Below are 61,376 nucleotides of genomic sequence, written 5' to 3' on the forward strand. Positions count from 1 at the left end.
TTCAAATTGGAACTTTCCCTGATTTAATTTGCTTCAGACCTGTTTCTCTGAGAAACCAACATATACACCCCATAATAGCAGCACCTTCGCCCCAAACCATCCTGCTCTTTAGGGTACCTTGTACAACATTCATAGTTGATGCTCATTAAGTTCTAAGGGCAGAAGCTGTTCGCAAAAAGTCAACCTGCCATGCTCAAACATTACATTACTACGTGTTCCAGTATGTTCTAGTAAAGTGAGAAGAAAGCCTAAGAGCAGCACGTTCATGCTGGAGGTCTTCATTCTGCTCCTCTTGGGGGTATCTAGGATCTCTTTCATATTGTTTTTGACAGGAGTGAAAGTGAAATGAAAATTTTATGAGCTGTGAACATCGCTGTAAGCCCTATCCCTGAAAGACTAAAGTTGCGATGGTCTATGGAAGAAATGCTTAAAAAAAACCTAGGTGGATCAAGTGGGATTGAGACAGTATGGCAAACCATGGAGAGACGCATCCCGATGTGGGTGTCGCCGGAAAGGGCAGCGAGTGTTTGTCCGCTCACATCCACAGCATGTGTACGGCTTTCCTCCTTCCTGCCAGCTTGTGTTTGAGTGTCGCACTCGAATGAACATCTTCCCTCCTCCCCATCCGCTATTTGGTCCATTCCGCCCACAATGTGTTCCTCCTAAAGCGACCCATATGCCGTGCAGAAGGTGGGGGTGGTTTCTGCGAGCACTTATTCTGCTAGATTGAGCATCGTGTTAGAGAATCAATTTCCCGTGATTCTGCACAGTGGTCTAACTCTTAACTCGCTGCCTCACTTTCCGTTCACTGCCCCGTCTGCCTGTAGTCGGCACATTTCCCATCCAATTTGTCTCCACAACAAGGAGACAGAGTCACAAAAATAGAGCGACTTTTTCCCCACACTCCCACCTCACATGCAGTTTCTCTGTTTTCAAGTCTTCGTCTTCCTCCATCAGGGCACGAGAAACAGGAAACACTACAGAAGCCTGGCTGAATGTCAGTGACATTTGGAAATGTACATGCAGCCATCTTTCCTTCTACAGCCCAGTGTTTCCCAATCCGGTCCTCAGGGACACGCAGACCGTCCATGTTGTTGCTCCTCTGAGCATCCTACTGCAATAATCACCAGGGCTTCAGATGACAGGCAAAACATTTGGCTGAACACCAGCTTTTCGGTATTATTACATGAGTATCATATGATCCTTTTTGATAATGTTAATGAGATGCATTTTGTGACTTGTGATTCTATTTTGGTATAATATGGTTTGGTATATTTCAGTGCGACATGCACTGTAGCGGAGCACATGACATAATTCTGTTTTGGTATAATATGGTTTGGTATATTTCAGTACGATATGCTCTGTAGTGATGCACACCACATAGTACTGTTTTGGTATACTATGGTTTGGTATATTTCAGTGTGATATGCACTGTAGTGGGGCACACCACATAGTACTGTTTTGGTATACTATGGTTTGGTATATTTCAGTAAGACATGCACTGTAGCGGGGCACACCACATAGTACTGTTTTGGTATACTATGGTTTGGTATATTTCAGTGTGATATGCACTATTGTGGGGCACACCACATAGTACTGTTTTGGTATACTATGGTTTGGTATATTTCAGTGTGATATGCACTGTAGTGGGGCACACCACATAGTACTGTTTTGGTATACTATGGTTTGGTATATTTCAGTGTGATATGCACTGTAGTGGGGCACACCACATAGTACTGTTTTGGTATACTATGGTTTGGTATATTTCAGTAAGACATGCACTGTAGCGGGGCACACCACATAATACTGTTCTGGAATATGCCAAATTTATACTGATTACTGACTTTTGGGCATCATAAAATGCCTCATTAATATTTTAGCCATACTACTAATCTGCTTAACAAATTGTCGGCATAAGTAAATGTCCGTATTGTACCGAAAAGCTGGTGTCAGCCAAATGATTCGCCTGTCATCTGAAGCCCTGGTGCTTATTCCACAAGTGCCATATAATATCGACATGATATCACCCAGCCATATTTTAACTACATATAATTATCATTACCATAATGAAATAAATAAATTGCTACATGTCCCTTCGTTTTGTATAAAAGACATGCGTGAACAAAACAGACACTTTAAAAATCTGTGCACCTCGCAGCTTAACAGAAAACACTGGTTTTAATTAATGTCGTGATGTCATACACTGCAGACTATGATTGGTTAAAGTCCCTCCTTTGTTGACGCAGGGACGCATTGCCAAAGGCTCCTGAAAGCCATCCAGTGAGCTCTGTCACCATAGGTGTCCTTTAATGTTCTGATCTGATGCTGTGGTGCCATTAGTTAAGGTGGAACTTCACTGAAAGTCATCAAAAGTTCAAGGATGGAAATTAAGCGGAAGTTTAATTTCTGAGACATTTTTGCTCTGTGGTGCGTAAATTTACTTTTGAATATGAGATTATTGTGTATTTTTGAAAAGCTGCTGTGCATTTGCATTGAAATGTTTGCCCTAATGATATGCAGTGTATGTGTGTCTGTGTGTGTATAGTTCACAAAAAAAAAATTATATATATGTATATATATATTTCATATTTTCACAGGTGTGTATGTATATATGCAGACATTATGTATTTCTCGTGTTTTCATTCTCAGTCCGTCCTTTGCTTCATATCAAACTGTGTTTTAATTCAAAACATATATACGGGTCTTTACCTATAACCGAATTATTGTCCAATCACAATCACGTTACATAATGAGAGCATCGATTGAAGCCTACCAACTCGAGGCCACAATCAGAGATACGGATGTAGACAAGCTGCCGACCTTAAAGAAAAGGGAGAGATCACCGTTACCTCGGAAGCTGCTGGGCTTACAGGGAAGCCGTGCAATATCCTCCGACGAGAGGGGAATTAAAACACAGGGAGGTGCCAAGTCCTCTTCATTCCTCCTTGAGTTGTTAAACCCTTCAAGCTTACATACACATGCATTCAATCGTTCTGTACACTTATTTATTCTTAATCAACTAATGTGCTACTAATCAGTAATTCCACTAATTCGTACTAAAGTCTTTCATTATGTGATTAATTCTGCCGAGAAGCTGCCAAGCCGGGAGTTTGCCAAAAAGCATCCCGGCCTGGCTGGAAAACACACGGAAGATTGTTGTAAGACAGACGTGAGACCCCCACAAACAATAAGACAAAATGAAAGCTGACTTCTGGATATGTCTGCGACAAACTCGCCCGACGACTCAAATGTGTTCGTGACAACATCATTTTGGCCATCAATCACCCCGTGAACAGCACAGAGACTAAAAGTCCCTCGATTTAAATCTCCTAAACACCGTCCAAGATCAAAGCTAACGCTCTTCTGTGAATCGGAACCGAAATATTTGCCTAAAACAGATTTTACCATATTGAATAATGCATGGTAATAAAACTATTAAAAGAATCGATTGCTCATGAATGGAATTAATCAATTAAATGCATTATTAAAGAATGCTATTGATTGGAGCAGAGGCAGATAGAGTAAATTGTTTACAACAGCCAAAAATGATGGATCAATGCTGTGTGGAATAATTACATAAATCCCAGAAGGAATCGATCTCTCGCCGCACGGGGCGTGTGCCCCCCCTCCCCCCATTGTGATGGTTTTGGCATGGCCCCCTGTCTCTTCAGGAGCACTGTGACGGAAGGCTGATTGCCTCTTGCCCCCCAGAGTGGGCTGGCCTGACAGGAAATGACACATGGGGCAGCATTTGCATGAGGCAGAATGCTGTGGCGTCTGGAAGACTGTGCCACCTTGACCGTGCGAACACACATTAAATCGATGGGAATGAGGTTGAACCCCTTTAAGTCCAGCTCCAATCAACAGAGGGTGGGAGGTGGGGGTTAAATTGAGAATTAGATGGCAGAGAGGCCATATATACCATCTTACAAAAAATGCAGATTCTATTTTTTGTTGAAGTGGACAAGACCTCCAACCACTTATTTTGGTCTTTTATTTCACATCTGAAAAAAATGAAATGATTGTGACTTTCAGCGGGGGGAGCAGCCCGCTGAAGCGACTGCGGCTCCTTTGCCCCGCCTCAGAGCACATCTGACCTTTGGAGGGGGAAAAAAATCATAATGAAAAGAAGTAATTCCTCAGAGAAAATAATGTGACTTTGGGCCGGTAATGAGATCGACTGACTCCCTGTTGCCACAGCAACCACCACCAGTATTACTATACAATATATATGAATGAGGAAAAAGACCATCTATTGTGACCACAAGAGAAAGAGGAGGAAATAAAGACAGAGAGAGATCCTACCTGCTTTCCAGGAAGATAGATCTGGAGTGATCCTTCAGATACAGTGATAAAGCAATGGGATCTGGAAAGAGAGAGAGAGAGAGAGAGAGAGATGGGTGAATGAATAGAGAGAAAAAAAGCCTCAGGGACTGGACCTATTCCATTCAGTGCCCTAACTGGTGTGTTTACTCTCTAGCCATTTAAAGGAGATGGCATGGGGAGGTGTTTGTATGGGGGTCAGGTGTTTGGGCAGTGGGTCTCAGCATTTAAGCCAAAGGCCCAAAGGCTGGTCTGGGCCGCCGTCTCTCTGGACACGGCGCTTTCTATCTGATTACAGAGGACCTCTTTACATCATCTGTCTTCCCCACCTGCTCCACCATTCCACGCAAGGAAAAATGGCCAGCTGCTGGGACCGGGACAAATTAACCCCCCCGTGCTTTAGGTAGAGTGGGCATACTAGAGGGTAGGAGGTGGGGGGTTCTCTGCTGTGTAGTTTGTCTCCTCAGACAGAAACCAGCGATTCTGTGGTTTCCTTCCTTGGAGGAAGCATAAGTTAGAAGTATTGTGGTCCAGCAGTAACTGAATGGACAATGAAGAAAAAAAAAACGGCTCTCAAACATCCCGGGAAAAGTATGTGTTTCGCTTTTGTTCACCACACCAGCAGTATGATTGGGGGGGGCAGCCATTACCTATAGAACTGATTATACGCCCCCTTTTCACCTTTGACCTTTGTATTTCTCCGAGTCTTAATTGTTTCACAAAGGCCTTTTCAAAGATAATTCGTCCAAAACGGGGGACGCAGAGAACGATTCCCAGATTCCGATTTACACATCACACGGCGGAATGACTCGGGGGGGTTTCATTCGCTGGGAAACGTGTCCCCTCCCATACTCCCCGGTAGCGACATTCACAGAGCATGTTCAGAAATAAAAGGGGGGAAAAAGAGAAAAGTAGACTCATCACATTAAAGTTCCCGTGTAGAAAATTCAATTTATCACCGGAGAGCTTACATTTCGAGAGTAAATGCTCTGTGAACAATGAACAAAAAAAGCCCCTTCAATCTGTTCCAACATTGGCTTTGATAAGATGTTTAATCTGCTATGCTATGTTTTGGCCCCTGGAATCAGTCTGTGTTCACGTCGATGAAAACATGCAACGTTTTAAAATGATGTGGAACCACCCTGGGGGCTGGCAGTGTGCATGAGCTTAAAATATTGGCTACGCACAGTTATTGTACGTATATTAATACCAAATACATTTCTAATTAATCCGCTTTTTTTTTTTTTTTAAAGAAGATCGAGTTATAACTTGGAGTTTTTATTCTAATTTCTCCCCCAGCCTCTCTTCAAAGTCTGTTAAACAGGGTACTGAGCATGACGGTAGGATCGGTTTTCCGAAAATGTGCTTTTAATTCCCCGCTTCCATTGTTAAACTTTCGTTGTTTTCTTTCGTTTTCATTTGGCTCGTATCTGAGGCGGCCAGTGACAGTTAGCATTTGCCGTCATTTTTAGCATATAATTAAGTCCCCCAGCTTAGCTGCCTGTCGGATTAATGGGCTTCACTTGTGCAGCGTGAAGTTGTAAATTCTCACAAGAAGCCATGGATTCAGACCTCGTCTTGGGTGTGCTGTGCTTCTGAAAAGATCTAAACCCCAAAAAACAGAACCAAAGTGTTGTGATAATGTGCTGAATTTTCACTAGTCCTCACTGATAGCCCTTTTATCCCCTAGCAGCCTAAAATCAACCAAGGGAAGCAGAGGCCTTCTAGCTGAAAAGGAAGAAAGAGCAAATGAAATAGAAGACAGCCTGCCGGCCACCGCCCCGCGCACTGAGAAAGCTGTTATCAGCCGTTCCCCGGCTCAGGCGGCCTTTTCTCGTTGCAGCGTCTGGGAATCGGAGCCTCAGGCCTGCCGGGCACCATTGTGCCGTCCTACAGGAAGTGCGGTCAACCGCTCTTTCCCAGCATTCATTGGGTTTCCTGTGTCATGTTACCATTTCCTCTGTTTATTTTCCTTTTTGTTTTCAGACTTTCTTTTAGTTTTTCTATTTTTTTTCCAAAACCGTACCTGTGATACAATAGGAGGATTGCATGATCTGTATTTGCGGAGACTTCCTGATTGAGAGATATTTGTTATGTCAGCATTTTCTTTTTTTAAAAAGGGCCTCTCTTTTGTTGATTAAGTTGACTTTTTGCAATGAAGTGAAATCCCAAGATCCCAACAGGCTGGTGTGAGTCGCCTTTTGCGCCACCAGCAAGAAAATGAACCCCAATCAATTTCACATTAAGCGGTTCATTCTACAGACACGTCTTGGATGAACTCGTTACAGCTAGGAATTGAAGAAAAGGAATGACTTAAAAAAAAAAAAACAATCTGCTTTGGGTAATTATGTCTCTGCTCCAAGTTTTGTTCCATAGTTTTTTTTCCTCTCCAAATCTAACAGCTACAGGGAACTGGTTGAAGATTGATAGAAAACTTGGATGATGAATAAACTCAATTTTTGTACTGATCAATACTGCATCTTATTACCTATTTCATAAACATGCGCTCGTGTGCACAACAGACACACAAACACACAGACACACACGCACAGACAAACACACACACACACATGCACACGCACAGACACACAGACACACACGCACAGACAAACACACACATGCACACGCACAGACACACAAACACACAGACACACACGCACAGACAAACACACACACACACATGCACACGCACAGACACACACCAAAAAAATGTCCCCACAAGGTAAAAAGTTACAAGATTTTATCACATTTTGTGGAAATCTGGTCCCCTCAATGTAATAATTACAAAAAAACACACACATGTACACACACACGCACACACGCATGTACACACACACGCACACACACATGTACACACACACGCACACACCCTGCCAGCCCCATCTCCATCTGAATGATGACCCCAGACACCATTCCTCCTGCTTACACCAGAAGTGTCCAGGATTGCTCAGCTCTCCGCCGTCTGGGATTCCTCATCCACTGGCAGCCGCACTGGCGGAACGTTCCGCGGTCTGCGAGTGTGGACAGTGTCCACATGCCCCAGACAATACTGGGGGTGACTGTACACTAAGCGATGGCCTGTGACAGTGTGGAGGTGAATGGCTTTGCTGTCATTTGTTCCCCCCTGGGGGACAGTAAGCTTCTCTCTCCCCTGAACTGCCTGGATTCTGGACTCAGATCCCCACTGCAGAGCGAAAGAGCGATTCAAGCTCATCAGCTTCCTTTCTTATACCCATCAAATATCCTAAAACGTTAAATTCTTAAAATCGTGATAAAAGAACAAACAACAGCAGTGTTTCATGTTTGGTTATTCAGTCTGTGGTTTTTCGCCATAATGCGTCTTTTAATTTTAATAACAGAATTCTGATTTAAGGACCAATGTCCTCGACATAACATTTTTGAGCCCAAGTATGTACTTAAACAAATGCTACAAGCAGTGTTTTTTTTTATATTATGATTTCAGCCAAATGTAAAACGCAATGCATTACACACCAGTTTCCTCTGCACAATAGTTTCCATTCAAAGAATATTATAATAAATAAATCTGAAGTGTAGTGCATGCACTCCTGTGCAGGTAGTGTATAGGATGAACACGCTGCTTGCGATCATTCAATCTTTGGTCTGACTTACATCTTCTTCACACGTTTCATTGTGCTTTTATATTCTGCATTATTTGGAAATGTAATATACGTTTTTTCATTGCTGTGGCAATGTTTAGGAAAAACTTTAAAAGATTTCAGGCTGGGTTGGAAACACATTATAATTTTCCCCAATTAAAATAATATAAGTAAGGTTTTACTCTGTGTGTCTTTTTTTAATTTGCAGTGTTTTTTCAAGAACAAATTAGTCACATAAATCGAGGGAAGGATGCAAGACCAGTTCCACCTTTCAAAATGTATGAATTTAGCATTTTTCCAATATGTGATAAAGACACCGAATAATAAAGAATGACCCCCTAACCACACTTCTATGCTGGAATCAGGTCCAAAAAATGATGAGAGTCATGGGGAAGTTACATTGATTGGAACCTGAACCTAGAGAGTCATGGGGAAGTTACATTGATTGGAACCTGAACCTAGACACTAACACAGTTGAGGTGATACACACAAGTGTTCAGTGATGCTTCTTATGAAGATGGCAGGTTTCACACCTCTGGGGTTGCGAGTTTGCATGTTCTTCCCGTGTTCTCTTGGCTCTTCAACAGGTATTCTAGCTTGGTCTAAAGCCATGAGACTTAGATGGCTTGTAAATTATTAGTAGCCGGTGCTTGTGCGTGTGAGTGTGTGTCCAGTGATGGAACGGCATGCCGTCCTTGGTGCCCCTTGCCTTGTGCCCTTTGCTGCAAGCCCTACGCTACCCTAAACCCTGTGGAAAAGACGTTAGGAAACAGCACTGGATGTATCTGGACTTACTGAGACAAAGCTACTTCCTTTATAGCAGGGGATGAAAATGAGGATGGAATTAAAGGAATGTAAGCATCTAAACAAAGTCTAAAATTGGGCCTGGGTGAAACTGCATATAAATGAGTATTAGAAAGGAAAAAGGTTGGCTGGAATTTGTGGCAGCTCTCCTGGAGCCTCTCGACTTGGCAGCCCCATTAGCCAATCCAGGAAGGAAGCAGATTCTTAGAAAAAGAGCAAGTCAGTCTTTCTCCATCCAATTTGTTCCTCATGGTTCCTCATTTGGTGTCACTCGAGGCCCATGCTAATGCCGCTAGGCTGTGGCCCTCAGGCAAGGAGCTAGAGGAGAAACATCATTCCAACCTCTGGTTCCAACCTCATGAGATGTACCTTCTCCTTTGTGAATGCGAACATCACATTTTTTGGACAAAAAAAAAAATGTTTCTATTTTTTGACGGAAATGAGAGTGCCTTCCAGGATGTACAATGGCTGGATCAAAAAACGTTAAGCAGAAAATAACTCCCAAATTATCACATTAGTATGCTGGATGTGTTTGCACTGTTGACAAGTTTTATTACAAAACTATAAACAGTGTTTAAAAGCTTTCATCAGGTGTGTAGCTATGAGCTATAAGTTGATTTATACGATTTAGGCAATAAACAATGAGCGCTGATAATGATGATACCTTATTCATCGTTGTACAAGCATAAGTACATAGGAATCCCAGTTGCTCACACATACAGTGCCCTCCGTAATGTTTGGGACAAAGACACATTTTTCCTTGATTTACCCCTCTGCTCCTCAGTTTAAAATTTTAGATCAAACCATTCAGACATGACTGAAGGGCACATTCCAGACTTTAATTTAAAGTTATTTGCATACATTTCAGTTTCACTATGTAGAAATTACAACACTATCATACATTTCAGAGCACCATAATGTTTGGGACATTTGGCTTCATAGGTGTTCGTGATTACTCAGGTGTGGTTCATTGCTTCATTAGTGCAGGGATAAGATACCTAGGCTTGCTTCTACCATTTTGAGTCTGTAGTTGCCATTGTTAAACATGAGGAGAAGAGCTGTGCCAATGAAAGTCAAAGAAGCTATTATGAGGCTGGAAAACAAGAATAAAACCATTATAGACATCAGTCAAACCTTAGGATTACAAAAATCAACCATCTGGATTATTATTAAGAAGAAAGAAAGCAGTGGTGAGCTCAGTGATCGCAAAGGGACTGAGAGGCCCAGGAAGACCTCCACTGCTGATGGCAGAAGAATCCTCACTATGGTAAATAAAAATCCTCAAACTACTTTCCAGCAGATCAGAAACACTCTGGGGTGTCTTTGTCAGAAATACAGAGGCTACACTGCAAGACGCAACCAATATTTAACCACAAAAACAGGATGGCCAGATTACAGTTTGGGAAAAAGTTCTTAAAAGATCCTGCAAAATTCAGGAAAAGGTCTTATGGACAGACGAGACCAAGATTAACTTGTATCAGAGTGATGGCAAGAGGAAAGTGTGGAGTTGAATAGGAACTGCCCAAGATCCAAAGCCATACCACCTTTTTTGGTGCTGGGGGTGTTATGGCTGGGGCATGTATGGCTGCCACAGGTACTGGCACACTTATCTTCATTGATGATGTAACTGCTGATGATACTCGCACAATAAATTCTGAGGTGTATGGAAACATCTTGAATGGCCAAGCCAGACACACAATTTAAATCCAATTGATCGTGCCTTCCATATGCTGGAGAGGAAACTTAAAGGGGCAAGTCCCTGAAACAAGCAGGAGCTGAAGGTGGCTGCATTAGAGACTTGGCAGAGCATCACCAGAGAAGATACTCAGGACGTGGTGATGTCTATGAATCACAGACTTCTAGCTGCTGTTGCATGCAAGGGATATGCAAAAAAGTACTGAACATGATTGCTTTAATATACTGTACCTTCTATCGCTTTGTCCAAAACATTGTGATGCCCTGAAATGAGGGGGACTATGTATAAGAAGTGTTGTAATTTGTACATGGTGAAATCTGGAATGTGCACTTTATCACGTCTGAATTGTTTAATTTAAATTTTTTAATTGAGGAGCAGAAGGGAAAATCAAGGAAAAATGTGTCTTTGTCCCAAACATTATGGAGGGCGCTGTACACAGGAGAGAGCAAAGCGGGGGTCTGATAACAGGCTCAGCCATTTTTCAGGCACCCCAGAAGCAGTTTCCTGTGTTAGGGGCCTTGCCCAAGGGCTCACCAGTGATAAGATCACTCTACCAAGCACGGGATTCAAACCACTGACCTTCTGATCACAAGTCCTAATCCCGCATTCGATTTTCTCTCTCCAAGTCATAAGTTTTAGAAAAACACCATGAAAACTTGTTGTAGACGTCACTTTCTGTCGAAAACACGCCCCTTTTCCAATGTTGATGTCGGAGAGAATTTTGTTGTACGAGATTCCCCTGTGTTGTCATTTCAACGTGGCAGCTTACACAGCATAATAGTTAGAAATGTAATTGCACGCAATCTATTTAGAGAATCCTGTATCATGGGCAAAAACAGTATCCTAGCATATCAGTATTTTTACCAGACCTGTTAGTGTCTTCTGTTTGTTTCTGATTTGTTTGCCTGTCAAGAGAAGAATGTCGCTATAAATCTACAAAAATATTATAAAGCTTTTAATGTGGTTTGACTGGTTAGTGTTTCTGATTTGTTAGCCTCTCAAAAAAACAAAAAGAATATTGCTTCCAAACTAATTTAGCAACATTTTAAGTTGTCTTTCCATGAGCTTTTTGTGCTCAGACAAGAACGACAAAAGAGCGTCCATGGAGGCAGCCATGATGGTTCATGTGCGGTTTGAACAGGAGACGGGTCACATGTGACGTCACGCCGCAATAATCGAATGCAGCATAAGACACAAATATTTTACAACAGAGGTTCCCAAACAAGGAGGGACCCACCAGCTAGGAGGGTGTGAATTGACTGCAAGGGGAGTCCTGAGGGCTGAACCAGTGTTAATTTTGTTGATGAAATATATGATGAAAATTATGCGTTAATGAAGACCAAAGGCAAAAACGAGACCGTAATAAAATAGAAATTAATACACAAAACCATCATGAAATATACTGACGCTTTCATCAACAAATGAAAACGAGACAAAACTAACTGGAAGCGACAAATTTGAAAGTGATCCAATCAGCAGTAGGATCTTTAGTTAGTGTTGACTGTAGTTACGCTTGATTGGATAATGTTGATCTAACCAGGTTCAAGTATGTAAACCATGCAATTCTGCCTGTAAAGTCTATCTGCAAACTGTTTTGTCATTATGTCTGTGTCAAAGTCAGCTTTATGTAGGGAAAAATGTACCGATATATGGATCACTTTCACATTTCATGTGAAACAAAATAAGCCTCAGTACAAACCATGTGTGGCAGCAGTAAAGGGAAACACACTACAAAGAGCAAAGTGCTTTTCTCAAACAAATAGAAACAAATAGTTGCTTTTTCTTTTGATGTGTTTGAAAAGTTCACTGCCATTGAAATTCACTGCCATGGACTGAACTAGGTGTAGAAATAAGCACAGCCCAGTTGGTTTTCACTAATCCGATAGTGGTTTACATTTCTGAGAAAGGACATTTGAGTTTTCTTTATTCAAATGCTATGCACTTTTTTTTCTTAAAATATGAATGAAGATGCATCATGTGCAAGTCTTGTTAGGCACTAAGTTTTGATTTTATTTTACGATCAATAAAGAGCTTATAAAGCTCTTTCAGAATTAGTGCAATGTTTCATCATACAGCCTTTACAATAGGTAAACGTTTGTATCTCCTTAAAGACTGCATGTTCAAACTTACTGTACTGCTGTGCCACAATGAAAGCTTTACAGGAACCTGTGAAGATGATAGGGGTAGATAGGGGGAGATCTGTCTGTGTGTGTGTGTGTGTGTGTGTGTGAGAGAGAGAGAGAGAGAGAGAGTAGGGGTACACCCTGCATCACACACACAGAACGCACTCTCAGGGCATTTTTAGAGGCACTAGACAGCTAATTTTTGGACTGTCAAAGGGATCAGGATCATTGGAAACCAGCACGAAGATGGGAAGAAGATGCGGACTGCAAACAGTGGGAGCCCAGGCTAGACCTGAAATGCGCAGCACGGGAGGCCTGGGTGCTCCCCACACCGAGGAGCAGCAAAGAGAAAAGCATCATCATCAGAAAGAGAACCTCCTGACCTCCTCAGCTAATCACCGACGGGACGTCTGCCGATCCTGGCGACCCGTCTGTGCACCAGCGCACCGCTTCCATCGTTGCCGACGGTTACGTCACCTAGCAGGCCATGGCACCTGTCAGCGCGGCAGCACCGGGTGATCAAAGCCCGGCACGGGGCTGCGGGAAGCGTCAAGCCAGCAGGAAACAAAAGAGTCTCGGCGTGAGGAAGAGCAGGAGAGAATGATTTAGACGTGAAGTCTGGAAACCATTTCCGAATACCCTGTTTACATATTCTACCCTTCCAGGCTTTAGATCTTATTTAAACTCATACCCCCCCCCCCCCCCCCCCCGGCAGACCTGCTTATAAAAGCCAGGATTGGTGGCAGATGAACATGTGGGAAGCTGCTTTTATCCCCCGCGGCCCCCATCACCTCTTTGGCACCCACCCCTTTGGGGCTGCATGTCCACAGATCGCCTGTGAAGTGACGCTCCCCTCACACAGCATCAGCTCACGTATGTGTGAAGACAAGGGGGGGCAGCCTTGGCTGGGTAAGTGGAGTTTCTCAGCTGTCCCAGGCTGTACGTCTCACGTGGCTGAACTCCCATAGTCCCTCAGCAGCACTGGCGGCCTCACACCTTCCCCAGCAAGGTGGACAGCCGCCAGCTGGGAGGGGCCCTGCCTGGTGTCACGTGCTGGTATGGAGCTGCGGGGGGGAGATGCGGGGGTGAGATGCGGAGGTGTTCCTGTCCTACATGTAAATTCGTGAATTCTCAGGAAAGGTGCATGTGACTTGTGACTTGTAATGAGACAGTTTAAACTATTTTACAATGAGGCGGGAGAGTGAAGTAGAGGGAGAGAGAGGGAGAGAGATAGAGGGAGAGAGAGGGAGGCGGGGATGAGTAATGACCCTCCATGTCACCTGCTGCAGCATCGCTTGAAAGAAAATTATGTTCCCGCTTCTCTATAAATTGTGTGGGTCCTTGTTTTCTGTGACGTGTGACAGTTTTATTCTTGCCAACTTCTACGGACATTAAACTCGAAGTCAGCGGCAAGCGGCGAGAGGGACAGATTTTGGACTGCATGATGGGGACAGGGGACGGCCGTGCGACTCCCAGCTAAGGTGAGAGCGGCCCTGGGAAAGCCGAACACCACAGCGACAAGTCTGTTCCATTTTCTGGACATAATTAATATTACGATTGATTTTATTGATCCCAGGGGGAATTTCTCTTGCATACAGCAGCAGGAACGTAGTGCACATACCGACATAGGAATGATTGGCAGTAGCATTTTTAGCAGACCATAATTGAATAAGCTGGTGGCTAAATGTGCTCCAGGATAATGCCCCCTCGAGCAGATGGGCTGAATTGTTCATCATATTGTCCAATTGTGCCGACATCCTCTTCTCTGCTACTGTCTCCAGTGGGTCCAGGATCAGTCCTGTGACAGAGGTGGCTTTCCAGAAGGGTTTGTTCAGGCATTTGACAACACTTGCATCGATGGCCTTTCCTCAGGAGGCCGTGAGGTAGAACAGCACAGTCACTATGGACTGATAAAATATACACAGCAGCTTGCCACACACGTCAAAAGACCAAAACCTTCTCAGAAAGTAGAGTCTGCTCTGGCCTTTCTTGTACAGTGCCACTGTGTTGCCCGTCCAGCCCAGTCTGCTATGCAGGTGGATGCCTAGGTACCTGTAGCCCTGCACCCTGCACTAACCCTAACCCTAACCCTAACCCTAACCCTAACCCTAACCCTCTACTTCCCCTGGATGGTGACTGGGCTCAGGAGCTCCCTGTTACACCGGAAGTTGACCACCAGCTCCTTTGTCTTGCTAATGTTGAGCTGCAGGTTGTTCTCCCTGCACCACAAGACAAAGTCCTCTACTAGTGCTCTATACTCTGACTCATCTCCATTGGTCCATTGCTATCCTACAATGGAGAAGTTGTTAGAGATGTAGAAGGCAAGAGCTGGTGTTGTACTGTAAGTCCAATGTATAGAAGGTAAACAGGAGAGGGGACAGGACAGTACTCCGAGGTGCCTTGGAGTTGCTCACCACCAACTCTGACACACATTCCCAGAGCTTCACAAACTGCCATGTTACGTAGGTAGTCCATGATCCAGGAGACTGTGAGGGCATGAAGCTGCATTGTTGGGCTTCTTCCCTAATCGGAGAGGCTGGATGGGATTAAAGGCACTGGAGAAGTGAAAGAGGTTCACAATCCTGATTGTGGTGCCGACTTTGTCTAGGTGGGAGACAGCTATGTGACGGGATCAGAGCATCATCCACACCTTTGTGTGCCTGCTAGGTCTGTTACCAGTGGTCAAAGTTGTTCCCTTCTCTCAAAGGCCTTCATGAACTGGTTTGAATTCCTTAAGGGAGCCAGAGCACCCTTCATAGGGTCTGTGCCATAAATCCTTAGCAGCTTGTGTCTTGAAGGCAAGTAACGGCTCTAATTATCATCAAGAATTAAATGCAAGTGGGACTTCCGTTACCCACAACTATTTCCGAAATAGATAGCCTCACCTGGAAACCTGAAGTTGGATTGGGAGTGCCCAAAGATCCGCTCACTCTGCAGGCCAGATGTGAGAACGGGCATAGCCTACGAAGGGGATCGGCATCAGCAAACCCTGCGGAGGGGACCGGCATCAGTGGGCTCCATGGAGGGCACCAGCATTAGCAGGCCCTGCAGAGAGGACCGGTGTCGGCAAGCCCTGTGGAAGGAACCAGCATCTACAGGCCCTGCAGAGAGGACCGGCATCGGCAAGCCCTGCGGTGGGGACCGGCATCTCGGCAAGCCCTGCGGTGGGGACCGGCATCGGCAAGCCCTGCGGTGGGGACCGGCATCGGCAAGCCCTGCGGTGGTGACCGGCATCGGCAAGCCCTGCGGTGGGGACCGGCATCGGCAAGCCCGAACATGTACTCTGCCCCACTGGCATTTGTGTTTCTGTGCATGTGCCAGCGGGTGGGTGGGGGGGGTGATGGAGGCATTGATCTTCCGCACAAGGAAACCCAGTGTGATTGATTGCCTGATGAAATACAGTGTGGCTCCCTGCTTAAAACCATTTCCACTGGAACCCACCCCTCTGGTCCGGTCCAGTCCAGCCTGGGCCCCAGCCCATACCCACTGCATATCCCCCGACAGCACGTTTGTTTCCATGTGGGAGCCCATCAATCACATGTGTGAGCCGCACATACCTTTTATTTGCCCTCAGTGTTTTTTTTTTTAATTATTTGAAACAATTTAAAAATGGCCTCTCTTTCAACATGACGAATAACTGGGATCTGAATTGTGTTTTTCTGTGTTCACTACATGGGGTCTTCAGATATGTTACTTCAGACCTCCTTCTATTAATATTGCCACCAGCATCTTCTGTGCTTATCAGGGCGCCTGGAGCCTGTCCCATGCAGCACAGGGCACCAAGTAGGGTCACCCTGGGTGGGATGCCAGTCCACTGACATGCATGTAGTTTGACTGCAGGAGGACACCTACCCAAGCGTGAGGACAACCGGCGAGCACCGGAGACCGGAAGCAGGAGCAGGACTCGAACCGACAACCCGCCGGGGTGAGGAGACACTACTCAGTTGCCATAGTGATCATCTAAGCTGTCTCACTAAACATAGTTGTGCTTGTTTGTTTCACTGCTTCTATATGCTGCCTGTTAAAACAATCTGCTGCTTTTTTAACTGGGATCCACTGGGAATCGACTGGGCTCCACTGAAAAATAACATTCTCTCTGCGATCTGAGAATTGCGGGATCGAGAATTCCAGATGAACCGTTCACGAGCCCCGGACAGTAACCGGTTCTGCGGGTCATTCAGCAGCCAGTCAGCTGTTCCACTCCTGACTCTTTTTCGAAATGTTTTCCTCAATGCTGGAAAATATTTAATCTCATTCGTTTATGTGAGGGAGTCCACAGCACCCCAACATTTATAACAGACCCTCTGACCCCAAGGGGGGATGCTGTACGTTACGTGAGTTTCATCAGGTACGCTGTGCTGGGCCTCATCCACGCAAAGCACCAGAGCCAAACCCGAGACTGAGGATGAATAGAAAATAAAAAGGAATCTCTGCCTGGGATCAGCTGTGGCTTTGGGGAGCACGTCTCACCATCTTAAAATATGCAGATTAGGCTTCTGGGCCCCAAGAAAGAAAAAAGAGTGGTTACTATGGCAACACTGGACAACAGCCACACAAAACATCCAGCTGGTGGACAAGTCATTCTGGGAGAGGCGAGCAGCGGGACACTGCGTCCTTCGCTTTTTTGTGAAAGGCAGAAAGAAGAAACCACAAAGGTGGGAGTGAAATTCTCCGAAACTCATTAATTTTCGCACTGTACACTGGGGTGCACGACACCGTTACATTTCTCCGTGTTCCCATCCGGACATTTCAGAGCCAAGCATTTGGCCCTAGGACAATTCACCATACGCTGTAGCCCAGAATCCACCCCCCCCCCCCAAACTACTGTCAGCCCTCCGACTCACTTCACATGAAAATCCTACACAGCAATCTAGGAAAAATTACAATAAACACCTTTGCTGTCAAAAAAAGAAAAAATTGTTGGTTGGGATACTTGGTTAAAATGTCTGCATCTACATCACCATTTCTGACACTGAATGACTTTTGTTAGTAAGCAACAGAATTATGATTATTATATTTTGGAATAATACATGCACAGGATTTTGAAGTTAGGGAGATACAATGAAAAATACAGTATTTTACGATGATATTGTCGGTCTATATGAGTTTTCATGCTGCTGTATGAATTTGCAAGTGATTTAGGGAAGGAACTAGTCAGGAAATATACAGTATAGTATATGCAGTGAAGCAATATTCTTAGAGAGAGGTGTTAAGAAATTCAATTCAAATGTTCAGGATTCGGGCCAAAAGAAACCAAACCATGCCGTGTCCCCACGAGATGGGGAGCTGAGCACAGCGCAGTACATAGACCTCCACATAGACCTGCTGTAGATGTTCTCCAACATCCAATCTGACGTATCCCTGGAAACATAAGTAACGTATTTGACTAAACAAGCCATGACAATACTATGCAAAGTAGAAGCAAAAAAGCCACTTCAGGGCCAGCTCTGGGTGTTCTGGCGCCCTAGGCGCGATTCTGCTGAGTGCCCACAATTAAAAGAAAATCAGTAGCACAGGGTGTTTTACTGCTAACTGGATAGCTAGCATCAGTTTCACAAGAAAAAGAACTGCTGTAAATAACTATATGTCAAGGAATGCAGCCAGAGGTATTTCTCCTGATTTTTTACACTCTGTCTTTTGTGCCCCCTAATCAAACGGTGCCCTAGGCAATCGCCTATGTCACCTATAGCATGGGCTGGGCCTGATCCATCTCCATTGTGGTGGAGGTTGGGGATTTTTGCTGCCATCACCATGTACCGTGGGAGGCCCAGATGTCCGATGTCTTTGCGCTTGAGGATCCCTTCCAGGAATCCATCCATTTCAGTTTTGAGACGTGCTGTTAACTTGGTGTATCTGCCCCTGGTTTAAGGCTTAGCATGACATGCTAACAGGGTCAGAAGTCAAAATTGAGGGCCAAGCATAACCTTGATTCCAGTGTTATCTGGGGGTTCAGAATCCAGAAGATGAACATAACAGATACTGCCAGTTTACAGACATGCAAGTTCTGTCCTGTTGATTAGTTATTGCTCATGTGTTCAGATTAAACTCTTGTTCAGATTAGACTCACAGACTTTGTCTTCTGTTATTTCATCTCTACAGTACAATTTTTATTTATTTTTTACTGTGAAACTAGCCATTTCCTAATAACGATGAAACTGCCTTTAATCAATGCTGTGATATTGCCTGTATCAGAAATTAAAAGCTACTACAACGCAAATCAGCTATTCTGCTCACAATAAATAATAATCTTACGTCTTGCAAAAAGCCCTTCATGTAAACAGCAATATACAGCAAAATCAGTTATTGCAGAACGTGGCTGATGCGGTATTTGTGACTGATGCACAATGACTCCGTGGGTCTCAGTCGCAGAGGTTCTGAGAGCCAGGTCTCGGTCGCAGTGGTTCTGAGGGTCAGGTCTCAGTCACAGTGTTTGTGAGGGCCAGATCTCATACACAGTGTTTCTGAGGTTTGGGTCTCAGTAACAATGGTTCTGAGGGCTGGGTCTCAGTGACAGTTGTTCTGGGGGCTGGGTCTCCATCACAGTGGTTCTGAGGGCCAGGGGCCTGTACTACGAAGAGGGCTTACTGGCTTATCAGGGTAACTTGTTGGATTTAAGGTACCACAGTTTAAATGGACTTCATATTCGTTTACTTACATTTTGCCCAGACTACCTTGAATCCGACAAGTTACCCCGATAAGTCAGTAAGCCCGCTTCGTAGTACAGGACCCAGGTCTCAGGCACAGTAGTTCTGAGAGTCAAATCTCAGTGACAGTGGCCCAGAGAGTCATTGTGGGTCTGGGGGTTGTGTCTAAGTCACAGTAGCTCTGAGGGCCAGGTCTCACTAGGTTTAAATCTGAGTTTCAGCCTAATAGCTTTAGCTGTCGATTGGGCATCCATTGGTGCCTTGAGCGGGCTACTTAAAAGTAGCATGTAACTGATCTCCAGATTCAACAGGGATCCCAGGATGCTTCTATGCAAGCGTACAGCAATCCTTGTCAGAGGGAATGGAGAGCCAATGCCAGGATCCAAAGGAGTGTGGGCATGAGGATGGGTGGGGGAACAAAAGACCTAGGGGGCTGGAGAACAACAATCTAACAACTTTTAGAAAAATCATTACACCCAACTATTAAGAGGGGTCCCCTGCATCGTCCAGGGAACATTTCAGAAGAGCTCCACCAAATCTGGAGTGAAGACAATGTGTGTGTAGGTCACACAAAGCACAGAGCATGTCTCTATTGGCACCAAGAACCGAGCTGCACCCAAGCTATAACCGCACTGGTATGGGGCGAATGCATGACCAGGAGATGACCAGGAACTGGTGTTCTGAACATGGATTATTTGAAGGAGAAAGCATATATTCTATATGTTAGTCATTGTCTTTAGTATCGCACATCGCAACATATTGATGCATTCCTTATAACTCGGAGCATAAAAACTTCTAACTTCCTACGTAAAAAAGTACTATAGAACAGCTGAACGAAATGGATGCGTAATGCAAATTTACGCAAGCCAATGCTAATTCCGCTAGCATTTGACACTAATATGAGATGGCAATTCTCACAGACTTGCTAGCGGAAATTAGCACACAGTTTAAAAAATAAATGCACATAGTAAATGATGTATACCGTGTGAACAGTATACAAGCATCTCTTCAGTTTTACGTCAATGTCACCCCCCAAACCCAGCAATGCCTTTACCAAGCCGACCCTTCTGTAGTAGACAACCGGGGTCCATTTACATGACTTTAATTCATTTTCCGACCCATGACCAAGCCGTACCACTAAGAAACTCTTGGTGGTATGGTTCAGGCATTGGTCACTTCCTGTATGCCAGAGGAAAAGCACTACATGTGTTTGGGAGATCCACCAATAATCCTGCTAACATTCGCACCCCAAAGCCCAGATTTGTGTTCACTCAAGAGGACTTGTCCAGGTAAACCTGGACGCATGGTTACCCTGGTCTGCCTTCCAAAGTAGACCCCAATGAGGAGCTGACCTTATCTGTCTCCATACCTCAGTAAAAGGAGCTTATGGGTGACCTCCCTTTAGCTATCTTGCACACGAAATCAAGGTGCCACACAAGCAGAGGAATATTGCTTCTGTTATTCTGATGGACAATAGAAAAACAAGCGTATCTCTAAAACGAAGCCGCAGATGTTTAAAACCGGGCTGGTTTCCTCAGCAACAATAAACTAGTGTTCCTGAGATTTTTGCCTCTAATGTGTCGAAATGGGTAATGAATGTGTCACCGTGTCATGCTGATGAAACGAATCCAGAAAACGAGAGTAATGCAACACTGTTCCAAACAAAAGGGGAAATGCTTCCAAAAATAATCCCCCAAAGGGACTGGGCTGGAAGCAATATTTTCAGGAGAAAATATTTTGTGCTTCTCCGTCGTTCACTCACAGAAGCACATGTGCAGCATCATTTTCCACTCAACCGTCACCACGGCTCACTGAGAATGATGCCCGTCTAAAATGCTTGGAGACTCTGTTCGTCATTCTGAAGCCACCCAGCTGTCCCCCCTTCATCCCAAAGGCCCTCATGACAAACAAGGGCCAGCTGGGAACCACGGAAGCCACCCTGGTCTCCCGCTAATCTCCGAATGAACCGATTGGCTCAAATGGCCAATAGCGCTAAAGCTCACTATCACTTCCTTCCTCACCAGCCTAGTCGAGGGCTAGCCAGGCAGCTCAAAGAGAATCCATCCAAGAAACAAGTGAGAAAGTGCCTGGGAATAGCAACATTTCTAAAACTCTGAAAGAAGAAAATAGCTAACAATAGGAATGCAACACACGCAGCTGAATTCTGTGCAATCGGGAGACGACAAAGGGAACACCTGCCTCAGAGTTGTACTTGCGCATGTGGCGGATATCTTCCCCATAAGCCCCTTCTCCATGATGTGCAGGCACTGAATCTGCAACGCCGAGATAAAGGGCCCTTCATTGTTATGACGGCCATCTTGGTTATTTTAATTTTTTTCGCCCCTTCAACATAATTGTCCTGATCATATGTTTGCTTTTCTGTCTCCTCGGAAACACAGTGCTATCTCTCGATAACACCCAGGTTGCCAGAACAAACGTCCTTCCATCGAAAAAAATAATTCATCAAATAATTTAACGTGATGTGGAGGCAGTAACCGCAGGTTGAAAATGGTTATTCATCCCATGCATGAAAAATGCAGAAACTAACTAATTATAGCTCAAATTCTGTAATAAATATTTTTATTTTTTTATTTTTTTTTGTAGTTTGGACTGTCAGGGTGTATTTTTAACATGAAATTCTGCTCTTCTTGAAAATAAAAGCAACATTAATAAAATATTCTCTTAAATATTCTATTTTTGCAAGTATCTGAGAGCAAGCAAATGTGTTGGGACAGTTTCTCTTCCTGCAGTCACACATCCATCCCTCTGCCCTCCCTGGAGGGAGGCATGTTTAAGCTTCCCTCTTTCCCACTAAGTCCTACCTTTCCGGGTTCCTGTTGTTTAAGCCCTGGTCATTGCTCAAGATGAACTGTAAGGACCCCCCCCCCCCATGAAAAGATCCAGACAAAGTTCTTCTCCACAACAGCGGGTGTCTCAGAGAGTCGGCCCTGCAGCATGGCAGCCCAGATCCTGCTCAGTGAGGGAGGCAGGCAGACCTGCACGCCCCCTCTCTTCCTGCCCTCCATCCTCCTATGTGCACTCCTCCTGCCCATGCTCCCCCTCCCCGCACTCCTCCTGCCAACGCTTCTCCTGCTCACATTCCTCCTGCCGACACTCCGCTTGCCCTCGTTCCTCCTACCAGTGCTCCCCTTGCCCACAATCTGCCTGCCATGGTCTGCCTGCCTCACTCTTTCTGCCCTCAGTCCTCCTGCCCACGGTCCTCCTGCTGCACTCTGCCTACCCTTGCTCCTCCTACCTTCGCTCTTCATGCCCGCATTCTGCCTGCCTGTGCTCCTCCTTCCCCACACTCCTCCTGCCTGCAGTACTCCTGCTCACACTCTGCCTGATCTCAGTCCTCCTGCCCTCGCTCCTCTTGCCCATGCTCCTCGTCTGCATTCTGCCTGCCTGCGCTCCTCCCTCCCTGCACTTCTCCTGCCCACTTTCCCCCTGCTTGCACTCCGCCTGTGCGCACTCCACCTGCTCACATTTCACCTGTGCGCACTCCGGCAGCCCACACACTGCCTGTGCTCACCCCGCCTCCCCGAGCTCTAGGCGGTTGGGCCTAACTGGAAGATGTATGAGGTCTGTAGCATGAGTGGAAGTGTGGTATTGATAAGTCGCGGCGAGCAGCTTAGCAGTGCTAAGGCAGTAATTAGAGTGCAAACCCACAGGCTTTCCAGTGGCCTCATGCCCCCTTTCCCTGCTTGGATCCCTGCTCCCCCCACACCTTTACCTAGCACTCTTCTGCTCTTTTATTTGGCTGAACACCATAAGAAAACTCACCATGAAGTTCACACTGTGGGGAATGCCACCAATGGCCGTGGTGAGCAGGAAGACATTCCATGCAGTGATGGTCATTTTGGTCAGAAGAACACCAGAGGCTCAGCTGCTAACCTCACAACTGCTGGTATCAGTTTTTAGAAGAGTCCTGTGCGGTGACATTAGAAACAATCTGACCTGGCATCAGCCGTGACTGCATATTACACACCAGCAAACAATCTCTGGCTATATTTATATTATCACATCCAAAGCTTCTCTTCGTTCTGCCCTGTACTCTGGCTTCCTTTCTGAAAGGTCTTAATAACACTTTGATAACCAGCCTAATGACATCAACCTTTATAAATGGAGGCTGAAGTTGCGTAAACAACATGACACATCGTTCAGGCCCACGGAGGTGGGTAGGGGTGGGTCCGAGCGATGGTCTGTGGGCCGCGGAGGTGGGTAGGGGTGGGTCCGAGCGATGGTCTGTGGGCCGCGGAGGTGGGTAGGGGTGGGTCCGAGCGATGGTCTGTGAGCCGCGGAGGTGGGTAGGGGTGGGTCCGAGCGATGGTCTGCGAGCCGCACAGAAAGTTCACCTGGACTTAGTGATATCATGCAGGACTGGAAAGCGCTCCAGCAGAAGCCCCCCGGAGATGGAGACTGGAAACACACGTCATTAGAAAAAGCAGGTTTATGTCCAGAAGCACTATAGCCCAGATGGGACAGGGAGGGAGAGGGCGGGGGGTCTCTGGGCCGGGGGCTGCGGGCCGCAGCTCGTGCCAGCGTTTCTAGGGAGCGGATTCGGGGAGCGGGGGGGGGGGGCGTTTGAGGGGCCTGGACCCCGGCCCAGTCTCTCCAGACGCAGCTCAGCGATGGGAAGGTCTATTGTTTACTTTGGCAACTCGGTGGGATAATTTTCTTCAATGCCCAGAGAGAAGGGAGAGGGGAAAAAAACAAAAATTTGGAGCAAGGAAACAAGTCTTTTGACCCGGGGTGGGGGGGTGTGGAAGGGCTGGACTGGTTTTGTGACCCCCACGCAGCCCTCACCCCCTGCAGGACAGCGGGGTTTGGCGTATCCCACCCCCCCGTGGCTCCTGCTGTGAGCCTCTGAAAACAGCAGCCCTGCGAAAAGGCTGCCTTTGGCCCGCATGAGAAACACATCCAAACCCTTTTTGTTCCAGAGGAATTCTGCCCTGGGGGGGCAAAGGGGGGGCGGGGGGGACGCCAAACCCTCAACGTCTGCTGGTTTCAGGGGCGCCTTTAAATGTCACTGCAGCATTAATTCTTCTGATTCTTTTTTAACGGAATTCAATGCCAAGAAATTTCATTTCAAGGAGGAGGGAAACATTTAGCAAATATTATCTTTATGATATAATGTCACAAATCTTTACGTTCATTTGTTAATACATTTTAGGCACTAAAGTTTTCTGCGCAGTTGTTGAATTGTGCTGTTTGTAGGAAATATGCTTTCCATCACAGTGGCCTAGTGAGCAGTATAATAGCCGTGTACCCAGAAGATTGTTGGTTTAAATCCTCTGTGTACAGTCTGTGTGTTTTCCTTCTGCAGTCCAAAATGTGGTGAATAGGTGTTTCCAAATTGTCTACAGTGTGTGCTTGCTGTTGACCCGCTATATATTATGCACCTTGATAATTCCCCAGCTGCACTCTCTTTGGATCATGTCAGGGCCCCAAATTAACGCGCTAAAGACAGCTTTATGACAGCAGCACAGCACACAACAGCACATGTTCACTGTGAGCCTGTGGACAGCAAACCCGCCAAGAGCGGAAGCTCTGCTTCTGTTTAGATACTAAACTTCACCGTCAACAATGCAGCCTTCGGGTTAACAAGAGAGGATAGCTGAAGCATCTCGGGAGCCTCAGGTGCCCAAGTTCTAGCAAAGCCCTTCAGAGCACAGAGTTCCTCAAGCGCAGCAGAGCAGATCTCCATCACTGTCCTCTTCTGCTTAGCGCTGAGGCTCCGTCCTGGTCTCCATGGTTTTGAGTTTGTTGTACTGCTTGTTTTCAGTTTGGGAGGGGGGTTGTATACAGACTGTTAAATTACAGTGGGGGGGGGGGGGTGCCAACCAGCAATTTCCCCCATTACCCATGTATGAGAAAGACACGTCTGTTTATATTTGTATGCTCTGGGAATGTTTCGCTTACTGCATGACGCTATATTCCCTGTGCTAACGCACATGCTCCACCTCTGCCCTCCCAGCCCAGGGAATTAGTAGCCCTTCTGTGCCTGTGGATGCAACTATTGGAAAAAGTCTGTTTGTTTTGACAGAGAAGGATTGAGCTCTGAATTTGTGTATTTACAGCATGGTCTCACCCCGGGAACACTGGGCTGTTTCACACACGTGCCGGCAGAATCCACCAGCATGTTTTATTATTTTTTTTCTACCCACCATGAAAGGCTCGCTTTGTGAGTCTCTCTTCAGCTCTATTACCTCATTGCTCTGGGATGCCAGGATCACCTGACAGGTCACGTGACGAGCCCGTTTCTACAAGGCAGAACGGCCCGGGGCACCTGATAGGTTGCTCTCAAACTCCCTGCGTCCTCCCTGCACTCAGTCGTGGCCGTTAAGAAGATGCAGCCGACCATTTGAATTTTGATAAGTTTTCTGGAGCTGGTTCAGTTAGAAATTAGAAAAGGGCATCCAGCAGCCAACCTGCAGAAAGTTTGTAAAATCAGAATACGGGAGAGTCAAAGAGACTTCTTAACGATCCACATTGACTCATTCTAATTAAGTTTTTTTTTATTTTTTAATGTTTCGGCGCACTCCCGCACCCTCCTCTGTCTCCCCAATATCGCCCAGGTGAGCTGCACCCCCCACTTCCCAGCACCGAATAACGGAGGCAGCAGGGAAAGAAAGCGGACAATTATCTTCAATAACTGTCAGAGACATGACAGCCATGCTTCTCCCCGGTGCCGCGAGACGTGGGGGTGGGGGGGGGATTCTTTTGATTGTCTCCCGAGCACTTTGAAAGCGGCTTCTCCTCCACGCACACACTCCCCCCCTTCCCCCCTGCCCCACCCCCCTCCTCTCATTACCCCCAGAATTTGCATGCCGCCTGCCAAACGCCGGCCGAGGACGGGGAACTGAAATGAAAGGCCTTGGATGACAATAATCGTTGACGAAATTAAACTCCGTGTGTCTGATGCATGCGTGCATGTGTCTACATGTGTGGGTGCGTGAATCTCTGTGTGGGGGGGGGTTGGGGGGTGTGAGTGAGGTAGGAGAGGAGCAGGAAGAGAGAATCTTCACGTCTTTATTTTGTCAATTGATGATCACAGGAAGCAAGTTCAGTATGACTGGAAAAAGCTTGGAAACAAACTGAAACAAGTACGCAAAAACAAAAAAAGGCATGTGACCACTTCGCTTTAAAAACCAGAAAAATTTACGGTAATTAAGCCATATAATCATATTCTTGGTCTAGACAGGCTGTTCTTTTAACTCCCAAAATGTGCTGCCATTGTTATTCCTGCCTCCTGTTGCATTGCTGGAAAAAATATTGCTTATGGGCTCTAAAAATCCTTAAAGCACTACAAGCCCACATAGAGGTTAACCATCAATGGTCTGGGCCCATGTCCATAGCGATCGATAGGATAATGCACCACTATTAGGGCATAGTGCAGTCCAATCTGGTCACATGCAAGAAGGTCAGCTTATTACAAAGGAATTAAGAAGAAGTTCTTAAGACCGAGGGCATCCAGCCCCAGTGCAGGTGAGCCACAAGTTTGTACAGGGTTACATTTGTTCAATTATGTGAGCAATTTCTGCTTCTACGGAATGAATACTGGGTAATTGCCCGGACTTCATGTACAAGTAGATGCTCCTGACCAATTTGCACCCCAAAGCAGCACAACAACAGGTCATCACTGATTGTCATGGAGTGACGGAAGTGGTGTCAAAGTGGGGTAGGGGGCGCTGCAGCACAGGGACCCGGGAAGGCCAGGGACGGGATCGATCAAGGCCCGATCATTTCTGGGAAGGCCGAGAGGGTACGACATGGGCATGTTAGAGACGCCCCAGGAGTGGTGTAATCGCCGGCCCTCGGTCAGCCCATTAGGAAAAATTAGAGCTAATTAAGCGGGTAACTTGGGGACAAAACATTCCTATGATGTTGGACCAAAAGGCACAGAGAGGCTGCCTGATTGCTGAGTGGCTAATTGGGCTTTAACTGCTTCTCATGGAGATGAGCAAGAGGGAGCAGCAAGGGTTGTGCAGAGGGATCCGGTGAGGCGTGACGCGCTCAGACACGCCTCTCCCTGAGCAGCACAAACACGCCGACCACAAATGCAAATGAGGCCTTTTTTACTGCTGAATCACTCGCTCAGAGTTAAAAAACAAAGCATAGAGTGGGCCTGCAGAAGCAGAGAGTGTGATGTTCCTTTTGACCTAATGAAGCGACCACTCACGCCATCCATTTCTGAATCAAATTCCTGGAGGTCCACTGCTGTTGTACCCTTGAAATGAGTCCTGTAAAAATGGATAGAGTGTTAAATTATCACCTGCTCTAAGTTAATCCCAGGCTAATCGTTGGCTAAAAAACCCAAAAAGCTAATTAATTTGTTGGCAACAGCTTGCGCGTGTCATCATGCTTCAAACCTGCGATGTGACAGGAGGAAAGCTGGCCGTGTCTTCATCGGGGCGCGCCCATGAGTCACATACTGCCCGTGAGACCAGCAAAACACGTATGATTACAAGGTGCCTCATTGCAAGAATATGAGGGAGCTCACCATAACTATGGCGACCTAGCAGCCAATCACAGGCAGAGCTGTAAACACACTGCAATCCGACTAGTTAGTTTTTTTAAAAAGCAACTACTTTCATATAGGATTGGGTAAGAATGGCAAAAAATAAATTAAGCTTAACAACTGCACTGCATTATAAAGCTTTTTAGTGTAATGTTATTACCAAAGAGTTAATGGCTGGCAGTGGTTATCTGCTAGCTAAATGTCTGTTCATTGTGGTAGAGGTAGTTTGTGTGTGTTTACATATATGCAAATACGTGACTGGTAGGTAGTAAAATTAATCTTTTATATTCATTATTCAGGTGCTATTTCTTTAAATGTATTTATGGATATAGCTGTTGAAGACCCGTAATGGTCTCTCCGCCCCCCCTTTTCTGCCACAAATCCGGATAGTTAAGGAGCGCTCCCATTGTGCTCCGCCTGAGCTCCTACGGCACGTGACAGTGACAGTGGGGCACCATACCTGTAGGGGGCGTGGGTCACAGTCTGTTATGCAATGACACCTTGTTTTATTTTTTGTTTTTGTTAAATCTGCCCGCATTTTTCCACGAGTACACTTTCACTTATATCACTGGTAGACCACTTATGGTCGTGTATTTTGAAGCTGATTGTGAGGTATGAATCGCAGCTTGACTGGGGTGAATTTCCATCAACTCACTGCCCCTAATCACTCACTCTGTCCCAGGAAGCAGCGGGTAGGGGGAGGGTAAGGGGGGTAGCAGGCACTATGAGAAACTTAAAGGCGCCCGTTCACCTGACCATATGCCACTGAAAGCAGAGTAGCCTCACGAATAGCTAATGGTTTAGGCTGTATTATATATATGTTGGCTGATGAATCATCCCCTTGTGCTGAGGGGTGTCTGGATTTTAGAGCATCATCAGGGTCCCTGTGCTCACACACCGCGGCCCTCAGTCTGCCCGCCGGTAAATGTGAGCCTGATGCCGCAGCCTGCATCTGGGCCGGCTGTGTCCCACCAGCTCCAGCAGTAGTGAAGCTCTTAGCTGTTTTTTCCATTAAAGAAAGAAGGTTGGGGGAGGAAAAGGACACTGATAATTCAACCCCCCCCCAACCATGCCACCTGCTGCTTCCCAACTCCGCTTCCGGGTGAGAAGGGCCCACCCAGGCAGATACTGAGGCCCCAGACCCCCTACCTGGGGTAGTGGGTCCCCTAAAATGCTGAGATATGGAGAGGGATGCTCTCTGTAAAGGTGCTACTCTCGGCTCTCGGTTTGCTGCTGTAGCAGCAATGAGTCCTTAATCTGAAATCCTTCCGTACTGATGAATGCCAAGTAACATGCCGTCCGAACACCTTATATTACAGAAACATTCTGCACATATTCAGAAAGCTCATTTCTTATACATATCATACTGTATCGTATTCACAAGCATATAGTATCTGAAAAAAATGGAGGCTATACAATGTAATGCAATGTTGCATTAAGACGCTGGGAACCTTGGTGAATGTAATTTAATTACAACGAAATGTAATTAAATGTAATGCAAAATAGGACTAAAATACTATAATACATAACAAATGTAATGTAATGCAATTGAGTGTAATGCAATGCGGTTCCAAGCACTAAAACTCGTGTGAGGTTTGCAGTTTCTGCTCCTGTGCACTTTGTCCCAGATTCGCAGAAACTTGTTTTTATAGCTAAAAAAAACCCACAACTGAGGTAACAATCAAAATAAAGAGCCAAACTAATCACACTTTAATCTGATGAAGATCATAGCGTAGCTGAATCACTGACATACATCTGGTTTGAATAAATCACATAATCTTGGGGGAATAATATCGAGGGGGCGGCTTTTCCTTCTTTACTTTCCAGGCCTGGCACTCCGCTAGCCTGGGCCCTATTATTCAGCAGAGGAGACGCCATTTTTTCAGATGGGGAGCAAGTAGAGGCATTTGTATTTTATACAGGGATTTTCTTCTGTTTTTTTTAGGGGGGGATTTGAGTGATCTGGCAGGGCAGCAGAGTGCTTACATTTGCTAACGGCAGGGTGAAGAAGTAAATGGGGGGTGGGGGTATGAAAGAGGTATGCTGCTGCAGGTGTGCGAGGCCCCGCTGGAGCCCAGGATCGACAGTGCCCCCCCCCCCCCCCCAGATGGGGAATGGCTCACTCTCCCACTCCCCCAGCTAATAAACTCCAATATTAGTTACAGGCTTTAAACTCAGGAATGTGCCACTTTAACCCCTTCCTCACCCTGGCTGATCACCGCAACGAGCACCATTGCATATGTTAAGGGGGGGGGGGGGGGTAGCAATGTTGTTCTTAGCCACATCCCCCCCGATGTAGCGCCCCTGCACAGCCTGCAAACACACAGAGGTGACACCACAGACTAATTAATTGGCTATGCATATGTGTGCATGCGTGTGCAGGTGTGTGTCTGCGTGCAGGTGTGTATCTCTGTGCATGTGCAGGTGTGTATCTCTGTGCATGTGCAGGTGTGTGTCTCTGTGCATGTGCAGGTATGTATCTCTGTGCATGTGCAGGTGTGTGTGTGCAGGTGTGTGTCTCTCTGCATGTGCAGGTGTTTGTCTGCGTGAGTGTGCAGGTGTGTGTGTGTGCAAGTGTGTATCTCTGTGCATGTGCAGGTGTGTGTCTGCGTGGGTGTGCAGGTGTGTGTCTGCGTGGATGTGCAGGCGTGTGTGTGCAAGTGTGTATCTCTGTGCATGTGTAGGTGTGTGTCTGCATGGGTGTGCAGGTGTTTGTCTGCGTGGGTGTGCAGGTGTGTGTCTGCGTGGGTGTGCAGGTGTGTATCTCTGTGCATGTGCAGATGTGTGTGTGCAGGTGTGTGTCTCTGTGCATGTGCAGGTGTTTGTCTGCGTCGGTGTGCAGGTGTGTGTCTGCGTGGATGTGCAGGTGTGTGTGTGTGCAAGTGTGTATCTCTGTGCATGTGTAGGTGTGTGTCTGCATGGGTGTGCAGGTGTTTGTCTGCGTGGGTGTGCAGGTGTTTGCGTGGGTGTGCAGGTGTGTGTCTGCATGGGTGTGCAGGTGTGTGTCTGCGTGGATGTGCACATGTGTGTGTGTGCAAGTGTGTATCTCTGTGCATGTGTAGGTGTGTGTCTGCATGGGTGTGCAGGTGTTTGTCTGCGTGGGTGTGCAGGTGTTTGCGTGAGTGTGCAGGTGTGTGTCTGCGTGGATGTGCAGGTGTGTGTGTGTGTGTGTGCAAGTGTGTATCTCTGTGCATGTGTAGGTGTGTGTCTGCATGGGTGTGCAGGTGTTTGTCTGCGTGGGTGTGCAGGTGTGTGTCTGCGTGGGTGTGCAGGTGTGTATCTCTGTGCATGTGCAGATGTGTGTGTGTAGGTGTGTGTCTCTGTGCATGTGCAGGTGTTTGTCTGCGTGGGTGTGCAGGTGTGTGTCTGCGTGGATGTGCAGGTGTGTGTGTGTGCAAGTGTGTATCTCTGTGCATGTGTAGGTGTGTGTCTGCATGGGTGTGCAGGTGTTTGTCTGCGTGGGTGTGCAGGTGTTTGCGTGGGTGTGCAGGTGTGTGTCTGCATGGGTGTGCAGGTGTGTGTCTGCGTGGATGTGCACATGTGTGTGCAAGTGTGTATCTCTGTGCATGTGTAGGTGTGTGTCTGCATGGGTGTGCAGGTGTGTGTCTGCATCGGTGTGCAGGTGTGTGTGTGTGCAAGTGTGTATCTCTATGCATGTGTAGGTGTGTGTCTGTGTGGGTGTGCAGGTGTGTGTCTGCGTGCATATGCAGGTGTGTGTCTGCGTGCATATGCAGGTGTGTGTGTGCAGGTGGGTGTCTCTTTGAATGTGCAGGTATGTGTCTGCATGTGTGTGCCTGAAATGGTGTGAAGATGCTGCAGAGTCTGTTAACCTAAGTAATGGCATCAATAATCAGTACCGACAGCAGTTGGTGAAGGGAAACCTGTGATCTCTCAAACTATCACCTGTGCCGTGTGCTGTTGTGCATAGTACTTGTGTGCTGTCCTTTGTCTCCTACCCCAGGTGCATCAGCCCACTGCAGTGGGCCTGTGGTTCCCCCCCACGTCACCCTGAACACTGGCCTCGGTGCCCTGCCTGTAAAATTAGTTTCTCATTAGTGCCGGGGTCCCTGTTCCTCCTCCTCACTGTGCACTGCGGGTATTAACAAGAGACCGGGGGACTCGTTAAGGGGAGACACACGCTTAGGGCCTTGGATTTAGCAGGATACTCCAGGAGCCGGCTCATAAACTCAGGGGGGAGTCAGCGAGGGAGGTGGCATGAGTAGGGGGGTGAGTACAACCCGAAGAGCAAAAAAAAAATGGGTGGACCTAAAGAAGAGAGCTTAAATTTCACAGCAGTTTCTTCCGAAGGCGTTTGCTGGCTTTTCAGCGGAGCTGGAAGGTATCAGGGGTGTCCCCCAAATCCCCCCCCCCCCCCCCCACCCTGCACAACAATGAGCAAAGACCGTTTCATCTAGTAGACTGACACATCTGGCCAAAAGCGCCCTCACATGACGCACTGTTACGGTGGGCAGCAGGCTAGCTATCCATGCTGGGAATGTGGAGTTTATGGTGTAGAAAGAGGAAACACCCTGCAATAGGGCGCGAATACGAAACCCCATGAGCGGCATCACAAAAATCCAGACTGAGGAACAACATGTGAAAGCAGTCAGACATCCCATCTCTCCTGGAGTCCCCCACAAACTGACAGCGGCTCGCTGACAAACGCGACTGATGCGCGATGCCCTGGAAATCTGCTGTTCTTTTTGCCAGCAACTAGCCGACAAGCTTTACAAAACTCCGCCCCTTCCTGTCAATGTTACTGCCGGCACCCCAACACCCCTCAGCCAGCACTAGATTCAGATGGGGTCTCGTTTGTAACACCACCTTACGGTAATGGTCTCCAAGCCTAGTCAGCATTGTCCATCCCCCTGAAATCAGTATGCCTCAGATGGGGTGTGTGAAAACTGAAAGAAATAATCATGTCTGCCTGCCCATCAGGGCTCATGGGGACTCGCTTTCCATGCATGTGCTGCTGCTCTGTCCTGTTGTTTGAGTTCATAAAAACTACATCAGAACTATAAGCACTCATCAGAAATACGTGTTGCATCACACTTCGGGTTTCCCTCACTCGGCTTCTCGGTGTATCGCTACCTTGTGGCAGGACATGCAAGGCCTAGAGGGTGGAGGGGGGGGGAGGGGGCCTCAGAGTAGGCCTGAGAGACACCCTGGGAAAGCCCACCCTCGTACCCCAACAGATGGATTTCAATAGCTCTGCATTACCTGCCCCTGATATCCACGCCGCCCCCCCCACACAAGTCCCACCCGAGCCCCACTTGCTCATTTCACGACCAAAGGAGCCCCCCCCAGCCAGTGCTGGAATAGGGGCCCGACCGCCTCCCCAAGCTTGATTTTCCCCTTGTAAGTGAATTCAGGTTTGGGTGCAGCTTGTATCTTCTGTAATAATTACTGCTGTTCAGACCGGGGTCCTTCATAGTCCAATGGTGGCCAGTTTAAGGGGATAAATGAACTTAGAGGTGAGCCGACGGGAGACTCTGCCTAAGTGATGATGAGGTAAGGAAGCGGTGCCATGGCAGGGGTGGCTGCAGCCCCCCACTACGGGCTCTGGATGCCTGGCTCTGTCTGTGCAGCTCGCATGTTCCCCCCGTGACTCTGCAGCTTTCTGCCAGACCCTCCATGCTCGGTGAGATGGACTGGCACCTCCGACGCAGCAGACTGGCATCCCATCCGCGGCCCCCCCTGCTGCCTGGCACAGACTCCAGGCTCACCAAGACCTCGCACTGGATAAGCTGTTACAGAAGATGGATGGAGGTCCTGAAGACCCATGAGAACATTTAAAGCAAGCACTAGTTTTGCTAGTAGAGGCTTTCATACCCATTTATACTCCTGGATGTGATTTCACTCCAGAGATTTATAGCGAAGCCCTTTGCTGCAGGGCACTGAAACTCCTGAGAGCTGAAGCAGGAACCTCTTGGTGAGCAGGCCAACTCCATACACGTCCCGCTACCGCCAGCCTCCGCTGCACCGCTGTGCACTAACCGAGGGAGCGAAGTCAGCTAATGAGGTGCTGAAGGCCCTCAGCTGCTCCTCCCGCCTTGGCTGGGGCTGCTCTGCGGCCTCCCCCTCTGCCAGGGATGCCAGCCACCGGCACGGACCTCGGCGCTGGCCCAAGAGCCCGGCTCCGCTGTCGAAAGCTGTGAACAAACACGCTCAGCTGGACTCTGGTGACAGAGAAAAGAGGTTTGACCGACGTGACCGTGCCACACGGCCATCACTCAGGTCCCGGGCGCTGCCAGAACGGGGCCACACCGCCGGGGGCAGGCCCAGACACACGGCTCACTGAATGACCTGGGAGGTGATGCTTTCTCTCAGGGGGACGAAGGTCCGGCCAGGTTTGCTTGGCCTAACCTCTACGAGTGCGGCAGGGAGCCCGACTCATCCAGGATCAGAGGAACCAACAGCGGCAGACGAGCTGCTTTCAGACCTCAGATCTGCAGCTAATTTCGGCATGTGGGAGTCTCTCCCATTGTAAGACTCATCCATAGCAGCCTTTACTGGCAAAATTAAAAATCAGCCAAAAAATATCCTACCCAACAGGAAGTAAGGAAGGAATATTTCACCATCGTTTATCAATGCAATTTACAGGTTATTCTTAAATATTCTTAAAGTCACTCATAGATGGCAAATAAGGAAAAAATGGGGGATAAAAGGGTGGCGGCCACATTCTTTCTCTGGCTAGCGGTGAAGAAAAGCGCTGCAGGAGCGGAGGCCCAGGTTTGGGGGGAGCCACAGCTGTGTTGTGGTGTGACTCACACGGTTCAGGTAGCAGGCCACGCCCACATGCAGGTGTGACTCGTCGAGTCATGGCCCATTCATCTACCCCCCCCCCCCCCCCCCATCCCCCCAGGGAAAAAGGACGTGAAAGGGATGAGTTGTTCATTGGGAGGAGCAGGGTGGCATTTAGCCTGCAGAGATGGGGGTGGGGGGGAGGCTTGTTTGTTGGGTTGTGTCAGTGTTGGGTCGTTTGCCCTGACGAGCTCCATGCTCACTTTTTCTCAGGCCATGGAACCAAAAATCACGTAGAATGGTGTCCACCTTCCAAATAAAAGGAGCCCTGTGAATAAAAGAGAGGCCCTGGGGGACCAGTAGGGGGTGCTGTTTCAGTGACATCCAGGCCAACTGTGAAGTTTGAGTTCTGCGGCACAGTTCAGTTGTAACAGAGGAGCAATTTTCTGTTATGAATGATGCTGCACCGATCACATTGGCGCTGGTGATGTCCCACATGGCCATATGCAGCCTGCGCTGTGTATTTAGCTGTGTGGGTTCCCGCCAGTGCGCCGCGTACTGCGCCCTGCCCAGCGCCTCGTGTGCACAGCGATAAGGCCAGAGCATGACTGAGCATCCCCAGGCGTGACACAGTGCCGGATGGACGCACGGGGCCAGCGGGGGGCCCCCAGCGCTGCCGGGAAGTGCGATTCTACAGTCAGCTTCAGATTAGCGCTCCCGCCTCATTAACTGTAAAAAACGATTTAGTGTTTTCCTGTTTTTCTTTCGTTTTTTGACTTCCTACCCCTCCTCTAGCCTCGGTGCAGCCACACACACCTCCCACCCCCCACCCCCCCCAGAGCAGAGGGAGAGGGAAACAGCCTTTGAGAAACTGGAGAGGGTCTCTTTCCGAGGATTATCACGTCGTCTGAGTGCCTCTGATGTGATCCGGACGCCGTGACAGCGAGCGCAGAGCGGGAGCAGCCGCAGCTGCCTATGAAGAGACACCATTAGACCAGAGCAGAAGGTACAGACATCAGGGACACAATCCATGACAAGGCTGCCATCTAGAAAAAATGTCCAGCGTAACCTTTGGGTTTGCCCCCCCCCCCCTCTGCCACCCCAAGGTGCCGCCTTAAGTGATGTCCGGGGCAGAGGCGGGGGGGTGTTTAGCCAGAGAACCATTCTGTAAAATGCTCCAGTGACACGTCCTGCTGTTTCCAGCTGTTTCGGGTCAAATCGCCAGGCAACCTTGCAGTTTTGGGACAGCACGCTCAGTCTGGTTGCCCAGGCTGCCACAGGCACAGGCCGTTTGCTGAGGAGCCCCGGACTGGCCTGGCTGGTACCGGTACCGCCTTGCTGCCTAATGAGCTGAGCCCGGCTCGCACACGCCGCTGACGGCTCCCCGCGGTCCTGCTCCCCTTTCCACTCTTTGAAGAACGCTGTCAGGAGCTGGGGCATAAAAGAGCACCAGCTTAATGGAAACCCGGAGAGACTAAAGCCTGCCCCTTGTGGACATATTAAACATACATTTGGCTATGAGACCTTTGAACTGAGTTGTTAATTTAATTTGGACCAAGATCAATAACCATGAAGGCTGTCGATGCTGCGGCACCATTATCAAAGTCAGAAATATGAAGCAATACACTCTTTACTGTAGTCCCACTCATTTTTTGAAGCTATTAACAGAGGATATGAGTCATAGAGACCCTGGAGAATATCCCAGTAAGCAGAGGACGTGACATAGGGGACACTGGGGACACCCTAGATGGGACACAAGTCCACCAGGAGACACCCTGGATGGGATGCCAGTCAGTCCATTGCAAGGCTTACACTATGTACCAATGTAGAGGCTCCAGCTTGCCTAACGGCATGTGTGATTGTGGGGGGAAGCAGGAGCCCTGGAGAAATAGCAGGTACATAGGGGGAGTTGGACACCACAGCTATTGAGCTGATAAGCCATTCTCAGCTCTCCTGAGCTTCCCAAAGAGGTTGGATGCCGTCACACCTGCCACTCCAAATTAATATACTTAATTGTATTTAGAGTGAAATATGAAAGCACATTCCTATATTCTAGATAATCAAATGGCAAGAGCACAAAGAGAAATGCTATATTTGATGTAATGACTTTTCTATGACCTTGTTGCTTTGCAATGATACTGGTGTTACTCAGTGACCTACTGCACCAACTTACATCCATCTAATTTCCTCCAAAAACCTTCCCATTGTTTGCAGCCCATTGGCTGGTTCATGCCAATCACACACTTATTTATTTTGTTATGTCGGCTGTCAAGGGACTCGAATGCTGGAGTTGTCATTGTTATCTGACCTGAATGGTTCTGCTAAAACAATTTTCTGTTCAAAGGTACAACATTAGGAGACTTTTCATCCTCAAGCCAAACGTTCTACATGCTGCAACACCTGCCGATCTGTGTCATAAGATTTAAATTTGAGCAGAAACCTTCAGGGGCTCGTCTTGCCTAAGAACCCCTCCAAACAGCATCGGCGCAGACCGTCGCTGGAGACAGATGCCTCCATTCACCAGAGCGTCTCTCACATTCCCCAACATGACTTCAACACCAAACTTGAGCATATCAGCAGGGGATGCCCTTGCTGACACCCGGCTCCTGACCTTTCACCCCCTCACACATGGGGTCAAGCGGACGAGGGACACCTCAGGCGACCCCCACCACTTCCCGTTGTTGTCACGGATACTCTTCTTCAGGCCCCTTGAGCACAGGGTTCTCTTCACAATGGCCTTGGCGTGAAACATTCACTCTCCTCAGCATGGTGATATTTCTGTTGTACAGCGCTGGTTTCTGGTCTGAAGGACCATCGCACCTTGGATCGGTGTGTGTGACCATCCTAGAGAGGGAGAGAGACGGACGATGAAGAGAAGGCGCTTTAAAGAGCTCCTGTCGATGTCGCGGTGTACATGTTGGCCGTCTCCGGCCCGCCTGTGGAAACCCGGCACCATCAGCCATAGTCACGGAAATCCGTATCGACGAGCTGCAGCGTTGCTGGCTAATTAGCACCAAATTTACCTCGCTAGCAGAGCTCACGCGTTGACACATGAGCGGCTCGGGAGTGCCTGTCAATAAGCTAAAAGAAGAGCACGTGAGGGGTAGGAGATACCCGACTCCGGAAATGCCGGGGGGCGGGCTGTACAGGCCTCTAGAACGTGTTAAAAGGCTGACATAGGTGTCCCTCCATCTGCCTGCCCTTTTCTGGTTGATCCTTGGCTTACCTCACTTGGCTACCATGGTTGTACACACACTACCATCTTCACAGTGTTCAATGGAAAATTAAATAAATGAATGACACCTTTTGGTTCCTCAGTTCACTTCCTTTCTGTATCACTGTGTTCTTGCTGTTGTTGTAGCTGCCAGCATTTACGGTATCGGGCGTGTAACTGCAGTGCAGAATGGGACACAAATCCGCACTTCATCATTTTTTGTTTTCCTATTTTTTTGTTTTTATGGGAAAGTGTCATTTCCCTTTAAGCATTCAGCTCCAAAGCAGATTTTCCCCAAGAAACAAACCTAGACGTTGGTGTGGCGCACACAGGTCTGGGCGTGCAGAGGCAGTGCCTGTTTGTGTGAGCACTCTGTCTGCCCGTCAGGAGGCAGGACGAGAAACACCACAGATTCCTGCTGACACGGGCTGTGAGCACAACTAAGCTGAGATACAGGCCTGCGAAGTAAAGCGGCCCACACACACACACACACACACACACACACACACACACACACACACACACACACACACGCAAGCAACCACACATGCTTGTATTTGTATCTTTGAGGGGAACATCCATTCATTTTTATAGGAAAAACCCTAATCCCAACAATGACAACCTTAACCCCTACCCAACCCAAACCTTAACCAGAAGCAACCAAACAAAATACAGGACTTCTGGCATTTTTAGCATTTTTGATTGCTGTCACAAACTGAATTTCCCCCAACGTTAAAATAACAGGTTTTTATCACATTGTGGGGACATTTGGTCCCAAAAATGTAACGTATACGTAACACACACACAAACACACACACACACACACACACACACACCTGACCACAGAGTGAGCACACAGGCAGAAGCATTAAAAGCAACATTCCCGCAAACGTGAATGACACAAATGCAAAAAGAAATACACATGTATGCTCAGAGATTTTTTTGATGGCAAAACAAAACAAAACAAAAAAAACAAAAAGCAAAACAAACTTCCCTAAGGAGCACGGCATTCCTGAAAAAGCCTGTGGTTTTCATTCATTTCTGTGGCTCGTATTATATATAAACTACACGTCCACAACTTTGGAACTGTATAAACAAGAAGAGTGTCAAACGCACACAGCTGCAGCCAGAGCCTATTTACACACATACAGACACACACACACATGCATGCACACACACACTCATACACACGCACACACTTCGGAAATGTCAGTAAGACACCGGGAACGACACAGAAGCACAGCCATTGTTCAAAGAGGCTCATGTTCCTTAACTGAGTCCTTTGTTGTCGTAAACAGCATGAATTTTTAATCCAGCCCAAGACGCTGCTAATGAACGTGCCCCACCCGCCAGGGTCCCGGGGGAGGTGGGCTCGCCGTTCCTGTTGCTAAGCTCCGGCCGGGTGGCTTCCGCTTCCCCAGTGGATTGAACGGTTCCACCCCGCTGGTTCACGGGCCTGTGCTCGAAGGCGCAGAGGTGGGGAGGTGCTGTCGAGGGCAGGCACAGAGGAGAGACAAAAAAACGAAAGTCGGTCTCACAGTGACTTTCCTGCTTTTTCTGACTTCCCAGCAGCCTCCTCTCCTCTCTTCTCCTATCACTTTGTCGCCTTTCCTGTCCTTCTCTATTCAACTCTCCCCTCCTCTCCCCTTGTCTCCTCTCCTCGCCCCTCCTCCTGTCCTCTCTCTTCCCCTCCTCTCCCCTCTCTTCCTCTCCTCCTCTATTCACATCTTCTCTCTGCTCCTCTCCCCTCATCACCTCTCCCCTCCTCTCCCATTGTCTCCTCTCCTCACCCCTCCTCCTCTCTTCTCCCCTCCTCACCTCTCCTTCCCTGTCCTCCTCTTTCCTTATGCTGTGCCTCCTCCTTCCAGCCTGTGGTAACTGAACTATGATCGTCTCTGTTAGTCGATGGCTGCCAGCCTGATAATGCTGCTGTGGACCTAAAGGAGCTCATCTGAGGCGTCACACTCCAAGCCACCTCTATTCTTCCCCTTTGTCTATCTACTGACCTCCCTCCCTCCCCCCCAACCCCCACCCCCAGGCTGGACGCTTCTCCCAGATGGGTGCCGTGCGCCTATCACCAGAGCCAGCGATATCCATGCTGTGGGGACGTGTGCGGGGCCCGTTGGCATTATCTCGCGTCAGCAGCCGCTGGGGACCATCTGTCTCCCGGACATGTGACCCCTTCATTCAAAATTTAAATTCAAATCGAATTTCTCAACTGCCATAGATCATTCTAACTTTTTAATGGGGAAAGAAACATGGCCCAAGCTCATGGTTAGAAAATGACCATCTGATTGTAATTTGATTGTAGAGAGGATAGGTTTCATAATTTAAAATTTCTGCAAATTGAAACAGAAAAAAAAAAAACTATTTTTTTTAATTAGCACTGTTGCCTCACACCTCTGGGACCTGGGTTCGAGTCTCCGCTTGGGTTACATGTGTGTGGAGTTTGCATGTTCTCCCTGTGTTGTTGTGGGGTTTTCTCTGGGTATTCCAGTTTCCCCCTAGAGTCTAAAGACATGCTGAGGCTGATTGGAGTTGCTAAAATTGTGAATGGTGTGTGAATGTGCCCTGCGATGGGCTGGCCCCCCATCCAGGGTTGTGCCCATTGCTTCCAGGATAGGCTCCAGACCCCCTGCAACCCTGTAGGATAAGCAGGTTGGACAATGGATGAAAATTCATATAACTGTTCTTCAAGATCTTTGTATTCCAAGTACTTACACAGCCATTTTATTAAATTAGACTGCAGTTGTAACAGGACCTTGTGAAAAGGATATAGTCCCTTTGGTGATTTAATCCCATGAGTTATAATCCAATCATCCATCTTCCATGACTGGCTGCCAATCGCAGCGCAGGGGCACCTCAGCCATGATGCCAGATACTTATCTCTCCAGTTGTCAAAGTTCTGATTTTTTTTTCATCCAGATATATGTAAAAAAATCTGGAGAATTCTGACTATCTTGTTTAAGTTGGTGTTTAATGAAAGACTTTTGTATTGCTGGGTGTTTACCAAGCGTTCTATCGCTGCCAAATTGGGTCACGGCTGTTGGACCTTTGATCTGAGTATTTAACCGGGAATATTTCAGTAGAAACAGGCCATTCATAATCTTCAACCAAATTCCAACTGCACTATCCAGTTCAGGGTCTTGTAGAGCCTGTCCCAGGAATCAGAGAGCATCAAGCCCTATCTACAGACTAAATGTAAATCTGTGAGCTTAGGTCAAAACCATTTCCTAAGCATCAGTCTGATACCTGGGCTTTCTGGGAAGAACCTCGATTTGTTGTACACCTGAGGAGAGCTGGATAGGCTGCAATGTCCCTGCTTGGCCTCTGATGGACTGGCAGGCAGGTAACGCCTCTTGACATGGGTGGCATCTGGCTGGCAGTCACACTTGGCATTATGGAGCATTTTGAAGTGTTTCATGTTGCCTGTTTTCCGTGGGGTGTTTACACCAAAGCTTGCAAGGGACCGATAAGGCCGGGCTACAAATTTATATAAAAGTTTTGTTTCACTTTTGTTTTTAATGTTTCTGTATGAAGTTTCACATGCTGAATAAGAAAATCACATTAGTTTATGTATATCACCTATGATGCTCAAAAACATTTTTTTTAAATATATTGACAACATGTATAAGCTAGCTAAATTAATCTGTCATTACATATTTGCAAAAATTTTATGGTACATAATAGAGAGGAAGCAACAGCATTAAACATTAGCAGTTATTACAGTGAGACATGCTGTCCTTACAAACCAAGATCCAGATGCAGTCACCCATCATTGCGTCATCCTACCTTCCCCGATATCTTCTCTCCAACTTGATGCGACGTCGTGGTCGAATGGCTCTCCATGTTCCTCACTAACAACACCGCGATTTAGTCAAAAGGAATTGAGATGTGAGTGCAAGTAGTGCAGTTTGAATGATGCTACAGAAACTTCTAGAATGTTCCTATCCTAGCAAAAACAAAATAGCTAAAGAAAAACACGTGAAATTAGAACAAAAACTGACCATTACCTGAAATAAGATTTTTGAAAAAAAGAGTCCTAAAATTTACTTAAATACACAACAGAATGTTGTTACTAAGTAAATATTCCCATTATAATCACCACCTTAGAACTACGCAAGAACCATAAAAAATGAAGGGAAACAAACAGTTACATTGTGTGATGCCTTTAAGCAGGGAGACACAGCTCTGTCAGTGTAGCAAACATAATGAAAGGAAACCCTGTTCCCCAGCTAAGGGTTAATAAAGGGAAAGAGCCTCAGGAAAGCTCTGGAATCTCCCCCCAAAAGGATTAAGGCCCTGATTGATTTTCGTATCTGCGCTTGACTCTCCCGCCTCACCCCCCCCCCCCCCCCCCCCCCATCCCCCCAACCTCCCTACATTGATCGTCACAAGTATGCTGACTGCAGTAAGTGAGGGGAGTCATCCTTGGCTCGCTCTGGAAATGAACTTGTCCAATGGCTTCCACGATTTATGCCTTGTGTGTGTGTGTGTGTGTGTGTGTGTGTGTGAGAGAGAGAGAGAGAGAGAGAGAGAAAGAGTGAGCAGGAAAGCAAGAGAGACAGACGGGGCTCGTTTATGACCGAGGGGTCGTGGGATGTCTCCGATGATACAGCATAGATGTATATATACACGCACACATATATACCCACAAATATCTGAGGCTGCAGCTCACTTAGAGCTACAAGTGGAATCAGGCAAAGACTGGTATCACAAATGACAGACAGCTAAATAAATACAAAGCAGCATCCTGACCATAATATCACCCATGGGGTTGTGTTTAGTTAGGGTTAGGGTTAGGGTTAGGGTTAGGGTTAGTTATCCGCGAGAAAACCCTGAGGACAAACTGGAAAAGAAAACGCTTCTGTATTCATCTCTGAGCTGAAATTATGAAAAATTTCTTGGTGGTTTCAGATAGCCGCCATTAAAAATCTTCAACAGAATTATGTCTTCAGTTTTTGAAATGCTTTCATGCTCCATTTTGTCCCCAAATCAACACTAAATATCACACAAAGCTCCAAACTGAAAAAAATTCTTCCATGAAATGATAAGATATTCTGACAAAGGGTCGCCCTTCTGCCCCATGCAAAGCATTATTATTATTTTCCACAGGAGACGTTATTTACACTGTGCGCAGGTGCTGCTTCGTGTCCCTTCCCGTCCAAACGGATCGTGGTGCAGTCAGCAGTTGCCAGCCCTCCCATTCCTTTGTCTCCCTGCTTCTCCAGCTCTCCCACTGGCCTTTCCCAGCGCGGCGTTACTCTGAGACACATTTGCATCTGATTAATCAGTATCTCCATGGAGGGCTTTTCTCATCGTTGTTAGGATGACTCCCCTTGTTGTGTGCTTGTTTCTATCCGGGTACCTGTCACTACATCGCAGAGTCAGCTTCCTGCCCACCCATAATGCAACACGCTCTGGGTCTTCATGTTTCTGCTGGGCCACTCTGAAAGCAGCAAGGGGATTTGTTTGGCACATCCCTTTCTTTACCACGTGAGGATCAAAACATCCAGAAGCTCCTGTTCAGTTAACATGACACGTCATGAACTTTGACCCCTTACCCCCCCCCCCCACCCCCACCCCACAGCATTATGGTTCGGAAAGCCAGTGGGTAAATTCCGTATTTATTTTCTTGTCTAATTATTTCAATTTGTTTGCTTTTTCCTCTCCATGGGAAAAGCAGGGGTGCTGGGTATTTTTTCTGCGCTTCCACAGTCCTGATGTAACTCAGTGTTTTTAAATTTACATCCACATTATTGTACTTGTCATTCACCCTGTGGGGAAAAAAACAAATATTAAAGTGCCCACCCAGCCCTGATTGCATTGAGCCAATTTGTCTCTCTCACAGCTCTTCGTTCTTATTTGACGGCGCAGGAGAAATGGTACATACAGACCCCCCCGCATTTTTACATTACCTCTCTGTAGGCATGGCCAGACACTTTCAGTACTAAAAGGCGGGGGCCTCTTAAATATAAACTCAAATGCATGCATGCATAAACCCGCCCCCTCCCCTCTACCCGAGCCTCTGACACCCACTTTGCATTATTCCATAAACCCGCATAAACCTGCATGCAGTGTTCGCCACAGACCCTGCGGCTTTTATCGACATATCGATTCTTTTTTAAGGACCTACTCCCATATTTACTCTCATTGTAAATCTTTATAATGCTGTAAAAGGAGCATTTTACACACTCTCGTTATACGACGTCTTCACTGCCGGAGGAAACTGGCTGCCGTGTTTTTTTCCCCGCCAATGTAGAGCTTCTGCAAGGCCGTCGAATGAAAAAAAAGAATCTCTAGCCTCAGTTAAAAGGAATGTGAAGGATCCGGCTCGCCTCCCCCCCCCCACAGCCCTGCCGTAACCGCCGGGCCGCTCCCCTCCCCTCCGCAGCCTGCCAGGGTATCTGGGTGAGTGACCTGTGCAGGCACCCCCGGCATGAGCTCACAGGTGCGGGCAGAGCTGCCTCCGAGCGGCTGGGAGTGGGCCCCAGGAGCGGGGAAGCCTTGGAGGCCATTGAGCCACAGACACACTCAGTTAGCTTCTCTCTGGCTTTTACTCCAGTCGAGCATCCAATCGGCCGATACAATTAATCATCCCATCGACCAAAGCGATTTCACTCGATTTAACTCCCTCTCGCTTCTGAAAGTGTTATTTGTTTAACCCGTCAGACCCTGCAGTGACACAGTGCCGTCATTTACTCTATCCCAGGGTCTCCTGTTCCGGCATTCCCAGCCAATCATGGACTCTCCTGTGCCGAGTCCGGTGCTCAGTTCTAACTTGGATGGACACCACGGCTGTGGGATGGAATCTGCTTCCTTAGCACAAAGTCCTACAAAAATCCATCTTACTTAAAAATCCCTTGTCTTATGTATTATCTCCCATATATATATATACAGTAAAACCGGTCTAAGTCGACACTCGTGGGACCAGCTTAAAAGTGACGACTTAGAGAATTGACGAGATACACCTAAGTCTTATGTAAGGCGACTTATGTCTATCTCGCCGTTTTGCAGACTAGTAAATATAACACCATACCTCTACTACACCGCACTATACACGCGAGACTTAAGCCCAGGGAGCGACTAGTGCGATAGGTGGGGATTCCCCGTTTCTACATTGCCGTGGTGACAAGCAGGCGGGGGGAATGCAGCGATTGGGGTGTCGACTTACAGGTAGGAAAATCCATTCATTTGTGTTGTTCGGGATTTAGGTGACGACTAAGGGAATTTGACGACTTACAAGCGACGAGTTACACAAGGAATTTTAAAGGAAACATCATTAAGAAAAATCGGGACTTTTGCTTGAGCGTCGACTTGGGCACATTGACGAGTTACAAGACGGCGACTTAGACCAGTTTTACTGTATATACTGTATATCCTGATATATTGGAAAAAGCGTGTTTTGGTGGGTGTTCCTGATTTTTCTGTATTTTGCGGGAAAATTATTTGATATGCATAAATTAATCATCACACTAATGGCAGAACCATATTCCACAGCCAATTCTAGAAGACTGGATGGCAGGAAACCTGGGACTAATGATAGGAAAGACAGTGTGTGAGATTGGGGACATTTTGAATGGGACTCCAGTCCACTGCAGGACACACATTGTGACTTAGAGGCACCAGATCAAGCTACAGTACAGGAGGGAACTGGCAAGAACAACACATGTGAACTAGCAAACAACACAGAGAGAGCAAGGGGTGAGAATGAAACCCACAACCTGGGAATCATGAAGCCACAGTGTCAAGCACAGACCAACAGCAATGTCCTCTTACTGCCCACTGTGCAGGGCACACTGTACACTGCCTGGAAAATGGGTCAACCAGTGGTCACCAGTGAGATGTGGGAGAGGCTGCCATTGTTAAGCAGCTGTTTGCTCCAGCTTTCCCCTACTGTAGTAAACAGTGTTCCTTACAGCAAACAACAAAGCGGGTTTGCTGATCCTGGGGCCCCACAAGTCACTTCAGATGTTTCAAAAATGAAATAGGTAGCTTGCGAGTCACAAGATCTTGGCTAGTTAGCTGGTTAGTAGAACATGCAGCTTCAGCGTTTCCTAAATAAAGAATTGTATTTAGTGTAGAGACTTTTTGTGGCCAACAGGGGGCCTCCTAACCCTGGGGGGCCCATTGTAATTGTTTGGTTTCTGTAGTGGTGAACACGGTTGCTGCGTACCGCTTCCTTAGGAGTGTGCAAGCAGTGTCCACTTGCACTGGAGTCTTCTGGTGCAATGGCTATGAATTCGTTAGTGGGAGGTTCTGAGCATCGCTAACAGAGATATACTGGTGGCCATAATCTTAGCAGATTAGCAGAGGCATGTTTTTGAATGCTACATCTAGACGATGATGTGATCTACCTGCAAGGGCGTCTCCCAGCTTAGCCACCAGTGTCAGACATACGAGGGCCATGGCTTTGGTCCCCAAGGAGGGGACCAATAGCCCCTCCAGCTTCACTGTGTTACAAGCTGCTCCTCTGGGGGGGGGCATATGCAAAAAGAAGGGTAGCACTTCATGATGACCATTGGGAAGAATCTTGCTTCTGAAGCATAAACCAACCAACCAGACAACCCTCAAATTTTACTTGGTGTAACTTTTCCTGATAAACTTTTTATGGCTGGCCCGGTTCATACAAGGTTTGAAGCATAGCAGAAAAATCCAGTAAGTAAAGACTCAGTAAGATACTTGTCAGGGTAGGTTACTCAAACTCGCTGAAATAAACTTCTCAGCAGAAATCAAAAGACCATTTCTGCCAGTGCCAACTGCTGAGAGTCGACCTGAACTTCATCTTAGATCAGAACCTAATAGTTACATCGATCCACATTGATCCATTCCAGGTGAAGATGAAGAAACCAGCTGAAAATGTAACAATAAAAAACAGAGGAACAGGCTGACGCCTGCCAATAAGAGATGGGATATTTCGGTCATACTGAGGAACGTCTTGCATCAGTTGCACTATTGCTAACCCACAGAGTTAAAATTCCATACAGACCCCAAGAAATGTGAACTTCCAAGAGCTCACGGGGAACTCTGCAGGCCATAAAACAACAGCCCATGGAAGAAAGACACCTAACCAACCTTTGAAGATCTAAGGAGATCTTATTATGCTTCTAATATAGTTTAACAGAACTAAACACCTTTAATCTCAAGCGATGTCAGCAAAAGGGAAGAAATGATCTAGGAACATGGAAGTCTCACTGGAAACCCAGAGGACCATTTTAACATCAGTACCATTAGACAAGCATTTCTGGCCATAAGTATGTAGTGCTGGAAATCGGAGCTAGATCAAATTTTACAAACTCTCACATATTGAATATCCAGAAGAGTATGAATGTTGCTTGTAATTCTATCAAGGGCCATATGCAGGCTCCTCCCAGCTGACAATGCCTTACTATGACAGCTTCCTTGGAATGTTAGGTTCCAGGTTTCCAAATGGTCGGCTTGGTTTGGGTCAAGAACCTGCAGGGGCCACAAAAAATGATAATTAGCCCCAATTTGATAATTTGCTATTTGCTACCAACCCTGGGTCCCCCTTGGTACATTTTGCTGCTGATCAGGGGGGTCCCCCTTGGTACATTTTGCTGCTGATCAGGGGGGTCCCCCTTGGTACATTTTGCTGCTGATCAGGGGGGTCCCCCTTGGTACATTTTGCTGCTGATCAGGGGGGTCCCCCTTGGTACATTTTGCCGATCAGCCCTCATTAGACCACTGGGAGATCCCAAACTCACTGATGGCCAATGCCTGAGCATCTGTGGGATTCTCTCCAAAGTGCCATGAGCTGCACAGAACCTCTGAGCTGCAGAAATGTTGCTCTGACCAGAACTCCAGAGATTCCCTGTGTGGCTCATATCCAGCCCCAGAATAATAATAACCCACCTGGTAAAAACAGCACAGGCTGATCAGGGCTTACAGTACTGTGCAGAAGTCATAGGCTGCCAAAGGACAGTCTTTTTATCTGGCCAGGAAATATATATTTTCTCCATAAAAAAGACAGTGTAATATTATTACACATCAAAACAAACAGTAATACAGTAAAAAGAAACAAGAATGTCTTCTCTTCTCCAAAAAGTTACTGATACCTTGTTCCCCTCAGGACCACCCCAGCCATGTATTTTTTAAAATTCTTCACCAACTCACTTAATTCATTAGCTTAATTAGTTAATTAATGTCATGACGTATTAATTAGCCAAACAAGGTGTGCTAGTGGTCAAGAAATGGCTCAGCTAACACACTTTGACAGATATAACATCTTCTCGTGGCATTATGTTTCCAGTTGCTCTGTAAGTAGGGCCTTGTGCTAACAATCTAAGGGTTGTGGGTTCAAATCCCAGAGAGCACATAAATTGTTATGCATCCCTGTACTATAAGTCACCTTTAATGAAAGCATAAGTGGACTTGGAGTATATGTGTATATGTACCCTGTATGTCTATGTGCATTATCATCCTTGGAGTATATGTGTATATGTACCCTGTATGTCTATGTGCATTATCAGCCTTGGAGAATATGTGTATATGTACCCTGTATGTCTATGTGCATTATCAGCATTGGAGAATATGTGTATATGTACCCTGTATGTCTAGGTGCATTATCAGCCTTGGAGAATATGTATATATGTACCCTGTATGTCTATGTGCATTATCAGCCTTGGAGAATATGTGTATATGTACCCTGTATGTCTAGGTGCATTATCAGCATTGGAGAATATGTGTATATGTACCCTGTATGTCTAGGTGCACTATCATCCCCAAGGAACTGGACAGCATGCAGTCTACACAGCTGCGGTCTCTTCTGTGCCCCCCTGCAGCCTAGCGGTGTAATATGGGGACGGTTCTGAGGGCCCCCAGTCCCCCGCTTTGATGTTGGTAACGAGGTCGTTAGGGCTGCGCATGTCTCCCTGGCGACACGACAGCCCGTTCAAGCCAATCTGCCTTCCGCCATTGCTAACGATCGTTACCGTCGTCACTGGCCGTGTTAATGCTAATGCGGGTCAGCCTAGTTAAGGGCATCTACCCACCCCCCTCCCTCCAAAAAAAAGGTATTTTGGGAAAAAAACACTAAATAATTCAGTGAAATAAATAAGTAATAGCCTGATATATGCCGCTGTCCGTGGCATTACCGCCTTGCTGTACTCGTTAATGGCCTTGACGGGCAAACTTTTCCACAGCAACTTAGCTTATAAAATTACGTGTTACCTGTTGACACAGCTGGAAATTTAGTGAAGCCATTCAAGTTATGTATCTCAAAGGTACAACAGCCAAGATGGTCTAGGGGAATTAACCTGCAACCTCTTAAATCTGTGTCTCTAGCTATTCTGTTACCCACCTGTATGTTGATTTATAGTAGCAGGAACTTTTTTGAGACAGACCACACAATATATTTTTTCACATCGTAAAAGAAGTCAGGGCTCTTCTACTTCAGTCTGTCTGTCTGTCTGGCAGTGAGGGAGGGGGTCAGAGGCTCGGACAGCCAGGGATCTAGATGTTTTATGGCCAGGGGTGGTGGGGTGGGGTGGGGTGCAGTTAGGGAGTGACAGCAGCCAGCTGTGGAATGACCCCGTCTCATCTGAGTTATCTCTGTGACAGACAGTCCAGGCTCGGTAGATACACCCCCTCCCACCCACCCGATACCTTTTTCCATCTCCCCCGGGTAGGATTGGGTGTCTCTCTCCAAATCTGTCCACTGAAACAACAAACAAGCCGAGCCAACACACTATTCCTTTCGTGCAGCTGGAATGAGGAAGGTGCTTTACTGCAGCAACCCCGGAAAACTCCAGGCACGAGCGTAAGATGACAAGACGTAACAAAATGTCCTTCCACCTCTTCTCTGCACGTATTACCTCACCCACTTTCCAGTCCCGCTAGCCAATCGACACAAGAGTGAGTGTCTCCCACCCGGTTTTTTGACATGCCTGAAATTGCCAAAATTATTTGCAAATGCAGGTCAAGTTTTTGCGACTGCATTTTGGAGAGTAGCAGAAATATTCGGATGCTAATCAGTTACATCTGGCGCTGATTATAATCTGAACACTTTGACTTAAATACAAGCAGCAGGCGTTTCTTTCGAGGAGCGCTCTGTGACGCGTACCAGAGCGCAGAAGGGGCACTCGCTGTTTTGAACCCGGCCCTTGTTTGAGGCACTCGATCCTGAGTGGGGTAATAACTCGTGAGTGGCCTCCTCTCCCTGGAGGGAGGGGGTCTGGCTGTTTCTCCTGGAGAGGCGATGTCTGCAGCCCGATGCCCCTCGGCTGCTGCTGGCTTGGGGCCCGGATCCGTGCCGTTTTTAGCCTCTGGGGCCCCTTGCTCTCTATACCGATACCTGGCTCCTGCCCCCACCTGCTTCCCATGGTACCTGCATGCCTACGTATGCCAGACCTGTTTGAACGGCTCCATACCGCAGTTTTACCACTCTGTTAAGGGGGTGTGCGCAGATGCTCGTTGAAAATACAGCATATCCTTCCCTAATATACGTACAGTCCACAATTATAACCCCCCCCCATCATGAAGAGTTAAATGTATATGGCATAAAGCCCCACACAGCCACCTTACCATTAATGCTTGGGCACCTGGCCCCCCAGATGAATGTCCTGCCATTAAATTTGCCTCTCGCCTTTCCTGGGATCATGAGAGGCAATGAGGCTGGGAAGTGGTGGGGGGTAGCGGGTGGGGAGGGGGGGGGGGCGTTTGTTGGTTGAGCGTTGACACGCTGCAATGTATTGACAAATGCACACCCCCTGCGACCAGTCAACAAGTGGGTAATATATGGAGGAGAGCTGTCCAGTGCTCAGGGTGGCGCAGCTGGGGGGCGTAAACGCTTTAACAGGCAGGTAGGAGCAGCGCGGAGCACACCCCCGTAAATCTAGCAGCGCCCGCTTTTCAGCACTGGCGCGGCCACAGCCCTGCCCCCGCTGTGCCCCCCCTGACGTGAGTGTGAAATATGCACGTCACATCCTGCAGCCAGAAAGACAGGACTCTGAGTCTAACCAGATGAGGAGCTGGATGGGACTCTGCGCCTGCATCTGCGCAGATGGGTAGCTGGATGGGACTCTGCACCTGCATCTGCGCAGATGGGGAGCTGGATGGGACTCTGCGCCTGTACAGGGCGGGAGCGGAATGGGACTCTGCATCTGCGCAGATGGGGAGCTGGATGGGACTCTGCGCCTGTACAGGGCGGGAGCGGAAGGGGACTCTGCATCTGCGCAGATGGGGAGCTGGATGGGACTCTGCGCCTGTACAGGGCGGGAGCGGAATGGGACTCTGCATCTGCGCAGATGGGGAGCTGGATGGGACTCTGCGCCTGTACAGGGCGGGAGCGGAAGGGGATTCTGCATCTGCGCAGATGGGGAGCTGCATGGGACTCTGCGCCTGTACAGGGCGGGAGCGGAAGGGGACTCTGCATCTGCGCAGATGGGGAGCTGGATGGGACTCTGCGCCTGTACAGGGCGGGAGCGGAAGGGGACTCTGCATCTGCGCAGATGGGGAGCTGGATGGGACTCTGCGCCTGTACAGGGCGGGAGCGGAAGGGGACTCTGCATCTGCGCAGATGGGGAGCTGGATGGGACTCTGCGCCTGTACAGGGCGGGAGCGGAAGGGGACTCTGCATCTGCGCAGATGGGGAGCTGGATGGGACTCTGCGCCTGTACAGGGCGGGAGCGGAAGGGGACTCTGCATCTGCGCAGATGGGGAGCTGGATGGGACTCTGCGCCTGTACAGGGCGGGAGCGGAAGGGGACTCTGCATCTGCGCAGATGGGGAGCTGGATGGGACTCTGCGCCTGTACAGGGCGGAAGCGGAATGGGACTCTGCATCTGCGCAGATGGGGAACTGGATGGGACTCTGAGCCTGTACAGGGCGGGAGCGGAAGGGGACTCTGCATCTGCGCAGATGGGGAGCTGGATGGGACTCTGCGCCTGTACAGGGCGGGAGCGGAATGGGACTCTGCATCTGCGCAGATGGGGAGCTGGATGGGACTCTGCGCCTGTACAGGGCGGGAGCGGAAGGGGACTCTGCATCTGCGCAAAGCCGAAATTGGACAGGTAAGCTGTGCTGGCACTCTATTCTCAAAGACAGAGTCTGTGGCTTTTATCCAATCTTACAGGTAAATATTAAACCTGAGCAGTTTGGGGTAAGTCCGGCAGATGAAACTGGAACCACCAAATTTTGGTTTCCCTAAGCTACCAGCAGCAAAATGCCAAAACATCAAACACACACATGTTCTTATGAGCATTTTAGAACAATCTGGTAGACGGAGGAATACAAGGTATGATATCACAGTTGATCATGGCAAGATGATTCGGTTCATGTCATAGAATGTTCTAGAGTGAGACAATAATCAATGAATCACGAATAATCGATTTCCAGTCCCTCTGTACAACCTCCTTCTGCATGTATGAAGGGGTTTCCTGGAGCTTTGTACAACTTAGATGCCCAGGCTGCATACAGGACAGTTTAGTCCCCAGGGAGAGGCTCAGGTGATCAGGGCTGTTTGTGTAGGTCCCCCCACTCCCACCTACCCCTCAGGGGGGCTGGTCAGTACTGAAGTCAGGGCCCCCTACAAGCCCTGCAAAAATAGGCCTTTGGACGGGGAGGGCCAGCATCTGGGAATCATCAGGACCTGGGAGACTACTGCTCCCCCCGCCGTAACAGGCTGCTTGCCCCCCCCCCCGCCCCTTTCCTGGCCCAGCTGTCCGTCATTCCTGCGTCAACTCTGACAGCCCCGCTAATCCAAACAGATTGTCTAACTGCTTCAAAAACACCCCATCCCCACCCCCCCCCCCGTCGCACCACCCCCCTCCCCAGGAAACAGGGCCCTCCTTTCATTGCAGATGGGGCAGGGGGCAGCGGGGGGCCGGGGGTGGGGGTATCCCAGGCTAGCATGCCTACCAGTGACCTGCCTCCCAGGGGCAGGAGTCTGGGCCTTTGGGCAGACAGGAATGAAAGGCCCCGCACCCCCCGGCGGCCCCCCCAGGAGGAGGCGGGAGCTGTGCTGGAATGAGCACGGTGGCACTGAGCATGCTCCGCTGCCCCGCCCCCGCCCACCGGCCCGCTGCTCCGGGCAGCCACATGGGGAGCGTGGCTGGGGATGCAGCGGTGCCGGGGGGGCGTCAGGGGGGTGTGCTGGGCCCCTGCAGGAGGGCAGCTCGCATCTTTGTTAGCGGCCAGTCGGGCCTCTTTACCATAATTGAGTTAATAGGATTAAGGCAGCTTGGCGCAGCTCACATCTGTGTTTTCTCTCACACTCCTGCCTTGGCTTCCTTTATGTGGGGCGCCCATTGCTGCCCCCCCCACACCCCCCCGGCCCCCCGCTGTGGCCGCAGGCAAAGGCCAGCGCATTCACACAATGCGTCAAGATTTATCCGCCAATACTGGAACGTCAAAAAGATTAAAGGAATACATTAATTTAAAACTTTTTTGTATGAGGGGTACAATAAAGTTCATTTTTATAAGCACTGACAATGTTGCTTCTGACAGTGTTACGTTTTTATTATAGTACAATGTGTGTTGTATATTGTTACCACAGCACTCTTTAATATTGTTTCATTTTAGTGTATTATTACTATAACGAAAGCAGTCATGCTGTATAAAAGATTGTATAAAATAACCATAATAATACAGATATAAAAATAATAATATAGAGTAGTATACACACACACACACATACACTGGGTCACGGGTCCAGGACCAAAAAATGTAGCAGTCTCTTTCTCCCTCTCTCTCTCCCTCACTCGCTCACTCTCTCACAGCCAGTGCAAGCTTCCCTCCTGTCCCCTATTTACCCAGCAGCACCCAAGAGCCCATCCTACCTGTCAATCACCGGTGAGCTCCGCCCACTCTCTGTCTGAGTGGGAGATGAGGCTCATTGCTTCAGTGAACCCAGGAGCACAGGGCATTTTAAGCAGACCTGGTGGACTGTGGGTGCTCGCTGGTGTGTGTGTGTGTGTGGTGTAGAGGATGGGGGGGGGGGGGGGGCTTTTTCAGGGTCAGGTGGCTGTGGCCTTGGGATCATGGTGTGGATTAATTGTTGACACACTCCCAGCACAAACAGAGGACCCTAGCCCCACCCTCACACAGCCCAGTTCCTGACAGACGCTTTGATTTATGTCCTCTGCTCAAAAAAAAAGGAACAAAATCAATTGGCTATTACCTCACTTAGCACCGGCCTGTCAGCACGCGGCGACGGCACTAGGGACAAAAGGCGGGCGCCGGCCGCCGGGCCCCCAGGCTGCAGGGATGGAGCCGCGAGTGTATTGCAGCCCATCAAACAGCCCAGACTCGGCACGACTGAGCCATCTGTGATGGTGGCCACTGCCCCCCCCGATCAAGACTCAGACAGCATGTTTCTGAGAGCAGGTGGGTAACGGCAGCTGACGACCCCTGGGTGTCCTGGACAGGGAAGCCAGCATCTTCAGGCCCAGCAGAAGGACGTCCACCCCATAATCACCAGTGTACAAGCAACAAGCTTCAATCTACCCATCTCCTGTACCCGCTTGCCGAGTCGCGGGGGTCCAGAGTCTCTCCTGGAAGCAGTGGGCTCATCACAGAATAATGAAGATTTTAAAGCTATTTATTAAACAAATAATGTGTCGTAAACGTTTTACAGGGTCACAGTAAAGCTGGAGTCTGTGCCAGGAATGGCGTGGCGACACCCAGGATGCTGCGCTGCCTTCTGCCCCAGAAAAAGGCCTTCTTCCTTAACTTCTCGTTCACCTGTAAAAAATGTGAACCTTTCTGTCAGTGAAAAAAGGCCAGATTGCCAGTGGGGAGTCGGTGGAGTGGACACTCAGATCCAGGTAACCCAGATTAATTCCAGGCGTGTCATTTCCTAACCGGGCCGCACAGACAGGAAATGACACGCATGCGTGACAAACATCCTTGGACAAAAAAATGCAGACGGATATTAACCAAGCAACAGCAACAGATCCAAAAAAATAAAAATGACAAACATTGTTCAGTTTAATCTTGTTTTATATGCAATATCTGTGGTACGCCATCCATCCATCTTCCATAACTGCTTATCCAGCAGTGTCTCGGTGAGCCTGCAGCCTTTTCCAGGCAGCACAGGGCGTGAGACACCCTATAAGCGGCAAGAGCTGATCTCAGGGTGCATCTGTGATCCTCTGTGCTTTACTGTGATTGGCTTGTTTAGATAAATTTTAATTGATTCTTGTAAATGGGGTCAGGGACAGGGTGAGAAATGGATTTAAGTCTGGGGTGAAGCTGTTGAGCTTCTGCAGCACCAGAGAAGGAACTTTTGAATCAGAAAGGGGTTCCCAGTGTTTGGGCCGGAGTCTGTGGAGCCTGGGTGGGGGGGGGGGGGGTGGCAACAAAAAGGCCAAATGTCAGAGCCCCCCCCCCCACCTTTCATCCATCTTCGGGACTCGGTGATCAAGCTCCAAGTTAGCTGTCTGCAAAGTGATGAGGGAGGTCTGCACCCCACTGTCCTGGCAGCCCCTTGCTGTCCGGTCCCACACGCTGAGCCGTGCCCTTTCTGGCCGGGACAGATCCCGCCAAGCTTCGCAGAAAGTCACATGATCCCTCATCCCAGAAACGCCAGGAACGCCATGTGCCTCCGGCTGCTTAAGTGTCATTGGCAGGATCAGATCCCAGCACCCCCCCACCTCGACCACACCCTCGGGCCTCAAAGTCAAGGGACCCTGAAGCGGTGCTCTGTATTTCGGGATACTTTATTCCCAATGGAAGCTATGCAAAGCACGTACCTCATAGGCTGCCGGGGGGGTATTTTTGTAGCAAGGCTTTGCGGGGGGGTATTTTGGTCCTGCCTGTATGGGAAGGGTGATGTTCAGCAGTGGAGGATGGGCTATTTAGCTTGGCCTTGGCCAATGAGAGAAAAGAACAGGGGAAGGCTGGTCCGAGCAAAGCAGGTTAGGAGGGTCAAGAGAGTGAAAGAGGGAGAGCGAGAGAGGAAAAGAGGGAGGAGGAGAATGAGGGAGGACAGGAGAGATGCGGCTGGGTCAGAAAATGCCCGCCTCGCCGCCTTCCCTTATACGGGCGTGCTGCAGAGCGTTGGGGTCCGCCCATAAATAGGCCCCATTGCATCACCCCCCCCCCCCCCCCCACCACAGATCATCCACGACCCAACAACTGTACCGATGCCAACTGGAGCACGATAGCAGCTCAGAGGCCAGCCGGCTGCAGGGCCGGGGGGGCTATTCTGGGAGCAGGATCTCAGCCGGAGGCTAACCTAACACAGGCGTCTTGTGACCTGGGGGGTGGGGGGTACCCAGCCGTGTGCACAGTAGCCCCAGTAAGCCCGCCCACATAATCGTCCATGGGAGGCCGTATGACAAGACAGCTTTTGCAGATCTACCCCCCTCCCTCCAATAGCCAACGTCCTCCAGGAAAGGTCATGTGAGCCAACAACACTGATGTTCAGCTCTATCCGACGACATCGCGCCTGGATTGCGTGACGGCCCAAAGGCACAGGGCCAGAAAACTGTCTGTGTTTGGATCGCTGTGGGCCGGGTTACATCCAAACGTCGCGTGAGATGGCGATATTTCTGCGAAACCTTCTCCAGGTACTCGTCCACAGATCAGCAGAGCAGAGACAGGCTCTTCACTTCCTCCTGATCGCAGGTCTATGTTTATGTGCTTTTCAATAGAAAATGAGAAAACATTTCACCAAACTAGAGTCAGACGGTGAATCCTACATGGAGGGGCGTTTATGTGTTTATGTATTAGGTGTCTTTCGAGGTGCCTGCTCAGAAACGTCACCATCCGCATTCACAGCCTCACAGGTTGAAATTCACAATGAAACGAACCACCAAAGAGAACCTCCTCCATAAACACTCGGCGGGTTCTGCAAATGACAGCAGCAGTCTATTCAGGGCCTGGACACCATTCCAGATGGCCAGCAGACTTCCTGTTTTCAGGTATTTATTTCATTCAGCCCATGCCATGTTCCTCAATCAACCTAGTTTCTAGCAAGGCACGTTCCTGGAAAGCTTAAAGGTTCTCAGAGTCCGAACGTGAATGGGCGACGTCACACAGACACCCCCCAGTACAGTGCAAAACAAGGCCCTAGGATTTGAATACATTGTGCCAACTGTTTGGCCACGCAGCAAGGTTATAGACTGTTAGAAAAGTACACCAGCCTGGGAGGGTTTAATACTCCATGTTGTGCTGTCTGGTGTGAAATTTCAATGTGCGGAGTCAAACTCTAATTATCACTCAAATATATTTGCCACAGCCACTGGAACTGAGAGAACAGTGGATTCATCTGCAGGCCTTTCAAAGAGCCACTTCAATCTATTACAGAGTGTAAGTGCCGTGGCGGGAGCAAAGCATCAGATCCAAAGCACTTTCTGTCCCCTTGCCGCTAAATCATCTGTTCCCTGATGCCACAACCATCAAGAGGAGGGGGAGGCTAAATGCCCCCAGCCGCACTCACAGAAGAAGCCCCCCCTCCACTGATGAATTGGGCCCATTAACAACCCATACGCCAGTGGGAGTGAATGAAAGTCAGGCACACAAAGACTCGGCCATAGCGAAGAAAATGGCGGAAGATTTAAACAAGAAAAGAGAGGGTCGATTAAAAAAATTCCATCAAAATAAAAGGACACCCAAGCACTGTATGGCTAAAAAGAAACAAGACTTCCCATCCTTCTTTTGCTTAAATAGGAACATTTCACATGAAGCAAAACAGGATGTCTGCACACAAATCCAACAGCAACATTAGCACCACATCCTCTTCAGGATCCATGCAAATGAATTAGGAGACGTTTCAAATCCTTCACAAGGTACAGAAAGTGTCATTTCTCCCCGTTACTTTGACTACAGGCTTAATTAAATCGAGGCCACTCCCACATGCTCCGTTTTGCAAACTGCGCAGCAGAACATCTGTTAACAGGGTCCTTGAAATATCATCGTATTTGAGATCAGTTGAGATGAAGCACATGGTGGAGCAGTGGGCAGCATATTAACCAATAAGTGAAGGCAGATTCTAGCCAATCAGCACACCTGTGCTGGATTGGATGAGGTTAGTTACAGACAGCTGGGAACAAACAAGTGTCTTTGCTCATAGGCTGGTGACTAGTGGAGGTCTTGATGACAGCACAGTAACAGCATCGCTTTAGTTGGAACAGCAGAGAGAACCATGTGACACATGCGGATCAGACAAGGAAATGTCGCTCGTAACAGGGACCAATGTCATACAGACAAAAAGGTGAACGAGAAGCTTTAAGTGGAAAAGTATAACACATTATAATGCATTATGAAGGACAGCTTCAAGTAAAGTCAAATAAACCAAGAAATAATCATTTTGTGAACGAGGAAAATGTTGAACTAGTCAACACAAAAGTCTGGTCACCTGACTCTTAGTCCCACAAAATTCTTTCTGCCCCCCACCCCCCACCTATACTAATCACATGGCCATAACATATCGAATCATTAGCTTTGCATTCTGCGCACCCAGCCTCAGAAAACACTGCTTTCAAAGGGCATCTGTGTAGTCTGTGATAAAGGCTTTCACAGGCAGAGATGGTTTGCATTCATGTGATCTTCTCAGTGGGGGAAGGGCAGTGCTTTCCAGTAAACAACACAGATGAGATACACGATCCGACTGTACGCACAATACAGCCACAGCGGCCTGTGCCAAGTAATACATCCACACAGCGTGCCGTCCGAAGGGCCGCGTGCTGAGCGTGAGGCACCAGCCGACATCACCGTGCGTAGGCGGCTTCCCGGAAACGAGGCGCTGTCACCCCATCGATGGAGACATGCCGTTATTACCACCATAGCTGCCAGTCCTGTGCAGGGTCACGGGGGACTGGAGCCCACCCAAGGAGCTACGGGTGCAAGGGAGGGAACGACCCAGGAGGAGGCCCTATTATTATTATTATTATTATTATTATTATTATTATTATTATTATTGCTGTTGTCATTGCTGTTGATGTTGTTGTGTTGTTGTTACTGACATCATTAGTATAGCTGTTGGGTTTTCAAAATAAAAAAAAAATCAAAGAATTAGATACTGCAAATAAGTAATTCATGTCATGGACTCTAGGCTCCTCACAAACCTGTACTGGATGGATGGATGGATGGATGGATGGATGGATGCCTCATTAACTCGTTAATTCCACTGGTGTAAGTTTTAACCAGAAAGTGGTACTCACAGTTGCAGACCCTTAACAGCCTGACAAATCTCCAGTAACTGTGACGATTTGTGACTTTTCTTAAGTCTCACTGAGTGCTGCAGACAATCTTGAAGCTCCACCCTCTTCCCAGAGATCTTCCTTCTGCCTGTTTATCGCCTGTCTTCCCATTGCCTGTTAACATGCAAGGAGGTGCTTCTTCAATGTTCTGTGATATTTGATCAACAAACCGTGGATAACTGATCATATACACCGCTAACATCAGGCGACACCCAACATCCTGAACCCCAGTGCATGACAATGGTATTTCACAGACCCCAGTCTGGCTGTGTCAGGCGGATGTGAATCAGGCTCTGTAGTAGTGTTTTAAATAAGCACTTATCCAATCAGGTCACTGTGATTGCAGACCCAATGCCAGTTGTATATAGCCACCCATGCCCTTGACAGGATCCCAGCACACACAGGGTGGAGACTCATCCCACTAGACAGAGGGACTGGACAGGATGGAAAGGGCGGATTTTACCAGCAACTTGGGATACGAGCGGCTCGACAAGCTGAGCACACAACGCAGCGGCTGTTTCACTCACTGACAAAGAAACGAACCGAGGAGAAACAAGCCAAGAGCAGAATATCAGTCCCAGTCTCCCCCTGACTCACAAAGGTTTATATTCACAGGAGCTGTTTGCAGGTGAGTGGGGGGCAGGCCAGATGAACTTATCTGGGGGCCCTATGCTAACATCAGCACGGACGCTGAGGTGATGCCGATTTAACTAACCTCTCCATGTTTCCCGAGGTGAGGGGGGGCCCTGATGTCTGCCGGCACCCTGGGCTATTACCTGGAACAGCCTGTACATTCACCCCCCCCAGCACAGGGACAGGTCTCCCAAACTTACCCCTCCCCCAAAACATCCATGCCATCTCTGCTTGTCACATGCATGCACACACATACACACACACACACAGGTTTGTAATTTTATTGTTGTGGGGACTCTCCATTCACTTCTATGGGGAAAACTCAAATCCCAACATGGCGACCTTAACCCCTGCCCCTTAGTGTTTTTGATTGCATTCACAGATCTTTGTGGGGACCTGAAAAAGGGCAGGTCTGAAGCGTGCCACAGCGTCAAAATAACAAGTTTTATTACATTGTGGGGGACATTTGGTAATATAAACCTAATCCACACATGCACACACCCAATCACACTTTGATAAGTCATCATCAACATTGCCAGTTCTGCATTTTTAGACTTATAATAGTTTACGAGTGGAGTTTATAATCACATGAATATTTAGGCCAGGTTCCGGTATGTCATCAGTACCGGATCATTCAAAACCTTTCAAATACCGGGAAGTCTCAGAGATGCTGATGCAGACGGCGCATGTGGAAGTATGTGAGGTTTTTGACCTCCCATTATGTCATCATAAACCAGTAACAGACCCCCACAGCCAGCTTGGTAAGACCCCCACACACCCCTTCTTAAGGCTGTGCTATCCCTGCTGCTATTGGTTTTAAAATGAACGGTTTGTTAGAATTTCCGACTTCCCCCCCAGCGGAGTTCAGCTTGCCAAGAATAAACAACTGACAATCATCACAAGAAAGACGCACAAGGCTGCTATCGGGGGGGCAGGTTATTACCGACTCGCTTCATAAGAAAATCACAGTTCAGCCTCAGTGGCATTCCTCAGTGAATCCTCACTTCCTGTTTTAAAACAAACACGTAGCTAATTCAGCTCCTCGAGTGCACAGACAATCGAGTTGCATAATGTTCAGTTGTTAAGAGTCGTCCTAATGTGTCTCGCCTTGGGACTTGCAATTACACAGGAAGACGATAATAAGATACAAGGGTGGGGGGGAGCAGGAATTAGAGAGAGCTCACCTTCGAAGCATCGTCTGGGGTGAGAGCGAGCGTTTGCGGGATCAGTCAGCCCTGACAGCGCTGTCATAGTGAGGCTTAATTAGCCAGCTTCAGTCCCCCCCCCACACTTAACAAAGCGGGAGCTGCTTCCTCCTGCGGCCCATGTACCGCACCCATCAGCCCATCTCCCCAGCCTGTAGCATTTAGCTACACCACACCCCCACACACACACGCACATATCCATACCCCCCTACCCCCACCCTTATCTCTCCAACAGGAGGATGGAGGTGACTGAACGCCACTGAACACCACTGAACATGATGCCATTTGTCAGGAAAACAAACAGAACAGCGCCGGCTACGTTGGCTGCGTCTCCAGAGACAGACGGGGGTGAGTTGGCGTGGGGCCTGTCGATGTGGGACTGGGGGAAACTAAAATGAGGGTGTAGGGTGAATGTCCCCAGCATACAGAGGAGTGTGAATGTGATGCAGGCCTAGAATACTCTCTTACTTGGGCTCCATTTAGTGGTTTCTAATTAAACCTTTAGGATAGTCAGCTACTGCATTGACTCACCTGATTAAAAAGCACCCTCATCATCATGATTATTATTGTTGTTGTTGTCATTGTTGTTACTCCACACTAGCATCATGTTTAGTGATGACGCAGGTGCACGTACTCCAAGTGCAAATTTACACATTGCCGTTGGCCTGTGTCAGTCTAACCCTCCACCC

The 61,376-nt window shown here is 48.0% G+C and overlaps 2 long non-coding RNA genes across 2 annotated transcripts; one reads left to right on the forward strand and one right to left on the reverse strand.

The window, feature by feature from the left end:
* Positions 1–35,339: 35,339 nt before the first annotated feature.
* LOC111850584 (uncharacterized) lies at positions 35,340–39,643 on the reverse strand. Its single transcript, XR_011989393.1, has 4 exons — positions 39,505–39,643; positions 38,961–39,173; positions 36,670–37,316; positions 35,340–36,610 (listed from the first exon to the last, which is right to left on the reverse strand). It is a non-coding gene; the product is annotated as an uncharacterized lncRNA (long non-coding RNA).
* Positions 39,644–55,977: 16,334 nt separating this feature from the next.
* Positions 55,978–58,517, forward strand: LOC111850590 (uncharacterized). Its single transcript, XR_002839846.2, has 3 exons — positions 55,978–56,215; positions 56,379–56,569; positions 56,887–58,517. It is a non-coding gene; the product is annotated as an uncharacterized lncRNA (long non-coding RNA).
* The last annotated feature ends 2,859 nt before the right edge of the window (positions 58,518–61,376 follow it).

This window comes from Paramormyrops kingsleyae, chromosome 2, assembly GCF_048594095.1.
Source record: "Paramormyrops kingsleyae isolate MSU_618 chromosome 2, PKINGS_0.4, whole genome shotgun sequence".
NCBI lineage: Eukaryota > Metazoa > Chordata > Actinopteri > Osteoglossiformes > Mormyridae > Paramormyrops > Paramormyrops kingsleyae.